At 39.2% G+C, this 72,089-nt stretch overlaps 3 protein-coding genes and 1 pseudogene across 3 annotated transcripts; 1 reads left to right on the top strand and 3 right to left on the bottom strand.

Annotated features, from left to right (window-relative positions):
* Window positions 1-32,464: 32,464 nt before the first annotated feature.
* Mad2l1 (mitotic arrest deficient 2 like 1) lies at window positions 32,465-37,860 on the top strand. Its single transcript, XM_057773083.1, has 6 exons — window positions 32,465-32,843; window positions 33,204-33,350; window positions 35,333-35,453; window positions 36,313-36,416; window positions 37,118-37,297; window positions 37,394-37,860. The coding sequence occupies exons 1-5, from the start codon at window positions 32,771-32,773 to the stop codon at window positions 37,288-37,290; spliced, it is 618 nt and encodes a 205-aa protein (XP_057629066.1). The 5' UTR covers window positions 32,465-32,770; the 3' UTR covers window positions 37,291-37,297; window positions 37,394-37,860.
* Window positions 37,861-38,602: 742 nt separating this feature from the next.
* On the bottom strand, window positions 38,603-40,453 carry LOC130879496 (transmembrane protein 144-like; annotated as a pseudogene).
* Window positions 40,454-57,210: 16,757 nt separating this feature from the next.
* LOC130874382 (putative vomeronasal receptor-like protein 4) lies at window positions 57,211-58,783 on the bottom strand. Its single transcript, XM_057769660.1, has 2 exons — window positions 58,775-58,783; window positions 57,211-58,137 (listed from the first exon to the last, which is right to left on the bottom strand). The coding sequence occupies exons 1-2, from the start codon at window positions 58,781-58,783 to the stop codon at window positions 57,211-57,213; spliced, it is 936 nt and encodes a 311-aa protein (XP_057625643.1).
* Window positions 58,784-65,582: 6,799 nt separating this feature from the next.
* On the bottom strand, window positions 65,583-65,948 carry LOC130882991 (non-histone chromosomal protein HMG-17-like). The gene has a single exon (XM_057783135.1). The coding sequence runs from the start codon at window positions 65,946-65,948 to the stop codon at window positions 65,676-65,678; it is 273 nt and encodes a 90-aa protein (XP_057639118.1). The 3' UTR covers window positions 65,583-65,675.
* Window positions 65,949-72,089: the final 6,141 nt, after the last annotated feature.

Below are 72,089 nucleotides of genomic sequence, written 5' to 3'. Positions count from 1 at the left end.
AATAAAAATGTTTGGTATTGGCACAAAAACAGACATGTGGGTCAATGGAATCAAACTGAAGACCTTGACTTAAATCTACACACTTATAAAAACCTGATTTTTGACAAAGAAGTCACAAATATACAATGGAAAAATGAAAGTATCTTTAATAAATAGTACTGACATAACCTGATGTTGACATGTAGAAGAATGCATATAGATCTGTACATATCTATTGCCCTGCACAAAACTCAAGTCCAAGTGGATCAAACACCTTAACATAAATCCAGTTACATTGATGCTGATAGAAGATAAAGTGGGAAGTGACTTTGAATACATTGGTACAGGAGACCACTTCCTGGACATAAAACCAGGACTGGTTTAAACATAAAAGCAACTGGTGGACCTCAGTAATCAGGTTTTCCTGAGACTGTCTTAACCATGGACAAAATCTATCCACTTCATGTATACCACATACTTCTCCAATTGAGTCACAGAGCAGGGACAGACAAGAAATCCCCTTTCTTTGTGTTCCCTTAGGGCTTACATCTAGGGGAGGGGCATCACGTGCCAAGCATGATGACACACTTCCCTATAGCAGCCACATGATGCTGATTCACATTCAATCATGGGACTCTTATCTAGGAGAGGGGGATCACATGCCAAGCATGATGATACACTTCTCTACAGCAACCACACGCTGCTTCACATGGACAGTTTGAACATGGTTGAGTCTCCAGTGAAATCAGATCAGAATTTTAATCTCACCCATACTGATTTCACTTTGGTGGCCATGGAAACCATTCAGTACAAAGGTGAGAACATATACACACAGACTGATTGCCAGACTTCATATTGAGAGCCTGAGCACCTCTTTTCTCTCTTAACACTGATAAAACTGCCTTCATCTAAAGGCAGAGGTGAGGGGAGACTGCAAAACCACAGCATTTACTGGGTCATTTATGGAGTCATTGTAACCGAGCCCTTCAGCAGGATCCTCACATGCTTCCATTTTCTTAGGCATTTGCAGAATATAGGAAGTGTTTATCTTGGCAGTTTAAATATTTACTTCCATATTCTGAAAAAAGATAGCCCAGACATTTACATAGGCTGACAGCATCCTACAAGATTCTAAATCTGATTCATACTCTGGTTCATGGGTCTCATTCTTTATCTTTTGGAAATTATCCCTAATTGTATCAGTCTATATTCTTTCTTGATTCCTTCACATAATATTTGAACAAAAACTGTCTTTAACTCTATAACAGATTGTTATTTCATGAACTTTCTTAGATGCAGAGACTACTTAAAAATAAATATTTCACATACCGTGAAAGATACACCTATTATTGAAAAGGTTTCTGTTTTACAGCTATGGTTGAACAACTTACAGGTGCCTAGTCAATGTGCCAAATTTTAACTTTAATATTTGAAGTAAAGTTTCAAATGGACTTTTCCATTTTTAAAGCAAGGTAGCAGTGAGCGGACCTTTTTATCAACACAAATATTAAACATTAAGTCTGATGCAGCCTAACTTATGTTACTATGTCATAGCTCTATTGCACAGATATAAACAAAATATATGAAATCCTGATAATTTGTTAGCTTATAATATTCTTTGATTTCATATGTTATATTTCATGACAATGAAAACATACAGTTCTCAAACTTTTTAAATAGGTAAAACTGCTTTGCAATTTCTCCAATACAATGTTTTAATGACTTTTCCTCTATTTTAATCCATACCTCTTATTTAAATGAGGTTTTGTTTTGCAAGTGAATGCACAGTTTAAGAAACTTCCAATTTGCTATTGGTTACCATTTTTTAACCACTTGTGATGAATTTGTTTTTTAAAAACTTCAAATTTCTCAGTTTGAGACCATATTGTGGATGCCATAGAAGAACGTGTCTAATAAGTATTTTTTCCAAACTTTATATATTTGAGATTCCTTAGGAAAGGATGCCATAGTCCAATAAACATGTTTTATCTGCTTGCTTCAGACATGGCTCTGTAGTCACTTGTAGAAGTTTCCTACTTGCAGGACACAGACTAAGCTAAATCTTCTTTTGTATATCAAGGACTCTTCTGACATAGAGGCTAACTTTTCAGTTCACATTTTGAGATCAAAGTCTGGATTCTCATTAACCCATTAGTACACTGGAAAAGAAAAACATTCTACTTCTTACACGCCACACCTCATTCCATGCTGAATGGTTGCTGTCCTAGCTAGAGTTTCTATTGCTGTAGTAAAGCACCATGACCAAAAGCAACTTGGGTATGAGGGTTTACCTCGCTCACACTTCCATTTTACAGTTCATCAGTGAAAACAGGTAAAGAATGAACTCCAAGAGGGCAGGAACCTGAAAGCAGGAGCTGATGCAGAGCCTATGGGGGGCGGGGGGGGAGGTGCTGCTTACTGGCTTTTTCCCTGTAGTTTTCTCAGTCATATTTCATAAAGAATCCAGGACCACAAGCCCAGGGATGACACCACACACAATGGGCTGGACCTCTCCCATCAATTGCTAATTAAGGAAATGTCCTACAGGGTTGCCTAGAGCTTTATCTTATGGGGGTACTTTCTCACTTGAGGTTCTTTCTTCTCAGATAACTCTAGCTTGTGTCAAGTTGACATAAAACTAACTAGACAGCACAGTTGACCAATACCAAATGTGTTCACGTGGGTACAATTTATAGCATTTTCCAAAATCTAGTTTATCTCGACTAGAAGAACCTCAACTATGGGAGAAAAACAATTCATATTTCACAGTGACACATTCAATCCAATTCATTTTCTTTCTACAGTCCTATTTCTAGTATGCCATATGGAAACATACCCTCCTTATACATCTTTGTTTATAGCACTGGACTGGCACACATGTTCCCCAAAAGTGAATTCTTAACAGTGACTTCAATTCTTGGGTTAATTTCAGTGGGGGAGTTTTTATAAATATTAGTGTTCAGTCTTGGAGGATTTTATTATAATTAGATGTTTTAGATGAATGAAACAGAAACTGGCCATCATTCACACTACACCAGGGCCATGTTACCTTGGGTCTACCAAGCTCCTATGCAAACATTTCTGTGAGCCACACAGGGAAGGACTAGGCTCTGAGTGCTGCTAGTGGCTATCGAGTTAGTGCTGCTAGTGCTAGGGACTACTGCTGTGGTCCCTGGGAAAAGTAGAGAAGACAAAGAATGGAAATGCCCTCTTCTAGGTTGCGTGTTCCTTCCTGCCCACTCCCACCTCCTTCAGTTTTCCTCTGCACAGTAGCACTCTCGTTCAGTAAAACTGCTCGAGAATTTGCCAGCATATGATCTGCTGTTGAAGCTTGAGCATTCATGGCATGAAAACAAGACAAATTTTACTTACAAAATTCCACGGGTGAGTAAAATACTTTTCTATTTCTGTATGTTTCACTGCTGTCAGCTCTCAATTTTAAGTCTACGGTGAGATGAGCTTTGGAACAGCAGTGAGGCAGCTCATTCAAGAGTCTAGACCTCTCTACTGCAGCTAAGTTTCTGCTTCCTGTCTTCACAGTGGACTGAGTTTGGAAAAAGAGGTTGGGTTCTTGGGGAAATATAAAAACACACCTGTGTATTTGGTGTGATGTACAGTGTTTCATTTTCCTGTTGCATGGTTCAGGAGGAGATGAAGGTGGACTAGCAGCTCCAGTAGGGACTGCATTCTATTTACTCAATCATTTTCCTTGGTGTCAGCATTGCCTCTGAGGCTTTTTACAGCTTTGTTCTTTATGTTTTCTCCATAGCCTCATGACAGGATAAAATGTAATAAAACCTATGCTTTCCTGCAAATAGACTTGTTCTTCACTTTCATTATCACCTGGAGGTTTTTGACATTTTCCTGTGGAAATTTACAGCACCACAGACTACTAGCTCACATATCTCAACAATATACAATGGCACATGTAAGACTTGTATTTCACTGTGTAAATTACATCAAATACTCAGTTGTAGCCCCACGCCTAGTGGAGCGAAGCACTCAGCACAGACACAAGGGTTAGGAGCACATCACTCCATGATCTGACCCGCTATGAGACCCATAGGATTTTATGAGGATAAGCAACACCTCACTCCTATATCAAAGCAAACAGCTGAAAGAGCAAACTCCAGAAATTTTATACTGACAAAAACAGAGTTACTATGTCAAGACAAGTCAAAGAAAAAAAAAAGCAAAAAAGTCCAATATTCAATTTTAATTTACAAAGCAGAGAATAGCTTGTAAAAATGACTTGGATGCCTTGGAGAAAGGTCCTCTTTAAAATTAGTATCTACAATCAACTCTTCCTTGATTTGGACTATAGACTAAGATCCAAAATGAAAGATTGAAGCTGAAATAGATTGTATACACTATATAGTTTGTTCTTAATTTAAATATGACATTATAAAAATGAGGAAAATAAATAGCAAAACAAAAAAGGTGCTAAGAAATGAAAGGAAATATTTTATTATAGTCAGCTAAAGCTTTTTGGTTTGAGATTTAGGACTTTTAAAACTAATATTTAGGAGGAAATGATAAAGTGTATGTATTAACACCCTCATAACTCATATAGATCTATCAAGTGGCTACCTATAAACACAGGTATGTCCCTTCAGTCATACACACACACAGCTGTGCTCATACACAACCATGCATGCATAAAGCCATGTATCCAGACACAGCCATGCATGCACACAATGGTACCCACACACAGCTAATCCTCTCACCATCATCACTTATAAAGTATACCAGACTTATGCTCATTCTCTTGTCCTAATGGGTGTGCTAGACCACTGAAAGAGTATTGGAAGGGATCATGGAAGACCTTGAGGTATGAATGAACAACATGCCAGTTCCTCAGTCGTCAGAAAACCTCTAGAGACCATTGAGTGAAAAACATATCCACCATATTTCAATTGTTAAAACAGTCAGACTGTTTAATCCCTGGGCAGAAGAAATGGACAGTATTTGGATGTTGAAGTACAGCATAAGGAAGTAATCAGAAATCCAACAAAGAATTATGCACCAACATGCTCACAGGAGCATTATTTAAATTTGCAGAGCATGCAAAAATATCTGGACTCAAACCAGTAACATAAAATAGGACCTGGTTAAGCAAGATGGACTATTAAACAGACATTATGTTTTCAGAATATATTTAATTAAAGGAAAAATACATACAATATACTACAAAGCTAAAAATGTGTAGCTATATATAGAGAAAAGCTAGCCTACAAGTTCCATAAAGACAAAAATCATACTGTTTTTTAAATCACTGTGTATCTAAAATTTAACACGTTTATACATGGTAGTATCTCAGTTTAAATGGTGACAAAAATAAGTATAGACTGAATACACAATAATGACAGATTTTTAAATGTATGTTTAGATAGATTTTGGGGGGTTGTAAAGAATAGACAGAGGTTATCTGATGTAAACTCAATCCTATTTCCATAAAAAGCTTTTAGACAGACATCTTCAGAGATCTGTGGGAAATTAATGTGTTGCTTTATGCAAAAATAATTTCACATTCTTTTTTTGCTGTTTTTTTTTTTTTTTTTCTTTTTCAAGACAGGGTTTCTCTGTGGCTTTGGAGCCTGTCCTGGAACTAGCTCTTGTAGACCAGGCTGGTCTCGAACTCACAGAGATTCACCTGCCTCTGCCTCCCAAGTGCTGGGATTAAAGGCGTGTGCCATCACCGCCCGGCTCATAATTTCACATTCTTTCATTCATGTTACTTACAGGAACTCACTGCAAAGTTATTATAAAACTCACCTTAGGCCCCACTAATGGTTTCCTTTCATCATTTAGTAAAGGATAATGAAAAAGTCAGAAGGAATCTCTAGGATTTCCCGCTGTTTGACTATGAAGTGTGTCCCCAGGTTTATGGGTGACACTGAGCAGTTCAGCTTTCAGAAGACGTGGCCTTACTGAGAAAGTAGGTTAACAGTGTGGGGCTTTGACAGTTACAGTCCCACCCATGGTCCCTGGACTTTCTTTATTTCCTGGTTCATGGTCACAGAGGGGTATCAACTCCATGTTCCTTCCACTACAGATTGAGCTACCTGGAGTGCCTTGCCACCGTAATAAGTGTCAATACTCTGAAACTGTAGACCAAAGTAAACATTTGATTCCTAAGTTGTTTCTGTCAGTTTTTGTTTTTTTGTTTTGTTTTGTTTTGTTTTTTTGCAACAGAATGATTAATATAGAATTCTGAAACAGGAAATCAAAAAAGTGACAGTCACAGCACTGTTGGGGAGAAGCACTCCATGAGCTGTATGCTGAGTGCTCTGAAAACAAAAGAGGCAAAGGTTTAGACAGAATCAGCCTGAACAGGTAAGAAGAATCTTCTAAAGAAAAACCTGACAGAAAAGATATAAACCAGACGCACAGCCCACAAGTCTCCTGGGAAGAAAGAAATGGAGAAAGCCATTTACTATGCCAAAACTTTGAAGCTGAATGGCAGACGTTGGGTACAGGTATATTCTGACTAAAAAACGAAAGATATGAAGCGGAGTGGTGAGTTGAGAACTCTAACATGGTACACTAACATGCAACCACTCCTCTCTGAAGAATTAATCACCTGTTTATCCCTTGTCTCGAATAGGAATCAAAACGGGTCCCTGGAATTGCGGTCAGCTGATGTTCAGAAGACCAAAAGGGAGTGCTTTTCAAGAAAGGAGGGTTATTTAGTTTTGAATGCACTTCTTTCTCAGCTGCTGCCAACCACAAACCAAACACCCATTAACAGGTAAATCAGTTTCTCCCCTGAACTGCTCACAAAAGACTAAAGTTTAACATCTAGTTTTTTGTATCCATCAACAGAAGGCTGTGTAATAATGATATTCCTACGGCTGGAGAGATGGCTCTGCAGCTAAAAGCACTGACTGTTCCTCCAGAGCACCCAGATTTAATTCCCAGCTTCCACATGGTAGCTCACAACTGTCTGTGACTCCAGTTTTAGAGGATCCAATGCCCTCAAATGAACATACATAAATGCAAAACACCAATGCAAATAAAGTAAAAAGAAATACATTATTTAAAAACAGTAATATTTCTATTAGAAATAATGAAAAGAAAGTTGTAGGTTTGGCCTTTAAGTGTCTGTCCTTGAATTATCTGAAATTTGTTGATGTTGGAGAAATAGTGTTACCACACTAATTTAACAAAGTAAGTTATAGGTTTATACAAACAGTGAAATGACTTATAGCTAACTTTGCTTTCCTCTAGAAAGGAGAATCGGAGGGGTTCTCTAAAAACTATCAAGTAGAGAAATGATAAACAATGCAGACATATTGAGTGTTAGAGAGCCATTTATTGTATCCATTATAGACTGGGAATCAAGCAATATCACAATCTTAAACATAAACTTGTGAAGTGCTAAATACTCTTCCAAAATAAACTGTGAAGTTCTCAAAGATGCTTGTATATAATAAAGAAGACAAAGTATTTATGCATTGCCCCAAGTGAGACTTTGAAGTTTGTTTTTATAGAACACATTTGGAAAGCGGTTCTAGAAAGAATGTTATCTATGGTATGAAAAATGTAATTCCTTTTACATTCTATTTTTCAGTCCTTCTAAAAAATGCTTAAATGTCTCCTTTGATAACTTGATGCATATCAACTCTTTTAAATATATAGCAACAACAAAAACATCTTTCTATTTCTCAGTTCAGGAATTTTATAATCATACAATCTGTCTATATCAGACTCACCACAGTGGGTACAAGGATGTCATTATTCTCTGCAACTAAGGGAAAGTGTTGCTAAACAAACCACAGAAAAATGCTTTGGGTAACACAGAACTTTTTCCTAAAATATTTTTATTATTTAAAAAATGAAAAAAGCTATCATTTTTTATTTTATGTATCAATCCCAGTTCCCATTCCCTTCCCTCCACTTCCCCCCAACAGCCCCCCCATTCACTCCTCAGATAAGGTAAGGCACAATGCTTTGAGGCAGGACCAAGGCCCTCCCCACTATATCTAGGCTGAGCAAGGTATCAATACAAATGGAATGGGTTCCAAAAAGCCAGTACAAGCAGTAGGGCTAAATCCTGGTACCACTGCCAGTGGCCTCACAGTCTGTTCCAGCAATACAACTGTCATCCACATTCAAAGGGCCTAGTTTGGTCCTATGCTTGTTCCTTTCCTGTCCAGCCAGAGTTAATGAGCTCCCATTACCTCAGGTAAGCTGTTTCAGTGGTATCACCAGTATGATCTCGACCTATTTGCTCATATTCTTACTCTTCACGCTCTTTGACTGGGCTTTGAGAGCTCAGTTCAGGGCTCCAGTGTAGGTCTCTGCCTCTTTTTCCATAAGTTGCTAGATAAAGGTTTTATGGTGATATTTAAGATATTCATCAATCTGACTATAGGACAAGGCCAGTTCGGGCACCCCTCTCCACTATTGCTTAGGGTTTTAAGTAGGGTCATCCTTGTGGACTCCTGGAAATTTCTCTAGTGCCAGGTTTCTTGCTAGCCCCATAATGGCTCCCTTAATCAAAAATATCTCTTAGTTGTTCTCATCTCTGTCCTTCCTCCATCTCGACTATCCTGTTCCCTTAAGTTCTTCTTTCCCCTCCCCTTCTCCCCACTTCCTCCCTTCTACCCTTTTTTCTCCCCCCACCCCATGTTTCCAATTTTCTTAAGAGGTTTAGTCTTGTTGACAGAGGATTTTGTCCTGCCCAGTCCCATAGCCATTCAGACACATAGAGGCCTACATTAATTATAAACTTGTTGGCCTATTAGCTCAGGCTTTCTTATTAACCCTTATAAATTACATTAACCCATAATTCTTGTCTCTGTTAACCATGTGGCCTTCTCATTTTGCTTCCTCTGTGTCTGGATGACAACTGCAGACTAACCCTTTCCTCTCCCCAGAATTCTATTCTGGTGGCCCCGCCTATACTTCCTGCCTGGCTACTGGTCAATCAGCATTTTATTAAAACAATACAACTGACAAATCTTTACAAAGTACAAGACCATTATCCCACAGCAATGTCTATTTCTCCTTCCCAAAGGGATTTATATATGTTTCTCTTAGGGTTCTCCTTGTTACTTAGCTTCTCTGGGGTCATGGACTATATACTCAATAACTCCTTTGCTTTATACCTGGTACCCACTTATGAGTGAGTACATACCATGCTCATCTCTCTGGGTCTGGGTTACCTCACTCAGGATATTTTTTTTTTCTAGCTCTATTCATTGCATGCAGATTTCAAGATGTTATTGTTTTTTACCATTGAGTATTACTCCATTGTGCAAATGTACCACTTATTTTTTTAATCTATTCTTCAGTTGAGGGGCATATAGGTTGTTTCCAGATTCTATTACAAATAATGCTGCTATTAATGTAGTTGAACAAATGTCTTTGTGGTATGATTAAGCATCCTTTGGGTAAATGCTAGATCCTGAGGAAGGTTGATTCCCTATTTTCTGAGAAAGTGTCATACTAATTTTCAGAGTGGTTATACAGTTTACACTCCCACCAGAAATTGAGGAGTGTTCCCCTTACTCTGCAACCTCTCCAACATAAGATATCATTGGTGTTTTTGATCTTAGCCACTCCGGCAGGTGTAAGATGGTATTTCAGAGTTGCTTTGATATGCATTTACCTGATAACTAAGGATGTTGAACATTTCCTTTGGTGTCTTTTGGCCATTTGAGATTCTTCAGTTGAGAATTCTTTATTTAGATTTGTACCCCGTTTTTTATTGGATTATTTGGAATTTTGATGTCTAATTTATTGAGTTCTTTATATATTTTGGAGATCAATCCTCTGTCTGATGTGGGGTTGGTGAAGATCTTTTCCATTCAGTAGGCTGCCTTTTTGTCTTATTGACTATGTCCTTTGATTTACAGATGCTTCTCTATTTCAAAAGGTCCCATTCATTTATTGTTGTTCTCAGTGTCTGTGTTCCTGGTGTTATATTTAGGAAGAAGTCTCCTGGGCCCATGTATTGAAGGTTACTTCTCACTTCCTCTTCTATCAGGTTTGGTGTGTTTGTATTTATATTGAGGTTCTTAATCTACCTGAACTTGAGTTTTGTGCATAGGGATAAATCTGGATCTATTTTCATTCTTCTACACGTTGTCATCCAGTTATGCCAGCATTTGTTGAAAATACATTCTTTTTTCCATTGCATAATTTTAGTTTTCTTGTCAAAAATCAGGTGTTCATAGGTGTGTGGATTAATATCCAGGTCTTCAATTTGATTCCATTGGGTAATCTGTCTGTTTTTATGTGAATACCAGGTTGTTTTCATTACTGTAGCTCTATAATAGAGCCTGATGTCAGGCATGGTGATGCCTCTGGAAGTTCCTTTATTGAGCAGGATTGTTTTGGCTATCCTGGGTTTTTTGTTTTTCATATGAAGTTAAGTATTGTTCTTTCAAGGTCTGTGAAGAATTGTGTTGGGATTTTAATGGGGATTGCATTGAGATTACAGATTGCTTTTGGTAGGATTGCCATTTTTATTGTGTGGATTCTAACAATCCAAGAGCATGGGACATCTTTCCATTTTCTGTTGTCTTCTTTAAAGACTTGGCATTTTTTGTTGAACAGGTCTTTCACTTCTTTGGCTAGTGTTACCCCCAGATATTTTGCTATTTGAGGCTTGTTGTAGGGAGAGGGCCCATTTGTTCTTCCTAGCCACCCAGCTAGCTTAGCCCCGACATAACCACATAGAAATTGTGTTAATTAAATTACTGCTTGGCCCATTAGTTCTAGCCTATTATTGGCTAACTCACATATCTTGATTTATCCCATTTCTATTAATCTGTATATCTCTATGTGGCAATTGCTTACTGGAAAAGATTCAGCATGTCTGTCTCTGGTGGCTCCATGGTGTTCCTCTTCTACTCTGCCTTTCTTCCTCCCAGCATTCAGTTCTGTCTTCCCTGCCTACCTAAGTTCTGCCCTATCAACTAGGCCAAGGCAGTTTCTTTATTCATTAACCAATGAAATCAACACACAAACAGAATGAACTTTTAGACCATTTCCCCTTTTCTGTTTAAACAAAAAGGAAGGCTTTAACATAGTAAAATTACATATAACAAAACAGTTATCAAGCAAGAATTGCAGTTACAATATTTATATCTATTTTATCTTTTATCATAACTAAGGAAAAGTATAACTATAAATTCTTTAACTACACCAAAGACTTCATAACTGTTTGGTTTGGGATTTACAGATACTTCTCTATTTCAAAAGGTCCCATTCATTTATTGTTGTTCTCAGTGTCTGTGCTCCTGGTGTTATATTTAGGAAGAAGTCTCCTGTGCCCATGCATTGAAGGTTACTTCCCACTTCCTCTTCTATCAAGTTCAGTGTGTTTGTATTTATATTGAGGTTGGTGACTGCTTGTATTTCCTTGTAGGTTTTAGTTCTATTTAGATTGTTCACCTTGTCTTTATTTAATTTTGGTATATTACACCTCTACAGAAAATTGTCCATTTCTTTTACTTTTCCAATATTGTGGAGTACAGGTTTTTGTAGTATGACCTTATGATTCTTTGGATTTCCTCAGTGTCTGTTGTTATGCCCCCCTTTTTATTTCTGATTTTGTTAATCTGAATGCTCTCTCTCTCTCTCTCTCTCTCTCTCTCTCTCTCTCTGCCTTTTAATTAGTTTGGATAACGGTTTGTCTATCTTGTTGAATTTCTCAAATAATCAGCTGTTTGTTTCATTGATTCTTTGTATTGTTTTCTTTGTTTCCCTTTTATTGTTTTCAGCCCTCAAATTCATTATTTCTTGTCATCTACTCCTCCTTGGTGAGTCTGCTTCTTTTTGAACTAGAACTTTCTTTCTGTGGGCATATAGTGCTATAAACTTTCCTGTTATCACTGCTTTCATAGTGTCCCATAGGTCCGGGTACATTGAGACCTCACTGATTTCTAGAAAATCTTTAATTTCTTTCTTTATTCCTTCCTTGACCCAGGAGTGATTCAATTGAACACTGTTCAATTTTCATGAGTTTGTTGATTTTCTGCAATTAATGTTGTTGTTGAATTCTAACTTTAAATCATGGTTATCTGATAAGATACAGGAGGTTATTCCAATTTTATGTATCTTTTTGAGGTTTTCTTTATTACTGAGTATGTGGTCAGTTTTAGAGAAGGTTCCATGAGGTGCTGAGAAGGAAGTATACTCTTTTCTGTTTGGGTGGAATGTTCTATAGATGCCTCTTCAGTTCATTTGATTCATGACATCTGTTCTCTTATTTCTCTGTTAAGTTGCTGCCTGGTTGACCTGTCCATTGGTGAAAGCAGGGTATTGACATCTCCTACTAGTAGTGTATGGGGTTTGATGTGTAATTTAAGTTTTAGTAATGTTTCTCTTACATATGTGGGTGCTGTTGTAGTTGGGGTATAGATGTTCAGGACTGAGACTTCATCTTGATGGATTGTTCCTGTAATGAGTAGAAAGTGTCCTTCTCCATCTCTTCTGATTGATTTTAGTTTGAAATTTATTTTGTCAGATATTAGGGTAGCTACACTCACTTGTTTCTTAGATCCATTTGATTGGAAAACCTTTTCCTAACCCTTTACTCTGAGGTAATGTCTGTCTTGAAAGTTGAAGTGTCTTTCATGTTTATAAAAGAAGGATGGATCTTGCTTTTGTATCCATTCTCTTAGCCTGTGTGTTTTTATAGGTGAATTGCGTTCATTGATATGAAGAGATATTAATGCCCACTGATCCTTAATTCCTGTGATTTTTCAATGGTAGTGTTTGTATGTTTCCCTTCTTTGTGAGTTGCTGTTGGGAGGTTAGCTGTTGACTGTTTTTATGTGGGTGCAGTTAGCTTCTTTGGGTTGGAGTTTTCCTTCTAGTTCTTTCTATAGGGCTAGATTTGTGGATAGGTATTTTTTAATATGTTTTTGTCATGGAATATCTTGTTTTCTCCATCGATGATGGTTGAAAGCTTTGCTGGGTATAGCAGTTTGTACTTGCATCTGTGATCTCTTAGTATCTGAAACACATCTATCCAAGAACTTCTGGCTTTCATGGTTTCCATTGAGAAGTCAGGTATAATTCTGATAGGTCTGCCTCTTTCCTTTGCAATTCTTAATATTCTTTCTTTATGCTGTATGTTTTGCATTTTGAATATTATATGGCAAGGAAACTTTTTATTTTGGTTCAGTCTATTTGGTGTTCTATAAGTTTTTTGTATCTTCATAGGGATATCCTTCTTTAGGTTGGGAAAGATTTTTTTTCTATGATTTTGTTGAATATATTTTCTGTGCCTTTGAGTTCTTCTTCTATCTCTATTATTCTTAAGTTTTATGGTGTCCCAAATTTCCGGGATGTTTTGTGTTAAGAATTTGTTGGATTTAACGTTTTCTTTGACTGACAAATCTATTTCTTCTATAGTATCTCAAATTTCTGATCCTCCTGCCTTCACATCCTAGAAGCAGGGATTACAGGTATACACCATTATACCTGTTCCATACAGTGCTGGAAATCACCATACACACTACCAATTGAACTATATCCCTAGCCCCAAATATTTCTTAACTAGCAATACTAATAGCACAATTTATAGAATAATAAATCAATGTTTGACATTTTTGAAATTTGAAACTTCAGGCCAGCAAAGTGGCCCTTTCCACCAAACCTGGCAATATAACTGCAATCCCTAGGACTCACATCATAGGAGAGAATCAACTGTCACACGTTGTCCTCTGACTTCTATACACATTCCATAACATAGTCATTATATAAGCACATATACAAAAATAAATACATTAAATTACAAAATAAAAACTTACTCTTGAGGAAATGCTGCCAAAACATGTTGTAGATCAGCAGTTTCAGAATGTTTAAGAAGGATTTGTGTCTACAGTGCACTACGAATATTTAAACTCAACAATGAGAAAATAAACTGCAGTAAAAGTACATAAAATTGCCTGGAGATACACAGTGGTAGTGACCTAGTGTGCTTGAAGCCCTGATTCCATTTTCAGCACTGGAAAACTGTCAATTTGACAAGGAGCCAAAAACAATATACAAAGGAAATAAGCACAGTTACCTTTCTTATACAGCTCAGTTCTACCTAACCAGGGATGGCACCACCCACAGTAGATTACATGCTCCTACATCAATTAACAATCAAGCAAACGTCCCATAGCCATGCCTTTGGGTCAGTCTGATGAAAGTTTCATCTTACCAAGTGTGCCAAGTTAACAATGAAGATTATGCATTACAAGTCCATCCACCCTTTATCAACTTGACACATAAACATATTTCTGACCCCCTTACACCAATGCACATAAAAAAAGCATGCCACTGTTAAACTATAACTTTTCTTTCCTTTTTGCCCCAAGACTTTTTATTAATATCATAATATAATAAAATACACTACAATCTTAAAATCTTATAGTCTTTAAAAATTTCAATACCTGAAAGTTTATATCTCTTTAAAATTCAAAGTCACCTATAAAATAAAAAAAAACAAGTTATATATTTTATTATCCTAAAAGGGGGAAGAACCAGAGTTACAATCAGATTAAAGAAAAATGTAAATCTAACAGTGTAAATGGCTTTGGGACAAACTCATGATCTTCTGTGTTCCAAAGGGCTTTCCCAGTCCACTTCTCTGGCTGTTCTAGTCACAACACACACAGCTTGTATTATAGGCTCAAACCAGCTCCATACCACACTTAGTGTTGTCTTTTACGGTCACTTCACCATTCTGGCATCTCCTATATGCTGGGAGCTCCACTTCTGCTGAAGGTGTACCAATACCAAGGGCCTCTTGACCTCTGTAGGGACTCCAATCTTGCCACATGGTGTCAAGCCTCACTTCTCTCCATGACCCTTTCAATTCTAGTGTCTCCAATGCAAATAAGGCTCCACCTTCACCAATGGCTTCTCCTGGTCTTTGATAATAGCAAGCCTTAACTTCTCTCCAAGAAGCTTCTCTCTACTTCAGCTTCCGTGTCACTAAATACCACATTACCACATGGGATATTCTTACACATTACCAAGTTAGGCTGCCAGATTGAGGTGCACCCATCACTCCCTCTGGACCATAGCTTCTGTGTGTTGATCATGGGGAAATATTTCCCAGATCTCACCTCAATGATGCTGGTATCTTATTAATCACGGGTGATTCTTCAGAACTAACTGATTGGCATCTATTGTTCAAGTAAGGCAAAAGTTTCACTTCCCCTGATATTTTAAGTCAGTACATCACACGAGTGGGCCTGATAGGAACTCCAAAACTTCCCTCCAAACCAGAAAGGATCATATTGAATGAGGTAACCCAGACCCAGAAAAAAAAGTCACATGTTCTCTCCCATCTGAGGCTCTCAGCTCCAAATATTCAGATATGGGTATACAACCTTGAGTATCTGCAGAAACCAGGAAAGTTAAGAGGAAAAAAGAAGAACCATTGCTGCAGGCAGAGTGAATAAAAAGGAGAATGGCAAAGCACAAGTGATCTGAAGCAGGAAATGAGGAAAATGAAGAGATCTAATTAGGGAGGTGGGAGGGAAATAAATACAGAAGAAGGAGGAAGGGTAAAATAATAATAAGGATGTCTGAAAAAGTCATAAGAAATCAATTATTAACTATATACCTAAAATACCTATAATACATGTAAGGCAGTACATAAATCCACATAAATAGTTTCAGTTAAATTTTCCCATCTGGGCTAACAATGCTTCCTCAAATAGGCATCAACCATCTAACAAAATTCCCAATGCTATGCATAAGAAGCTCCTTTTTAGCTGTTGGTCAGGATTGATCAAGACGCTTCATAAATATTAAAGGCTGTTGCTCTTGCCCTTAGTTGTACCCCAGAGGTGGAATGTAAGATGCTATACTGAAGACTCCATGAACTTCAGACACAGAGCCCAGAGTCCCTGAGCTAGAACTAACTTGTGAGCCTCCTCTCAAAGGACTACTTTTCATGTTACCAGAAGGTGCCATACAAGCTTCCAAAAGTGGGAAGCAGGCTGGAGAGATGGCTCAGAGGGTAAGAGCACTGCCTGCTCTTCCAAAGGTCCTAAGTTCAATTCCCAGCAACCACATGGTGGCTCACAACCATCTATAATGTGGTCTGGTGCCCTCTTCTGGCCTTCAGGCATACACACAGACAGAATATTGTATACATAACAGATAAATAAATATTTGGGGCTGGAGAGATGGCTCAGAGGTTAAGAACATTGCCTGCTCTTCCAGAGGTCCTGAGTTCAATTCCCAGCAACCACATGGTGGCTCACAACCATCTGTAATGGGGGTCTGGTGCCCTCTTCTGGCCTGCAGGCATACACACAGACAGAATATTGTATACATAATAAATAAATTTAAAAAAAAAAGTGGGAAGCAACTAATAGTCCTACCCAGCTATGATGCCTATGAACCACAACTTCAACTGTCATAGCACAATAATGTCAGGGGTCCGTAGTGGCATTCAGACCTCTACAGTAGCCAACATCCCTTTGAACTAAAGACCCTCTCAACAAGAGGGAAATCCTGCCTGCTACACAAAACCTTGCCAACTACCTAAGGCTAATGAATCATGAATCTTGGAGGTTTGAAAACCTACTGTGGCCACTTTACTAAAGCAGAATAATCCCTAACTGCATTCCAAATACACCCATACAAGTGTAGTTCTCGTCCCTTATCAAAGAAACTTTTCTTTGAAACAGATGGAGACCATTACAGAAAACCATAACCAATCAAAATGCAGAGTTGTGGAGACCTGGTTCCAGTGCATACATGTGTTAGTCTGAATGTCACCCAGGTGGTACTGGTTTGAAGGCATGAAGGTGTCATGGAGACTTGGCACTATGAGAAGCCACGAAAAGCCATGGGTGAAGGTGCAGCCTCAGTGGCAATTGAAGGTCCAAGACTAAAGGGGTCACACAAAGAAGTTGAAGCTTGGCACCACAAGGAGAGCCTATGAGAGGCTATTGGTAAAAGTGCAGCCTGGTTTCAGTAGAAGACCCCAGTGTTTTGGAGATTCCTGTGCCATGGAATGACCACAAAGAACAGCAGCAGCAGTGGGGTGGAGTCAGCTGGAGCCTAGATCAGCTGTGTGCACTGCAGTGGGCAGAGCCGGAGAAGTGACACAAGCCCTGTGGAAGAGTCCAGAATATCATGAGTGCATCCCAGATATTGGATGGCTGGAATTTTTTAATTACCCAAGATGTTAGAGATGCCAGAGTCATGGTATTCCTGCTAAGGAGAGATGCTAACAGAGAGAGGAATAAGTTCAAGAGAAAGAAGTGTGTTGTAGTCACACTTCTGTAATGGTCTTCATCTGTTTCAAAGAGAAGATTCCTTGATAAGGGACGAGAACTACACTTATATGGGTATATTTGGAGATGTAGAGAATGCTTTGACATCAGACATGGAAATGCCGAGTTTGGAGTTTGCCCAGCAGGTTTTTGGTCTTGCTTTGCACCAGATTTTCTCATTTTGCTCTCATCCCTGTTTTTTGGAATTGGAATGTAAATCCTGTGTCATTATATGTTGAAAATATGTGATATGGTTTTTGATTATAATTTTAAAGGGGATTGCAGTTAAGAGATTATGATTACATGTGTTTCAGAAGAGACTTTGGACTTTGAAACAAGTTTGTGACTGTTATTAATTATGGGTACATCTGAAGTAAGACTAAATGCAATTTGCATTATGATATTCTTACAAACTTATGGTTGCCAGGCAGTGGAATGTGGTAGTTTGAATGTAGTTGGCCCTAAAACCTCATAGGGAGTGGCACTATTAACAGATGTGTGATGGAGGAAGGTCATTGGTTAAATAATAAAGAAACTGCTTGGCCCTCATAGGTTAAAACATAGGTGGGTGAAATAAACAGAACAGAATGCTGGGAGGAAGAGGAAGTGAACTTAGATGCCATGCAGCTGCTCCCCAGGGCAGGCGCAATGAAGCTCCGACCCAGGATGGACATAGGCTAGAATCTTCCCGGTAGGCACACCTTGGGGTGCTACACACATGAATAGAAATGGGCCAAGCAGTGTTTAAAAGAATATAGTTTGTGTGTTGTTATTTCGGGGCATAAGCTAGCTGGCATCTGGGAGCCGCGTGGCAGGAACACAGCCCGCAGCTCCCAGGCTGGCCCACAGCTCCTTCTTCAGATGTGGTTTTGTCAGAATGGGTATGGCCTTGTTGGAGGAAGTCTGTCACTGGGGGTGGTATTTGAGGTTTCATATACTCAGGATACTGCCCATTGTGTCAGTCACATTCCTGTTGCCTGTAAGAAGTAGGAAATTCAGCTAATCTCTAACAACATGCCTTCCTGCATGCCACCATGCTCTTCACCATGATTGACTGAACCTCTGAACAGTAAGCAAGCACTACAACTAAATGTTTCCTTTGTAAGAGTTGTTGTGGTCATGGTGTCTCTTCACAGCAATAGTAACCCTAAGACAATACCTATACAATACAACTTCCGAACCTAAGACCCAGGAAACATTGTGAATCAGAGAATGAGAAGATTTTAAGAGTCAGAGAAACAGGGAATGGGAGTTTCTGTAAGATTATATCTCCTAGAAACTCAGAAGCTACATACATATAGTCTCAGCAGTAAGATTATCTAAACAAGTACAACATCAACAGATATTCTAACACAGAAGAGGGAACGCTCACAAGGCCCCAGTCCTATACGAATAACTACAGGCAACTAAGAAAAGCTGAGAATGAAAGAAATAGTCTTCCCCAGAGAAGAGCACACCAATTGGTCATCCAGTACCAAGAAGTAAGTTAGTCCTGAAAACACACACACAAATAACATTACATAGACTGAGCAGTGTAGGTATATATGTGTGTGACTGTGCATGTATGTGTGTATATATCCCTAAATATATGTATTTATCATCTCTAAAATGAAAAGTTTATTTTAAATTTTTCCCTTTGAAACTTCCCAAGCTGGGCCTGCACTGTTTGCATATCGTTCAGCTTCTTTAGTTTCCAAGGTCCCACAGAAAAGCCCATCATGCTCTGAGAACTAAAGCACCTTTCCAGCCCAAAGCTCCAAATTCCTTCTACAGTATGTGGCCAAACCAACCTGGTCTTGGCCATCACACCCGTGACCATCACCCACATCCTGGTACCAATTTCTGTCCCAGTTTACCTCTCTGTTGCTGGGATAAACCCCATAATCCAGAGCAACTTGGGATGGATAAGGCTACTGTAGCTTACACATTAGAGTACAACTAAGGCAGGGAAGCCAAGGCAGGAACTCAAGGCAGAAGGGTGAAACAGAAACCACAGACTTGCGGTTTGTTTACTTATACAATCCAGGACCATCTGCCCACCAGTGTCACCACTTCCCACATAAATTGCAATCAAAGAAAATGACTTTTAGACATGCCTACAAGCCCATCTAAAGGAGGCAATTCCTCAGTAGAACTCCCCTCTTACAGGTATGTCAAGTTCTCAACCCATATTATCTACCTATCATTGCTATTCAATAAAGCTAGACACTGTACTACCCATAAAATATTCCAGACATTCTCCCCCTGAGTTCCACTGACATTTTTTCCTTAACTAGGTATAACCAATTACATCTTTCTCCTTATACTAAAACCATGTCCCTAGTCTAAGACCTAATTTAAATCCTGGCTTCCTCACAAAGGGACTGATGACATAAGGGCACCCTTATTGGCTCAAGTAGAGCAGAATAACAAATGACAGAAGATAAAACTGAAAGTTCCACAAAAGAGTACAAACAGTAGAAGTCTTCAGTCTCTTTAGAGCCAGGACATGAGGAACACCCACCCTTCTTTTACTTCAAAACAATCAGAAAAAAAAACAAACCAAGAACTTTCAGCCAAGGCGCACTGTTTCTATTACCCTAAGTTCCCTTTTTAATTAGTGGGGGGGAAGATCAGAAGCCTTGCAAATGAAAGGGCACAAAGCACAGCCTATCACTTTTACAAGTGTGAATGAATGCCCTGTGGGTTGTTTTAATTGCATGAGGACAGTGAAGGAAACATATCCATAAACTGTGGCTTCTCAGGGAAAAGTGTTAATGTTATGTAAATTAAAATTGGAAAGTCTATTTAACTGAAATCAGCAACACCAAGCACTATGTGTGTACAACTGCACTTTTCATCAGCCCTGAGGGCAGCCTTCAGCCTGTGCTGGCCAGACGCCTCTCAGGCTAAGTCCTTCCTTAGAACACCCTCGTTTTTTGGTTGTTAAGGTTTGAATATGAAATTCCCTCCACGGGCCTATGTGTTGAATGTTTGTCCCCATACAGCGACACCGTTTTGTAAGGTTCAAGAAACAAGTAAGTGTGCTCCTTGGAGCATGTTCTTAGGGCCTTATCTGGCCTTGGCTCCTTCTTGTATTCCTTACTATGTTTCTTGTCACCCACGGTGTTTCTTGCTCTATCATGCTTTTCCTACCAGGATGCAATGAGCCTTTGAAGGGGGAGAGCCCAAATAAACCTTGCTTCTTTTAAGTTATCCTCTTAGTTATTTTGGTCACAGCTTTGAAAAAGTCTCAAATACAAAAGTATCAAATGCAATTAAGCAAGGTTTGCTGCTTGGCTTCAAGAAATATTTTCCCTGGCTAGAAAACGGAAGGGATTGTGAGAAAGAAGTAAATCTGATTCCTTTCATACAATGTCCAAAGTCATATGGTAAGTGATTTGTAGAAGATATTCTAACCCCAAAAGTTTAAACTTTACACCCAAACCCATCCACAATCCCAACTCCATCTACTTCACCCAATCTCCTATCTCATTTATAATGCCACCATCTTCAGAAAACCACAACAGTTTGCTAGTAGCTTCCACTCTTGCAAGATATTAATCCATTAAATCAATTTGTTAAATAAAGCAAAGTGTGTGTGTGTGTTTGTGTGTGTGTGGTGTGTGTGTGTGTGTGTGCGTGTGTGTGTAAAACACAGCACTAACCTCAAAAGGGATAAGAGTTTGTAACCATGGCCCAAGAACATAGTTTAGTTATTCCTAATTCCATGTTCCAATGTGGAAACAGTTTGATAGTTTTATAGTAAGTACCAGAACAAAGAAAGTCATAAACCAAGTCCCTTTTCAAATTCATTGGTGGAAACCTTCAGTAGATGGTTAAAGCAAGGCAAGGAAAGCTCTGCCATGCGTCTCAGAGGCTAGCTGGCAACTTTCTTAGCCTTTCAGTTGGTAGAAGCAGTAGTGTGTTAATGTAACACATTCCAAAACATTTTACCTGTTAGTCACAAGGGTGTCAGGTTAGATACAAAGATAGTCAAGGAGTGGCCATTAAGAAGGCTAAAGAAGAACAAGATCAATTAAAATTAGACCCTAGACCTCATCACAAGCACTGAAGTTCCTAACACTCATTCTTACTCAAGAGTCCATAAAAGGTAGAATCTTTCCAGGAACATTCATTCACAGTATGCATCCTCTCTCCAGAGGGGAAAAACTCAAGTAGTTCTATGTCTGTAAGCACATTGAATTCTCAGTTTAAGAAAAGGAAAAAAAGAAATTGTCACAAAGATAATGCCTGGTTCAGATACTTTCACTAGTGAAGTATATCTATCCTTTAATAAGAAATAATGTGAATTCTAGATAGTTACTACCAGAAACTAGAAGTCACCGTAGCTCATGAACACCTATGCAAGTTTTTCAAGAGCACATAATGAATCCAAGCCAGCATTACAGGAAAAGGTAACGCGTAAAATCAAGCAGATTTACACAGGGATCTAAGGCAGATGGCAACTACTAGAAGTCAGTGTGATCGCCACTTCCAGTGAAGATGAAGTAGTGGGAACTAGACTGACTCTCTTGAAACAATTAAAGAAAATTCAAAATCTTTGAATCCACAACAGTCAAAATCAGTATCTATAATCAAGGTCTTCTCGGGGACTAGAGTAGATGAGTTCCTAATAGGTCACAGATTTAAGGTTTTGTGGGATTGGGGGCCTGGGGCTGAAGTTACTTTTCTCTCAGTGACAGTGTCAGGACAAGCAGAGGCATTCTGTTTACCTTGAATCAGGCTTCTGTGTGGAAAAGCATCCAGGGAAATAACCATGCTCAACACTGTCCCAACAACTTGGGATTGATTTACTTGACTCTTTAATATGGACTACCCAGTTAGTGGCACTATGACTCCAGGCTGCTGGGGGAGAATGTTCTAAAGTCAGTTCTCTGTGATGGAGTAAGGGAGTTGCCCAGAGGGAGGTTTTTCTTGGTAGGTAAGTGAGGCTTGCTCAGTGGCTGGTACACACCTATTAGGCCATAAGTCTTTTTAAGGTTATTATTACCTTTTAGATTTATTTTTTTTTAATTTCTGCCCTTCCCCTCTTATATCTAGTCCACTACCACCATCCCTGCTTCCTCCTCAAATTCAATGCCTCTTAATCTTAAGAAATACAAATTACTTCTTCTAGGTAAAGGTAGTATATTTATTAATGGGCAATCAACTATTAATAGAGCCTATAATATAAAAAGAATGACACATTTCAGGGTTAAATATTTCTTAAATTTCCAAAAATTTTTGGCCTAGAATTGACTACAGAGGATGAAAACAGTCAAGGTTAAATGAGACCTTATGAGAGAGAGAGAGAGAGAGAGAGAGAGAGAGAGAGAGAGAGAGAGAGAGAGAGAATCATAGAAATTAGTTAGGCATGGTGACTCATATCTATAATCCCAGTATTTGAGAATTTTTGGCCTAGAATTGACTACAGAGGATGAAAACAGTCAAGGTTAAATGAGACCTTATGAGAGAGAGAGAGAGAGAGAGAGAGAGAGAGAGAGAGAGAGAATCATAGAAATTAGTTAGGCATGGTGACTCATATCTATAATCCCAGTATTTGAGAGACTGAGGCAAGTGTCAGAAATTCAAGGACAGCCTGGGATAAAAAATGAGTTCCAGGCCAACCTGAACCACAGAGTGAGACCCTGTCTCAAAATATAAGAAAAAAAGAGATTTTTATGGCTAATGATAAAATTCAGAAGAAAAAATGAGTGGCTCAGAGCAGGGGAAAGAAGGTATGGAGGAGAGAGGAAGGAAAAGAGGGCCAGAGAGGTAGGGAGGCAAATAAGTCAGAATTTCTCTCAATCACTTGTAAATCCTTGAAATAAAAAAAAAAAAAAAATGACCGAAGAACGGAATAATCCATGAGATGGAAAACAAACAAAAAAGCAAGAGTTGGTTCTTCACAGAAAGCAATTTTAAGACAGATAATCTTAAAACACAAAAGGTATGGGGAAATATTCTGGGGAATCTCATGTACATCAATGGTCACTAGTACACACACATTCATCTCTTCAGCACGATCCAGAATTCCTATTGTTTGTGTGCCACAGTCAGGCTCTGGACATGTGAGTGGGGCAGCAGGCTCAAACTGTTACTTCTAGGAACAGAGACATGAAGTAGGCAGACACTAATCAGCAGCTTGTGGAAACATGCCATTAAAGCCATGGTAAATGCAACGAGGGCAGACACAAACTGTGGGGATTGATGACAGAGTGCAAGAAGGAAATGACTTTCTCTGGGACAGGAACAAAAGGCAGAAGATGATTTCTCTGCAATCATGAATATATAAGATAATCACAACCTCTAGCAGGGCTGTTTGATCTGTCAATAAAGAATGACATCATTATTTTTAATCATCCAAAGAAGAGAAAACTTACCTTGAAAGAAAAAATTTAAGTTTTGATAAACAGTAGTTGAGACATTTTGTATAAATGTTTACAAAGAAAATGGAGACACCATCAAATGCAATGTGTGGGCACAGTTTAAATAATTCTTAATAACGTCTAACATATGTGTCATGACAGGAAATGTGTATTCTGACGTCAGTTTTGGGTACAAACATTTACGACTGAAACAAACATTGTCTTTTACAATCACTCTAGTCCCCAAACTCAAGCAAAGGTTATGTTTAGATGGACTCTTCCCTGCCCACAGAGAGCACAGCTGTCCAGAGGAGTAGAAGGCCACGCCAAATACCACTGTTGTAACCTTTGTTTCCCCTGCTCCTGGTGTATCTACTTAATCCATACATATAAAGTTATCTCCAAAACAATGGAGACCAAAGACTTGAAGAAAAAAAGACTTGGATCAGAAAAACGACTGAGAGAAAAAAGGTGCATAAATAATAAACATGAACGCAAATTTACCTAAGAACTATAAAATCAAGACCAGAGATGTGGGTACATTTTGTCTATTTCCAAAGGTAACTGATGAAATCAAACTGTAGAATATCTTTGGGCTTGTTTCATTATGATTGAAACTTTACATTTCTTAATTAAAAGTTGGATTGCTTTGGAAACAATTTTGAGAAGCAGTCTAGATTCTAAAGTTTTCAAACCTTATTTGTATAGTTTCAGATTTCCCACAAAACTAATCTTTAAAGGGTTCACTTGCTGAGATGCAGAGTACTAGTAATGAAGAATGGCCACAATAATTTGGAAACATTAGTAAAGTACACATATTTAAGCTGCATATTTATGTGGAGCCAAATTTTTCTTCATTGAACCAAGATACCATACTAGAATGAGTTGAATGCAAAGGGAGATAGGAGAATCCAGCTGTGTTTTATTAAATTGCACATAAAAAGTATTTAGCAAAAAAAAAATGCAAAACAGTACTGCTCTTATCACTATGTGGTAAAGAGGCTCTTTCTTTTGTTTCAAAACAACAACATGCATTTTCATTCAGGTCTGGGATTTAGTTCAGCATATGAAAAGTTCTCTCTATTCAATCCCCAGCACTAAAAAGCATCGACAAACATTTTCATTGTTATTTTTGAAATGAAATAGAAAAGATTTTTAAAATTTCTGTCTTAATTTCTTATAAGCATCTACAGGAGTAAGTTGTATATACGAAAATTTTGATGGCCTCCAGTAATGTCTAAGAGGGCAAAGGTGTCCCCAGGGCCTCTGTAGCATCCGCTCAATGGTTCACTGCTTAACACTCTGGTTCACTCTAAGATCCTGTAAGTGAGACATAACTCCTTCCAGTTTACAGTTGGCACACTGTGATTCCCATCAAATGGCTCTTATCAGCATCATGTTGAAATTAGTAATGCCAGGAAAAGGCCAGCTGTCTTCTGCTCTTGCAAATGTATACAGGGATTCGTGAAGAAAATTAGAAAATTAATGCCAAACTTTCTAACAAAATTCTTATTAAACAACACCACTAATGGAATTATGATTATGTTTGAGGAACAATTAACCAATGAGTAAGCTCTGCTGTAAGAGCTCTATAGCTAGGAATGATTTTCATTGGCAAAACTCTGTATTCTGAAAATCACTCAGCTCTAGGTCCAAAAGTTATTGTAGAAACCTAAGTGTCAGTTCCACCAAGTCAGCTCTGAACTCTTATTTAGTAAAGTAATTAAATTATGAATCTAAACGTAGCAGAGCAACAGATCTGGAACTAAGTTGTTTTTCCAGTTAAAAAAACAGTTAAAATTTGTAATTTTGTAGTTTGTTATGTTTGTTTTTGTTTGTTTGTTTGTTTTTGTAACTTTTTGGGGTCCACCACCCAGTTACCATATAAATACACAGAGACTTATTTTTACTTAAAAATGCCCATCCTTAATTTGGCTTGTTTCTAGCCAGCTTTTCTAACTTAAATTACCCCATTTCTCTTCAACTACATTTTGCTTCTGGGCTTTTTCCCTTTCTTTATTCTATATATCTTTGTCTCCTTCTTACTCTATAACTGACTATGTAGCTGGGTGGCTGGCCCCTGGCATCCTCCTCTCCTTTACTAGTTCCTCCCTCCTCATTATTTATTCTCTCTGCACCCCAGTCCCGCTTGTCTTTTCTTCACCCTGGCTTGTGTAGACATCTCTTTTGATCTCTTATCTACCAAAAATCTCTGAAAACACAATGTCATCCTCTATTTTTCCTGATATTTGAGTTGTATAGGGAAGATGCAATTAACATAAAATCCTGATGGAGGAAGGTCATTGGCTAATAAAGAAACTGCCTTGGCCCATCTGATAGGGCAGAATTTAGATAGGCTGAGTAAACAGAACAGAATTCTGGGAGGAAGAGGAAGTAAGCTCAGAAATCATGGAGCTCCTCTCAGAGTCAGACGTGATGAAGCTCCAACCCAGGATGGACGTAGGCTAGAATCTTCCTGGTAAGCACACCTCGTGGTGCTACACACATTAATAGAAATGGGCCAAGCAGTGTTTAAATGAATACAGTTTGTGTGTTGTTATTTCGGGGCATAAGCTAGCCAGGCAGCTAGGAGCTGGGTGGCAGGAATGCAGCCCGCAGCTCCTACAACAAAATCCTTCTTAAAGATCATCTGCTTTTCATTTTTCTTCAGCCTTCTTATCAACCTTCACTGTGGGACATATCATTTTCCACTGTCTGGGCTATCACTGTCCACAGACTAGGCTATCACTGGTCACAGACTAGGCTATCACTGTCCACAGACCTAGGCTATCACTGGCTACAGATGAGGCTATCACTGGTCACAGACTAGGCTATCACTGGCTACAGAGTAGGCTATCACTGGCTACAGACCTAGGCTCTCACTGGTCACAGACTGGTCTGACTGAGACAGTTTAAGAAGGGACAGAAAGAAGTAGAGCTGCCAGCTACACAGTAAAGGGAATTCAATATCAGACAGGGTAATATTCCTCATCTACCTTACACATTTCTGCTTGATGCTTCTGATGTATATCCCTGCTCTCCTACAATATAAGAAAATGTCTATGATACCACTTAAATTATTTCATCTTCCTTCAGGTGTCACTGACAAACTCCACTGACTAGATTTTGAAAAATGATTTTCTAAAATAATTTAGTTGGACCTTCCTTACAGTTGTTTTCATTTGTTGGTTTATTGGTTGGATTTTTGGTGGTAGTATTTGTTGTTGTTGTTGTTATACTCATTGAAACTTACTTCATTTATTTCCAACATATTGTTAGTAAAGACAACTAATAGTATGGGGCTAATACACATTACATACAATATTTTATTTAAAATTACTTCTTGATTGCAAAATTGTCTCAGATACTATTCATTCACCTGTGATGTGATATGAACTTAAATGCATCAGACAGGGAGAAGAGCATTCAGAAACCAAAGCAAAGGAAATCCATGTAAGAAAAGGCTGTACGGTGCCTAAAGACCGTGAGTATCGGAATCATATCAACAGGTCACAGTTCAGTTTAAAGAATGCTCACCTAATAATTAAGCTATTAATAAGCACAGTTTTTCTTTATTCTAGTTTTCTTTAAATAAATTATACATTATTGCAAATGTCAGGTTGATAAACGTGCATCTCTATATATCCCTCCTGTATTCCTTTCTGCTGGAACTATCAGGATTGGCAAATCACATAGATTGGATTTCAACTATTTATCCTTCAGTCAGAATATCTGTGTAAAATTATGCACAACACTTTAAATTCTATTGTTATGGTATTTATTCATATTAACAATTAACGATGGTACAAACTAATGAACTTTAGTGTGACATTTTCATATATGCATTTATAGTACACACTGAATAAATCCAATCATCTTTTCTTCTGTTTCTATTCTTCAATAACTGGTAATCACTATTCTTTCCAATTGTCTGTATTTCCTTTCCACATATGATAAAGTACATGCAATAATCCTCTCTGTCTGTCTGTCTTATTTTACTTTGTATAATGTCTTTCAGTTCTACCCTTTTAAAGTAAATAACAGGATTTCATTTTCTTTGCTGCTAAATAATATTTCATGGTAAATATGCATATACCACATAGAGTCATAGTTGGTAGGAGGTGAGGCCTAGTTGGAGAAAGTAGGTTGCCGTGGGGTGCCTTTGAAGGGTGGACTTGTTTCATGCTCTTTCCATTCTATTGTTGTTTCATATCCACCATGGGATAAGCTGTTCACGTTGTTCTATACAACATATGCTCCTGTCCTTGGTGTTCAATCTTGCCTTAGGCTCAAAGCAATATACTGAAACCTCTGACCCCATGAACCAAGGTAAATGCTTCCTGCTTTAAGTGGGTATTTTCACAGCTATTTGCCAGAACAGTGACAGTATGACTAGCATAGTTAAATTTAATTTTATATTTTGTCATTAAAGATTTTTAAAAAGACAGAAATATACAAAGACCCATTGGGGAAAAAGTTCATGGTTGATTTTATTATTATTATGTTAGCAATTATCTGGAGAAAAAGTCATTTCCAAAAATATCCTTATCGACTCTAATATAGAAATAGCACATGGTATATAGCATTTGTATATTCATGACTTGTGTGGTGAATATGCTTCATTCTTAAATCTTGGTTTAATTAATTTTTGGAGAATGATATAAAGTCTGATAGCTATTTTCCTAGTTGGCATTGTGATTTGGATATTAAGTGTCTTGAAGGCTCATGTTTTGCAGGCTAGCTCTCCAGCTGACGGCTCTACAAAATTGTGTCATGAGGACTCTGACTTTATCAACACATCCACCATATTTTTGGAAATAACTTTTTCAGTTTTTCTTCATGTTGATAATAGTGTGGCATAAATTAGGAAAAGTATATTTTGCCTCAATTTAAAGAACACCTTAAAACAGAGAATCAGCATCTATTTGGAAGCAAAAGGACAGCATCTAAACTAACAATTATATTAGCATCAGATAATTACCATCATGTTTTTAACCTACTTGATCTCCAATTTTTAACAAAACCCTAGATTTAGTGAGCATTTATTTTTGTTGGAAGCTGGGGTTAAAGAAAACACTATCATACTCAATTTATATGTGAGACATTCCAGCATAAACAACGGAATTGATGTACATGATTGAGAACTAACCTGAAGCGTTAAAAGAAGGGGGAGGGGTACTTTTCTCAGTTGTGACCAAACATGCAGCAAACACCTTCGGTAAGGAAAGACTCCCTGCTGACCACAGATGAGGGTACAGCCATGATGGTGGGGAATGCTCACAACTGGAACAGCTCAGCTGGCAGCAGGTAGACCAAGAAGCAGAGAAAGGGAGTGGCTGAACTCGGCCAGCTTCCTCCTTTCTCCCTTCTTCAGTCCAGGACCCAGCACATTCAGGGACGATCTCTGTTTATTATCTCCAGCAATGACTTCAAGACATGCCCAGAAGTATGTCTCCTAGGCATCTATATCCAGCTAAGTTGAAAATGAAGGCCAACCAGCATAACCACTGTGGTATTTTAATGAACTATAAACAGAAGGAAAATTAAGAAAACTCTTCTAGAAAAAATATATTTTTTTAAACTTGAAGTAACCTGATTTTAGTGTTTAAGCATTTTCTTTCCATAATATTTAGCATTGACAAATATTTGAGAGAGACCTAAATTTATGGTCTACTAATTTTATATGTGGTACTCTTTCAAAAATATTTTTCTGTTTTACTTAACAATAGAATTCTATTAGGTAGTATATGTAACAGAACTTAATCTATATTTACATACTAGGTAACAAAACAATTCCATACTTGATACATTTATAAACAAATAGATAAGATTTTAAGCATAAAATATCTAAGTTAAATAACTCAGTGTTCCTTTGCTGAGAAGAGACACCATGACCATGGTAACGAAAAGCATTTAATTAGAGCCTGCTTACAGTTCAGAGGTTTAGTTCACTGTCATCATGATGGGGGGGAGTGCCTACAGGCAGACATAAAAAGTATCTGAGAGTTCTGCATCCAGGTCTACAGGCAGCAGAAAGAGAGACACAGGATCTGCCTGGTTTGGCCTTTTGAAAACCCAAAGGCCACCCCAAGTGGCACATTTCCTCCAACAAGAACACACCTACTTCAACAAGGCCACAACAAGGCCCCATACCCAGAATCCATATGGTAGAAAGACAGAACTGACTCCTGCCAATTGTCTTCTGATATCCACACTTGCACACAACCCCTCCTCCCACAAAACAAATAAATGTAAAAAATAAAATGGAACTATCACCAACATGATAACATTGCAATAAATTCCATCTAAATAATAAAGTAAATAACAAAACATGGCAATGCTTTTTGATAAGCCATCTATTTTTATTGTAAGAATTCATATTAGTTTCCAATAATATTTCATACTTAATTTTTACTAAAAATTTACTATGTGTACAATCATATCATTAAAATAATAAACTCAACCATTATGAAAATATATCTTTTGATTCTTTTAAAAGCAATGTTAGATCTGGAGGACTGGATCAGCAGTGACCAGTGCTTGCTGCTCTTCCAGAAGACCCGATTCTGGACTCCAGAAACCAAGTTCCATGACTCACAATGGCCCATAACTCCAGCTCCAAAGGATATACCAACCTCTTCTGACCTACACTAGACACTGCACTCACATGCATAAACCCACAATCAGACATATACATAAATAATAACACAAATAATAGAGATGCAGCTCAGTCAATAGAAGACTTTTACAAAGTCCTGGTTTCGATTCCCACCACTGAATAAACTGGGCGCGAAGTTGCACACCTTGGATTCTAGCTGCCAGGTGGTGGAGGCAGGAAGGTAAGAAGTTCTGGTCATCCTTGGCTACATAGAGAGTTTTAGGCCAGCTTGGGATACCTGAGAGTTTGTCTCAAGAACAATACAAAAAGGAAACCAAGTAACTCTAAGTTTTGTGACTGAAAGAAAAAAGAATTTAAAAAAATAACTAAATACTTCCAACCCATACAATAAAATCATTACTGCATAAAAATACTATTCGGCAGATGAAAATTGCACCAAAAATATGATAAATATATGCAGTTTTATGAGATTTAAAATAAACTGCTGAGTTTCAAGAACCCATTTACAAATGTTTGCAGTATGTATGATGCACATATATTAAACTCAAAAAAGAATATAAGTTCTGTGTTGTATTTCAATTCAACATTTCATTCTGAAGTTTGTCATCCTCAGACACATGCCTAAGAACCATTAACAAGTATTCCACTGTGGTGTCAAAGGTTTTATTGTTCGGGTAAACACTGCCCTCTTCTGGCAATTGGAAATAGTTGTGGAGCTACACAAAATTCTTTATGGGTTATTACTGCAAACCACTCAACAAATTATGTACAATAGCTAATCAGTAAATGTTCTTGGCTCAAATCGTTCCACCTTCCCCCCGCAAAAAAAAAAAAAAAACCTCCTCACAGCAATGAAGAAGTTTATCAGAATGTTCAAACAGGGATGCTTTAAAAAGAAAATAAATTAGGCAGTCTAAATTCTCCAGTAAATCAACCACTAACAAGAAACTGGATCTTGACCTAACTCTATAACCACTCTAGACCTTAATTCCTATTTATAAGATTACTTAACTAAGTCATTAATGGAGTTCTTCAGCCTTCATGTGCTTCTAGATTTAGAAGAAAAAAACAAATACTTTTCAATACCCTAGTAAAAAAAATAGGCCTATTTAAGACAATCTCCATATTTATTTGTTTTAATAAAAATTGTTTATTGTTTGAATTCTCTTTTTAAAAAGGGCTCAAGTTTTATTCCTCCCTGTTCACACATTTTTTTTCCTTAAACAATATACAGCAAGAGTCCACTGAATTGTGAGGAAAAGTGAACTCAAGAAACTGAGAAGTTTCTAAGAAGCGTTTTATAGTATTTCTTTTGATAAGCTGGGGGGGGGCGGGGTAAACCAAGTGCCCAAAGTTAATAGGAAAGAAAGAAACCTTCAATGATTCCATAATCTTAAATGTTGCCATGATAAATAGTTAGAAATCCACCGTTTGTGGGGAAAGAGCAGGGCACCTCGGCTTTATCTATGCCACCATTTCATTCTTCTTCCTCATCTGTCATAAATTCTTGCTCCACAATTTCTTTCTCTAATATATCCCTTCTTATTCAACTTTTCCGGCAACTATTTAGTATAGCTCTAAGTTCCTAAGACATTCATTATACTATCTAGTCGATTGGTTTCAAAGTGTGGTCTGAGTACCAGCACTGCCAACACTTGGGACACTTAGAAGACGTGACCATCTCCCATCTCCTGGACTCCGTACACTGTACAATATAAAAAAATGTAACAAGAATACCATGTGTGATCCTATATGGTGCGATGCAGGCTTTAAATACTCAAAAAGTAAGAATATATGACCAAAGAATTTAAAAGCAGGCTAATTGCAAAGAAAAGGTTTCTGAAATTCTGTGTGTGTGTGTGTGTGTGTGTGTGTGTGTAAAACCTGCACAGGCGTCAACTCTCTTCGCACAGGGTGCAGCAGACGTTTTCTAGGACCCAGTTGCCTTCATCTTATTTCTCCAGAAAAGTAGCGTTTGCACACAAAACACGGGTTCTCCCCAACTTGAAACTACCCAGGAAGCTTCCCAACCTCAGGAGTACGCCGACCACTGGCTCGGCAGGGAGCTTCCGCCTCACTACGCCTCCGCCTCCTCCACACCACCTGACCAGAGGCCCCACCCACCAGCGACCCACCCTGCCGTGACGCCCGCGAACGCGGCGCGAAGCCCATTCTGCGCCTGCGCGAGCAGTCTTCCAGCGAGGGCGGAGCCAGCGCCGGATGCCAGTCGTTCTGGGCGGAGCTTAGGGGCAGTTCGCTGGTCTTGGGACTGGGCTCACAGCAGACTCTTGAGGCGCAGAGACTGACCAAAGCGGGTTCTGTAATGTAGGAGGAGCTTAGGGCGGAAGCCGGAAACAAGGGGCGGATTTAGGGAGAGATTAGTGTTTATAGGACGGGGCTGGGCCGGAAAGCGACGGTGTAGGTGGGGCTTAGGGCACGTTGCGCAAGCGCACGGCGCACCCCGCGGGCTGCGTAGTTACTTTTGAACCGGGTGGCGGGGAAAAGCTGAAGGAGCTGAGCCATAAGGCGGCCGTGTTCGTGTAGCTGACAACGTTCTCCGTTAGGGCCTAGCAATGGCACAGCAGCTCGCCCGGGAGCAAGGCATCACCCTGCGCGGGAGCGCGGAGATCGTGGCCGAATTTTTCTGTGAGTTTTGAATGCGGCCTGGCCCGGGTCCTAGGACGCGCACTGGGGCAGAACCACTGCTTGGTCTCCCGCTCATTTCACCTGCAGAGGGGGGGACGCTGCGCCGCCCTTCACAGACTTCGGCCTCCTGGAACGGAAAGGGCTTACCCGGAGCGTCACCCCACTCGCTCTTGAAAGCTGGAGTCTATGTTGCCAGCCTCTGACCACATACTCTGTATTTACACTTAGATTGCGATACGGTGCAGGTTGGCGTTGTTGTGTTAAAGGTTTTCCATGTCGTTTTGTGTCTACTCTGCTTTCTGGAAGACTTTACAAACGTGAGTAGATGTCTATAGCTTTATTTTTTCTTTTCGTTTTCAGCATTTGGCATCAACAGCATTTTGTATCAGCGTGGCATATATCCGTCGGAAACCTTTACTCGAGTGCAGAAGTATGGACTCACCCTGCTTGTAACTACTGACCCCGAGCTCATAAAGTATCTCAATAATGTGGTGGAGCAGCTGAAAGGTAATCACGTTTGGAGTTTTACATCTTCTAGGGTTATTTGTATGGGTTACATAAGGCAATATAATATGCCTTCTCAAATATTGTGCTTCTGAAATGGGAGGAAGCAGATAATGGAGAGAAATCCCACCCTTTCTCCCACTGCTTTGAAGTAGGCTGAATGTCTGAACATTGTTTATGTGATGTGCTGCCTGTTTGTCCAATACTTATTCCCATCTATTTTTATTCCCTCTTATTGAGTTGTGCATCATTTAGGATTTCTGTGTTTAGCCTTGTATCCCCAAACATAATCTTCCGAAATACCAATTCTAAAAGCATTTCAAGCGTCTTTTATCTCTTTGAGTTTTTATTTTATGTGTTTGGATGTTTTGCCTGGGTTACATCTGTATGTACCAGGTGCATGCATGGTTCCTGAAGAGGCCAGAAGAGGATGTCAGTTCTCAAGAAGAGCAGCCAGTGTTCCTAACCACTGAGACATTGTTCTGGCTTCCAGAACCTTTTTTGTTAGAGTGTTTCAGTTTGTTTCAGCTATAGTTTTATTACATTGTTCATTGCATTTTTGTTAGCTTCACCAATAAAATGGCCTTCTTTTGGTGACCATCTGAATATAGTTAGCTTGACATCTCTTTAAGGCCATATTCTTTTTTTTTGTTTTGTTTTGAGACAGGGTCTCTCATAGCTCTGGCTTTTCTGAAACTTGCTATGTAAACAGGCTAACCTTGAACTCATAGAGATCAGCCTCCCAAGTGGTGGTACTAAAGGCATTCACCACTATGCCCAGCTTAAGGCCATGCTCCAAAACATTCTTTGCTATTCCTATCCACAGTAGAGTATTCATCAACACTTGGGCAGGTTGAGTATAAATTCACAAGCAAAAATGGTAGGGTATACTCTCTACAAATTTTCTCGGTCTCACATTACTGACATTTTAATCTAGATATTTAGTGGGAAGCTTTCCTATGTATCTAAGATAATGTGGCAACATCCTGTCTCCTGCTCACCAGATGTCAACCTTCCTGGCTATGACCATCAGATACCTGTGTATATTGCCATGGGAGCCTGGTATACAAAGTTGCCTTTGGTTGAGAATTTCTTTGGTAGATTAGACAGCTAGGCTAGAAAAGATAAAGCACTTGGTAAATATGTGGAGATAGGCTTCTATTCTCAAGTGCAAAGATACACATACCTGGAGGAGCGGTTCATCTCCCATCATTCTTGCAAATATGCTTCATATTCTGCAGAATAAAACCTAAATGTAGGATGCTCTTCCAAATTGTGTATCAGGGACTAGGTCAACAGTCCAAAGAAAGTCAGAAATCTGAAAACTACTTCAGTGATTCTTACTCAAAGATAATTGAGTAAGTCTGAACAGTCATAAGCATGACATCTGCTTTGTTGCATCTCTACCAGTGTATCCCTATAGCTCTGCATCCTAGTGTCTGTAGACCCCTCTCCCTTTTTACCCCCAAGACTGATAGGTTGGAAACACAAGGTTAATTGATCCCTCTGCTTAAAACATAGTTCTGGTGTTCCAGATTCTTAGAAGCAGTTTCTTTATTCAACGCATAAGATTTTATATGATATAGCATCTTGATTTTTCGTAATATATATTGTCCCTTTCTTTGCAATTATAGTATCCTGTAAAATTATATATGCTCTTCTGGACTTCCCTCTCCTTTGTACATATAGTGCAAAAACTAATCCTTCCTTCACCTACTAGAATGGATCAGAATTTTTTTTTATGCTCTAATGCTGTGGCGTGGCAGTTGTTTTCACAGTGGTTAGATGAAAGCCTATGCCTTATTCTTACTGTGGATTACAGGGAAAGTACAGGTTTCACCTATTAATAATATGGAGAATTTAAAAATTGACTAAATTGTTAATGGGGAACTCTTTCCTTATGTGTGAAAGGATGCCTGAAATAGTGGTCTTTAGAAGAGAGTTGTGTTATGGTTAGAACATAAGAGATGCCATGTGTGTTGCAGATTGGCTCTACAAGTGCTCAGTCCAGAAACTGGTGGTGGTCATCTCCAATATTGAAAGTGGAGAGGTCCTTGAAAGATGGCAGTTTGATATTGAGTGTGACAAAACTGCAAAAGAAGATGGGTAAGTATGGATTAAATTATTTCTACTTTAATTGTTTTTTTACAACTTCTATTGTTATGAGTTCAAATTGTTCTGAACTGATTTCTTAACTGAGCTATGGTATGTTTTTAAAGATATTGACTTGTGAGGGACTTCTGAGTTCCTCTTAGTCTCTTAGTAGTTGTGTAGATAAGATGCTTTTTTAACATGCTGCCTTTGGCTAACTCAGTGAAATTTGACCTTCATGTTTCTGGTTATACCAGAACTATGATATGATATGTGGGCCATTTAATCAGGTGCTGACAGGGACTGTTAACTTCAGGAGATGAACCTAGACCCATCCCTAACTTAGGTGTAGCTCTGCTTCATCTAATGCCATGAACTTTTTTTGAAGATTGCTCTACATCGGAAATGCCTGTTATGCTAAGCATTGTTTTCTGTAATTCCTGTAATGAAGAGCATTTTGTTCTTTAATCTGTAGAAAATTTCTAGCTTATAAAAATGTTTATGTGTAATTTATTTTACTTACTAAGGAACTAGGTATTTGGATTTTAAAAATGCCCAAATTCTACCACGTTTATGTGTTAGAATCGATTTCCCTTTATCTTAGAGTTTCTGGATATATCCTTATTGGGAATGGTTGAGAAACTTACTGACCATCTTGCACTGAATGACCTGATACTAAGATCAGCCCTGAAGGATTATGGGATGGACAAATGCAGATGCAGTAGCCCAAGAATACCATTAGCCATTAAGCTTTAGTCTCCTAATGTATTGGTTCTGTGTTGTTGGAAGCATTTTGCTCAGACGAATGGTCACCAGTGTATGATAATTAACTTAATGAAACCTAGCATGAATCATTTGCTTGGTTCCTTCATAGTGTTTGTAGAGAAAAGTCACAGAAAGCCATCCAGGATGAAATCCGTTCAGTCATCAGGCAGATCACAGCTACTGTGACTTTTTTGCCACTGCTGGAAGTTTCTTGTAAGTATTGTACAACCATAAATTTTCTGTGGGAAATGTATGCTACTGTTGGGAGGATTCCCGTTTATTAAATCTCTTGATTTATCACTGCCTTGTAATATAAGTGGGATATGGGAAGCAGAATGCAGCACGAACCACACATGTGTGTTCCAGAAAAAGTGAGGGCAAGGACTGAGGCGATGGCTCAGTGGATAAAGTACTTGCTTAGCAAGCGTGAGGTCCTGACTTAGGGTCCCCAGCAACAGGACCCTCCAGGTGGTTATGCTGGCCCACCTATATATAACTCCAGCCCAGAACGCCACGGTGGGATCACCAGAGCAACCGGCTAGCAAAACTAGCCATCTTGGCAAGCTCAACCTTGGCTTGAGAAATCCTTCCTCAGTGAATAAAGTGGAGGGGCAATCATTAGCTTGGGAACTCCACACGTGTGCTCCCCACACACGTTCAGAAAATGAGAAAAAAATGAAAACACTGAAAAAAAGTGAAGATATCAACAGTACCTTCTCAGAGTTTCTTACAACTCCTTTTCCTATCACTTTCTACTACAAAGTATATTTGTTTCTAAACTCGGTTTTCTTGAGGAAAATAATGAGAACAAGCTAAGCTAGCTTTTTAGCGAGGGGGTTTCAAATAAGTTCCAGTGAGAACGGTGAGGACAGCTTCAAATCTTAAGAAATACTGTAATCTCATTTCCAACTTAGGTTCATTTGATCTACTGATTTACACGGACAAAGATTTAGTTGTACCTGAAAAATGGGAGGAATCAGGACCCCAGTTCATTACCAATTCTGAAGAAGTCCGTCTACGCTCATTCACTACCACAATCCACAAAGTGAACAGTATGGTGGCCTACAAAATCCCTGTCACTGACTGAAGAGAAGGTGAGGAAACAATGAAATTAGCATTCTCAAGTGTTGTTTTTTCAGAAATTAAATCAAATATACTTGATACATTCTCTTCCCTTGGTTCATTTTCAGGTAAAGAAAGCCAGGATCCTTGTTTGATAAACGTTCCTCGTTGTTCCATTTCTTGGCTTCCTCCTGGAATTGCCATAAAGTCAGCATAACAAGACTGCTGCACATTAAGGCAAACCGACCGATCTTTGTCAACATTGTGGAGTGGAGTCCTTTAAAAGTGGTCATTGTAGATAGGAATTCTTTTGTTAGAAAGCTAAATGAATCCCTAACCATTTAGCTCAGGAATCTTGACCAGGAAATAGAGAAGCATATAATGTAAATACAGCAGAAGGAACTGAGGCTTTGTTTAGTTCTGAGAGTCATGAATACTGCCTTACTGGGTCCTTTTGTCATTTCTCTTTGTATATAGACCCCATATTGAAATACATGCTAATTCATTGATTTTAGTGTATATACCATGAACTCACAAAGCAATTGATGCTGATTAGTTTCTGTAATAAAGAACTCTTGTCTTTAATGTTTTATAAAATCAAGTTTTAAATGACAGTGATACAAAAAATTAAGTTAACTTGTGTTTTACATTTGTGTTATAGTGTCTATATAAGTAGTGTGGTGTTATGGTCAGATACTGCAGTAAATTGAGTGAGTGGGTTGTTCACTTTGGTCATGTGCTGCCTTTTTATCACAACAGTGCAGGTAATGTAAAGAGGCAATGTCCTTTGAAATTAGTTCAAATACTAGGCTACAGTATCCTGGTTTTGGGGTTTTTCCTGTCATATACATTTATTCTTAAGTTGTCATATCAACATTTTAATGACATTTCAAGTAAAAACTGAAATGGGTAAAAGTCATTACCAAACATTGTCTGCGCTATCAATTCAGTTATTAGACAGGGACTCCAGTGGCATCGCTATTTGGAGATGTAAATTGGGGTGTGAATGTAAGAATAGTAGTTTTTGATAAATTCTAAGTTTTTTTCTGTCTATTGGTTTCCCTTTGATTAACATATAATAACAATAGCAAACAAGTTTAAAGTTATTTGTCAGGCAACAAGACTTTTGTGAATATACTTACAGATTTAACTACCTTGGACAACAGACTTCAAGACACATGCTATCGTTAAACTCCCCATCACAGGAAGCATGCCAGGCCAAGGGCTCAGGTCCAGAACCACATAACTCAGATTGAGCATCAAGGAAGCTTAAGCCTAGACAGGTACAGGATGCTATTCTGTTTCTCTAGCACAGCCAAGTACTGCAGTATCAGGAGGGAATGGGTAAGAGGAACAGCCAAACACAGTTACTATGTTAAGGGTGCAGACACCATGGTAATGAGCCGTGTGCTCATTTGTTACGTTCTTTCCTCAAAATCACTTAAAGTAGGATCAAAACAAAACACTCCCGATTAAAATGATTCTAAGTATTGTATTTTAGAACAGAAATAAAGTTGTGCCGTCCAACAAGTATTCCACCTTTAAGTTGAACCTGATAAACTAAAACCTTTATTATAGCAACTCTAGAATGTTCTCCAAATCTGGAACCATGTATACACACATTGCTTGTGGTTGTATACATTATATCACGTATTGTGAGTGGTGGAGGCTCACTCTGCGGATGGATTTTATCTAGAAAAGTTATCAGAATACTTTAAGCTAAAAAGGGCAGACAGTGTTAAGAGCTCAACAGTATTAAAGTGAAAGTAAATTTGGGCAAAAATAATAATAATAATAATGAGTTGGCTTTCTAAATATTCAGCAACCATGATTCTTACTTTATCAAAGGGGCCCTATATCTTTGACCTTGAAGTCCATAGATGAGTCTGAGTTCCTTCCCTCAACCACCAAACTTTATTTCTGCTCCTCTTCCTTATACATTTATAAATATGGGTGGTAATTTTCTTTATACAAACTCCATCCTATTTTCTGGATTATGGCTCCCTCAGACAGGATGGTCCAAGAATGCAGCATGTCTTTGAGCTACCCAGACAAGTCCTGCCTTCGTTAACAGCTCAGTGTAAGGGCTTTCCACAGTCTCTTCATTTTCATGTTTGTGGAATGAACAGTCATTTATCCATTCCCAGAATGGCTGAGATCCATTGCTATAACTATACAGACTGTTTAGCCTAAGCAGTCCTCAGTATTAACTTGTGTCAGAGAGTCATTCTAGCAGCCACTGCTGCCATCTGCTGGTCTTCCTGTGAAAAATTAGATTTTAGAAAAAGCAGTGCACAAAGGCCCAAGTATGTCGAGTTGATGTAGAATGCAAGCATCATCAGTAAGTAGTATCAGAAACCCTGTGTCTCCTTGAAAATGAAGATACAGCACAGCGTTAAGTCTATGACCAGCAGTGATGACTGGAAAGCTGATTATGACGCTCAGAGTGGTTGACTGAACCAGCAGCGATGGCCCATAGTACCCCTGACAGGAAACCTAGTCAGACTGCCTCTGGATACAGCTTTGGCCTACTTCATGGCTACACAATTGGCCACAAAGTAGACTACTACTGGAGTGTGCAAAAAAAGTCAAATGATACCAACTAGCACCTACATATGTGCTGTCATATCTTCCTGTGGTCCTTGATGTAAACAATTGGTACAAATGTAGATACATAGAGTATTTGAGATATCACTGCAAGGCTGCATCCACAATTCAGTAGTACATGACAGGAAGACTACTCACCCAGGAGGAAATGGCACGGGTCTTCGGTTGTGTTGATTACAGACATTGTCATCAGTGTGCGTTGTCCACAATGCATGGGTTATTCAGAATTTCACTTTTGATAAGGTGAGAGCACTTACAGCTGTCAGTCCAGCTCCAAAGTGATTCAGCGTGGCGCTTGACACTTCTGCATCCTTCCAAACAAGCCAAAACTTGAGCTTGCCCAGCCCTTAAGGTTTTAAATGATCCTCAAATAGGGTTCCCAAGAGGTAAACCAATGGTTTTGATCATTGTTCCCTGTTGCTGAAATGCAGCCAGCAAGCATCACAAAAGGCCAGAATTGATGACAGTGTAGTATCAAGTTGACTACCACGGTGACCAACCAAATGCCAGCACGAAGCACTCACTGAGGGAACGTCTCCTCACCAGTGTCATTTTATAAGTGGTACAAAGGTGGAGCCAAATGAGAATTACTACAGCAGAGGAGAGGTAGCCATGGTGAAGTCTGTTCTGTTATTGCTCGTGGTTGTATGGGTGGCAGAGAACTCTCTTACTTTCAGTTTGCTCTGAGAGTTTCTCTAGGAAGTGGCAATCTTCAGACCCACATGACCTTGGTGGGTGCTCACTGCACTAACTGCAGAACCCAGCCCAACTATTCCTAGAATCCTCTGTACTCTTAATAGTGTCAACCTCATGTTTCTTACAACTTTGAGCACCACGCTTTCAGCCAATGGCTTAACAGAGTAAATCTAGGTGGGAAAACTAAACTGCATACTCGAGAGAAGGCAGAGTCAGGAGAAGCCATGTAGCTGCCTGCAGGAGACAGATGCACCTGAACCTTACCAGGCAGCTGGGAACAAATGAAAAGCCTCAACCAACACACTTCCAGAGGATCCAGTATCTTCTGACCTCTGGATTGCCCACACCCAGTGCACATACAGGGAAAATCTCCGTACATACATAATTTTAATTTTAAAGAAAACAAGAATTTTTACTGATGTCTTTTTTCTTTTACCCAATTCTTTTATTGAAAAAAACAATACACCTAACATACATTTATCTTTTTTTCCTTTATATTTTGGGCTTTTCGAAACAAGCTCTCTCACTGTAGCCCAGGTTGGTCCTGGAATTCATGTAGCACAGGCTGCTCAAGAATTTGCGACCTCTTCTAACTCAGCCTTCCTAGGATTGGAATTGCAGGCGTGAACTACCATGCGTTTCCTGCTTTCTGATATAACCAGTCATATTAAATACACTGAGAACACTGTGCCGGTGTCCCCACTGACCATCCCCATATACTTTGTGTGAAACCATTCCTTGACCAGTAAGTTCCTGTTACTCCTCCCTGAGTCTGATAGCTGACTCTCTGTCTCTCATTTTTACTGTTTATAAATATCTCACACAAATTAAATCCCACTGTTTATAGTGATAGTTCATTTGTGTTTTAATAAATAAAGCTTGCCTGAAGAACAGAGTGCAAAGTTAGCCACACTAGTCAGCCATACAGTCCAGGTGGTGGTGGTGCACACCTTTAATCCCAGCACTAGAGAGGAATATAAGGCAATTTGAGACAGGAGCTCGCAGTCTGAAGATTTCGTAGAGGTAAGAAGAGCTCTCCAGTGGTTGGTTGGTTTGCTTTTCTAATCTTCAGCTTGAACTCCAATATCTGTCTCTGGGTTTTTATTATTTGTGCTACAACTGTTTGTCAGTTTGTGTATGTTTTATTATCCTGATGTCCTCAGGGTTACCCATACAGTATATCTCAGAATTCCCTTTTTACCGAGTAATATACTGTGTGTGTATGAACCACACTTTATCTGCTTTTCCATCTGTGGATGTTTTGATGCTTCCTTCTTTCAGCAGTGTGAATAATGCAGTTGCAAATGTGGATCTACGTATATTTTGAGCCAGGCTTTCAATCATTTTGGGGATATACCAAATACACTGCAGGATTGTATGAAAATTCTGTTTTTCACTTTTTGAGGCACCAACACTTTTTTCTGCAATGGATGTTATTGTTGAGGACACTCAACAATATTGTATGTTACAACATAGCCAATTTATAAGTAAATTCCACTTTCTTTCCATCTGTTCAATACGTTAGTGCTGGTAAGGTTCTAAAGCCCCTTGCTGGTGGTGTAATGTTTTCAAAGCCCTTCCATTTTCAAATCGTTACAGCACATGTCCTTATGGTGTTTTAGGTCTATAAATGTTTATGCTTGCTATGTCTCCTTCGTGTACTGACCCTTTAAAATATATAATACCTATTGTATTTTGTCTTTTTGATTGATAGTCTTTACCTTGTGTTGGTACAGCCATTTTTGCTCTCTTCTGCTTGTATTCTGCCTGGAATGAATATTTTCACCCCAGAGTTCTGCTGGTGTGCTGCTGCTCCTTTTCCCAGAGCCCCTTTCAACAATGACATTGGAGAGAGATTCAGTGTTAGCTAATACACATACTAACTATATCATGAATAAGGTGTCATTGGCATACCCTTTCTGTCTAATGGCAAATACTTTAAAGGTCCATTCACCTGCCTTGTGAAAGAAGTTCACAGCCGGATGGGACTTTCAGGTGTATACTCTGCACTTTCTTGTTTGATTTTTTTTTTTTTTTTTTTTTTTTTTTTTTTTTTTTTTTTTGATTGAGGATTTCTCTGTATAGCTCTGTCTGTCCTGGAACTTGCTCTGTAAACCAGGCTGAACTTGAACTCAGAGATCCGCCTGCCTCTAACTCCTGATGATTGGGATTAAAGACATGCACCACCCACCACTACCAAACTATTTTAATCCTAACATTTCAAAGGCAAAGGCAGGAAGATCTCTGAATCTGAGACCTTCTGGCGGTGGCGGCGGCGGCGGCGGAGGAGGCGGAGGAGGAGGAGGAGGAGGAGGAGGAGGAGGAGGAGGAGGAGGAGGAGGAGGAGGAGAGAAGAAGAAGAAGAAGAAGAAGAAGAAGAAGAAGAAGAAGAAGAAGAAGAAGAAGAAGAAGAAGAAGAAGAAGAAGAAGAAGAAGAAGAAGAAGCTAAACCTTAATCATAGCTGAGTGTAAGAACAACCTAATGGCAGCACCTCTTTAAGAGTGCAGGCTTCTTCTTGAAATTTGCATGCAAATGGATGGAATTAGAAAACACTATCCTGAGTGAGGTAACCCAGACCCAGAAAGATGAACATGTATGTACTCACTCATGAGTGGATACTAGCTGTAAAGCAAAGGATATTGAGCCTATAGTTCATGGTCCTAGAGAAGATAAGTAACAAGGTGGACCCTAAGAAAAACATATATAGATCCACCTGGAAAAGAGAAATAGACAAGATCGCCTGACAAAATTGGGAGCATGGGAGTGGGGGAAGTAGGGAGGGTAGAAGGGAAAGACAAGGGGAGGGGGGAGGAAAACTTAGGGGAATGGGATGGTCAAGATGGAGGAAGGATAGAGATGAGAGCAAGGAAAGAAATATTTTGATTAAGGGAGCCATTATGGGACTAACAAGAAACCTGCCTCTAGAGAAATTCCCAGGAATCCAAAAAAATGACACCAGTTAAAACCCTGAACAATAGAGAAGAGGGTGCCGGAACTGGCCTTGCCCTGTAGTCAGACTGGTGAATATCTTAAATATCACCATAGAACCTTCATCCAGCAACTGGTGGAAACAGAGTCAGAGAACCAAATTGGAGCACTGGACTGAGCTCTCAAAATCAAGTTGAAGAGTGGGAGGAGTGAGAATATGAGCAAAGAGGTCAAGACCATGATGTGTACACCCACTAAAAGTGTTTACTTGAGCTAATGGGAGCTCACCAACTCCAGCCGAACAGGGAAGAAAACAGCATAGATCCAAACTAGTTCCTCTAAATGTGGGGGACAGTTGTATGGCAGAAGCAGACTGCAGAGTCACTGGCAGTTGCACCACAGTTTATCCCCACTGCTTGTACTGGCGTTTTTGGAACCCATTCTCTTTGGATGGACACGTTGCTCAGCCTAGATACAGCAGGGAGGGCCTTGGACCTTCCCCAAACCAATGTGCCTTACCCTCTCTGAGGAGTGGATGAGGGAGTGGTGAGGGAGGGAAGTGAAAGGAATGGGAGGAAAGGAGGGAATGGAAACTGGGATTGGTATGTAAAATGAAAAAAGATAGTTTTCTTTAATTATGAGAGCCATTTTAGGGTTGGCAAGAGACTTGACTCTAGAGGGGTTCCCAGATGTCCATGGAGATATCCCCAGCTAGTTCCTTGCGCAGCTGACGAGAGGGAGCCTGAAATGGCCCAATCCTATAGCCATACTGATGAATATCTTGCATATCACCATAGAACCTTCATCTGGTGATGGATGGAGATAGAGACAGAGACCCACATTGGAGCACCGGACTGAGCTCCCAAGGTCCAAATGAGGAGCAGAAGGAGGGGAGAACATGAGCAAGGAAGTCAGGACTGCAAGGAGTGTACCCACCCACTGAGACAGTGGGGCTGATCTAATGGGAGCTCACCAAGGCCAGCTGGACTGGGACTGAAAAACATGGGATCAAACCGGACTATCTGAACGTGGCAGTCAATGAGGGCTGACTGAGAAGCCAAGGACAGTGGCACTGGGTTTTGATCCTACTGCATGTACTGGCTTTGTGGGAGCCTAGTCTGTTTGGATCCTCACCTTCCTAGACCTGGATGGAGGGGGGAGGGCCTTGGACTTCCCACAGGGCAGGGAACCCTGAATGCTCTTTGGACTGGAGAGGGAGGGGGAGGGGAGAGGGGGAGGGAAATGGGAGCCAGGGAGGAGGCGGAAATTTTTAATAAAAAAAATAAATAAATAAAAAGAAAGGACTTAAGACCTCTGAGCATACTGAGATACACTGGCTTTTCAGTTAGAGGGAGCATCTGATTTTCTCTGTATCTCACTCTATCTTTCTAAATAGTACAGAACTTTAAAGGAACTAATAAAGTATCCGGTTGGTTCATGCTTCCAGAGAGAGAGAGAGAGAGAGAGAGAGAGAGAGAGAGAGAGAGAGAGAGAGAGAGAGAGAGAGAGAGAGAGAGAGAGAGAGAAAAGAAAAATAATATAGAAAAAGAAAAGAACGCAGGCTTCCTGGATCTGATAAATTACTAGACCAGTGGGGTGTAAGATAGGGGTCTGTGAAAATTCCTCCAAGGGACTTTTACTGCGTAGCAGGATTTATTAGTAGTGAAGAGATTCTAGAAGTGCAGAGATCCCTAGGTTCTCTGGGGTCAGGGAATGTGAGAGTGGGCTTGCCACAATCTGGAAATGGGAAAGGTTCAGAGATGAGCCTGCTAGCATTTCTGACCTTAAATGGGTCCTAGGAGGCTTCAGGTATGTATGGGCAGTGTTACCCCATGAACTTGTCCCTTTAAAGGTTGTTATCCCTGTACAAAATCTGCCCGAGATAATTGGAGACACAACGTTAAAACATAAAACTCCACAACAGCTACCAGAAAACAAAGTGGAAGCACTTTCGGTATTGCTACAGACATCTGTTTTTGGACAGGACTCCAGGGCACAGGAAATAACAGCAAAGGCTGGCAAAGAGCATTACATCAACTTAAAAGCACAGCAGAGGGAATAACCACCACTATGAAAAAAAATACTACAGTACAGAAGAAAATATTTATTAGTGTTTATTTGGGTAGAAGTCATGATGATTGTGTTAAAGACTTTAATTGATATAGAACGACCAGTCCCAAATGTGGCTAGCACCTTTTGGTAATCACCTAGATAAAAAAAGGTTTGACAAAAGATTATGTTTATTGTTGCTATGGAAGATTCCTTTGCCGATACCAAAACCAGTGTTTCCAGTTGTTTGACACTGGATGGGGACTCCTGAAGCATACAGCCCCCATGCCCTGAGTTCTTGTCCTTTCTAGTGAGACAGCCACTATGGGACTATTCTGACTGCTGAGCATTCAGCCTCCAGGACCAAACAACCCTCAGGTACTTGGTCTATCAGTGTTATCTGAGGTTTTCTGTTCTGCCTGTATGATTGAGCTGCACTCTGGTGTCATCTATTTTCTTGAAAGAGCACCTGAACACTTGGACTAAGTTGGTTCAGGGTAGCAGTAGGGCCATCTTAAGGTCAGGAAGCAGTAGTTGACCACCATTGGGTCATTCTAGGCCTCTTCTTGCCCTCTTCCAGGTAGGACAGGAAGTTCTGGAAGCTGTCACATGTCGATGACATTGGTGGATGGCTCTGTGTTTCTTCCACCAGATCCAGCCCTTTCTGGATGTGGCAATAAAGTATTCCTGTATTTAAAAATAAATTGTGGGGTTTTTTTCTACATGTATGTCTGTGTACCATGTGCATCTCTTGTGCTAGCAGAGGCTAGAAGAGCCCTGGGAATGAGTTAGGCAGTTGTGGGATGCCATGTGTGTGTTGGGACTAACCACAGATCCTCTGTAAGAGCAGCAAGTGCTCTTGACCACTTTTAAACTACAGTATGCATGCCTACATTTCCACTGTAATCATTAAAATGATTATACTGTTTGTATTTTTGCTTTTTGGTGTGACTGTAAAGGGAGCATGAAAAAATCTTTATAGTAATGCACTGTCCTATGCTTTAATAGGATCAACATTGACATCCTGGTTCTATGATTGGATATGACATGGCACCCAGGGCTTAGTGCTTATGTCACAATGAGAGATGATGGACTTTAAAATACTGGGCCTCTAACACACTGGAAATGCTGCCCCTGTTTTAGTGAGACTGCCATGAGCCCTTGCAGGAGCCTTATTATCAGACAGCAAAAACAGCCCTTCTTCATGCTGGCTGGCCTCCTGCTTTACCATGTTTCTCTCTCCTGCTGCAATGCCTGCCATTCTCTGTACTGTAACATATCCACCATGGCCCCAACCAGAAGCAACCCCCATGAGACTACCTGAGCTGTCTGAATAGCCGCAAAAAATAGCAACAGAAAACAGTCCACCACATCTGCGTGTAGTGTTGTGCCTCAGTTAGGGGATGCATACCCCCTTCTGTGGCAAAAGACTGGGGGACTTCCTGTATTTGATTTTGAAATTGTACTTGAGTCTAAAATTGCCTAGATAGAAATTAAATTTGGAAGCTTTAAAATGGAAGCAAATCGGGCAAATGGGTGTGTGAGTTTTTCAGTTATGGCATGAACCCCAGAACTTTGGCATCAGTAGTCAGTGACCCCTGCCTACAGCAGAATCCTAGACTTAAGCTTCTGCTAGTATTAGTCTTAGGTGCCAAGAAAAGAAGAAAGTAGAAAGTTCACGTTTTTATTGTAAAAGGTATCTTTTCCATGTTATTTTTTAAATCTTCTTGTCGGACCTGTTTTTCTTTCAGTCACATGCACTAATTCTCAGCTTCAGCATTGGTTTCATGAGATGAGAGGTGACTCTTGTTTGTAACTTAAGATGATATCAAGTTTGAGCGAGCAGGCTTGATTATCATGGGGCCTGTTCTCTGTGAAAGATACATGTCTGTAAGTCTAATTCTACCCAGGCTATAAAGATGTTATGTTCTACTCAATTTAGTTGTTTTACCCATGGCGGCCACAGAGACTTGCTGCAACGTCATCAGACCTCAACCAAACCTCAAATAACTTCCTTGTATTAAAAAAAAAAAAGCTTTTTGATGCAATGTTCTCTAAATAGGTATATCTCCTCCTTGGAATCATTAGCCAGAAATCCCCTCACTTTGAAGGGTTTTTGAGCAGACTTAGATTAATAATCCAGAGATATCTCTGGACCAGATGTTCCCATGGCCTTAAGGAAGAGGTCTGCAGATGAAGAGGTAAGTGTGGAGTGTGTATTTAAAGGGTGATCCTGGCATAGTAGGGGAGACTACAGGATTTGTATAATCAACATGGCATCCAAAGTAAGAACACAGTGCCTGGCACAGGTAGGCATGCTGTGGGATTTAAATAAAGGAATGAACATAGGGAGGCCGGGCATAGGAGAAGAAAGAGGGCTGAGAAGTTGTAGATCTGAGGCTCCTGTATGTACTAGCTGAGCAGTACGTATGACAAGACCTCAGTGTCCTGGTAAAAGGAGCCTAGTGGACTCTGAAGGCAGGTGATCCCAGGAAGGGCTTTTAGAGACCAAGTTGGCGCAAGGAAGGACATGCAACCTCTGCTTAGCTTGTACCTCTCCTCAATGAACATAAAAGGTAGCTCTTCCATTCAGGACATGTGTGTTTGGGGGATTTTTGAGACTCTGAAGATCACTGTGGCATCCATAGGCCACACTGACTGAAGTATCATAGAGTAGAAGGTAGAGGAAGTTGAAGAAAGAACTAGGAGCTTGGGAGATGAATATGGGGGGGTTTCCTTTAAGATACCCTGAAGCCATTTTGATTCCCCCTCTCTAAGGGACAAGACTTAATTTCAAACCAGGGCTGCACCCTTTGCATCCTGGGCATAGGAAATAAACATCTGCCCAACAAGTCTTGGAGGAAACAACAGGGGACAGGGTGATCCCTGGAGCCAAAGGCCCTGAGACCTGGAGAACAGACAGAGATGATTATTCAAGACCTGTTACCTGAGATGAATCCCCAACAGGGGTAAAAAAAAGTCAGCAGGGCAGGGCTGCAGCTTCTATCTAAGTACCAACTATGCCAAGATGGCTACAGTGCCAGGCCCTGCTCTGAATTATACTCTAAAGGGTGGACTTTTAAATATGGGGCTCAGCATTCCCTGGAGCTACGGTGGAGCCTAGCACAGTTTGTTTAATGTAGCAGCCACTGGCTACTACTCACCTACAGGGCAACTAGAACTCAGTGGGCCCATAGTACCAACTTCTGTGCCAGACTAGTATTCAAGGATTGCCTGACCTTCTGGGAGGCCAGCCCAACATAGTCATTGTAGGGCACTTATAGATTTGGCCAATAGATGTTCCTTATCTTCAACTAGGTGTCCAAAGTGTAGCCTGTGCTCACCTTCAAATACCACAAGAAATGGATCAATTTGAACTCCCTGGGTATATGAGAGGATACAAAATAAATGGACATGGGTATACAGTGTTCCTAGGAGGCCATAGGTATACTTTGTTCCTAGAAGGCAGGGAAATTGGAAGAGAGTGCCATGTAGAGTGATTACCTCTACCTCAGCCCCAAATTTGGGGAAACACAATGAGGAAGTGTGGAATTGTAGCACAGATACAGAAACCTCATGGTTTGTGATTGACCCCTGCCTGAACTAAGGGAGACCCCTATTGTAACCAAGCCTAATCCCACAATCTGTTTCTGCCCCTAACCCCCGAGCAGGCAGAAGTCAATGTGTGAAGAAGGAAAAGGCAAGGAACACTGAGATGTAGTGCTGTCCCCTGGTGCTTCCACAAGCGGTCTCTTATAAGTGTGGAAAAACAAACCTAAGCCCTCTTATTTGGTCCACTGACTGACACTGCAGACTTAATTCCCAGCTTTGAAGGGTTCCTGAGCTAAAGGGAGGTCACTGCTTGAAAATTGGGATCTGTGTCTTGGAATGGCAAAGTGGGGGATGATCCTAAGAGGTTGCAGGTGCTGAATTTTCAGAATATGAAGGTCTCTCAACTTCAGCAGCCCATGCATTCCAACTGCAACCTGTGATGGTGCTCTATCTGCCTTTTACTGAAGGAGCAAATCCTGTCACATCAGCAGAGCAAGCAGTGGCCTTTCCTACAGAAGATGACAGGACTGAAAATTCTAATGTCCTTCAGGGCCTATCTATCATTTTGTGGACCTGTAACTAGACTCAAGGCTAAATAAGCCCCTAGAGGTGAGATACACAGTGTGGTCCATGAGGAGGTTTGCTGTATTTCCAAAGAACTTAACAAGTTTGCCATTTCATTCAAGTACACATCTGGGGAATATGTGTGGGAGTGGATTTTAAAGTTGTGGGTTAATGGCAGAGGAATATAAAACAGAATCACTTTGAGTTTAGTGATATGAGTTCATTGAGCAGAGCTTTCAGGGTTAACATTGAGACTCACGCATTTTTAAAAACATCAAGAGGTTGCTGAAGTATATGTCCAAAGATGACCTACTGAGAAAGGGGCTGAAGTTACCTCATATACCTTGGTTTAGTGTTAATGGAAGGGTTTTAAGACCCAGGGTAATTACAATGTTTGGATGGATTCACTGCTTAAAACCTGTCTTGGTGCTGGGGAAATGGCTCAATGGTAAAAAATACTTGCTCTCTTCCAGAGGACTCAAGTTCAGTTCCCAGAAACCACATTGGGAAGCTCGAAACTAGAGTTTTACTGATAGTTACCATTCTTAAGAATTACCTCCAAACTTTTACCAAGGTGGCTATACACTAGAGAAAAAGAAACTATCAGACTTTCCTGGCCTATGGGATTCAAGGGACATACATCATCATAATAAAGGCAGTTAGAGCAAGTTCATAGTCAATATCAGCTTACATGGAGAGAAACTTCCCCTAAAATCAGGAAGCAAAGGATGTCCACTCTCTCCCTACCTATTCAATATAGTATTTGAAGTCTAAGCTAGAACAATAAGACAATAAAGAGATATAAATAGGAATGAGGTCAAAGTGTCTTTATTTGCAGATGCTATGATAGTGTGATAGCTATTCTCAGTTGTTGAGTTGGCACTGAACATACCTATGAAAGTTTTTTTCTTAATTAAATCATTTGAAATGGAGAGACACACTTCTAATATGGATCTTTGAGTTAGGAAGTTAGACCTTTGATCCAGAACTTTTGAGGTAGGGAGATAACACCTTTAATCTGAACCACATCTTCTGTTGGTAGACTATTAAAAGGACAAGAAAGAAGGGTGCTCTTCTCTCTTTGACTGCTTGCTATTGCAAGAAATTTTATTCCTTTACTGTAGTATTAGGAGTGGTGGTCTACGTTCCTGGCACCTGGCCGCCCACATGACTAGCTTTATACGAAATAATTACACGGAAACTGTATTCTTTTAAACACTGCTTGGCCCATTAGTTCTAGCCTCTTATTGGCTAATTCTCACATCTTTGATTAACCCATTTCTAATAATCTGTGTAGCACCACGAGTTGGTGGCTTACCAGGGAGGATCTTAACCTATGTCTGTGTCCGGCGGGAGAATCATGGCGACTGCCTGACTTGGCTTCTTTTTCCCAGCGTTCTGTTCTGTTTACTCCACCCACCTAAGGGTTGGCCTATCAAATGGGCCTAGGCAGTTTCTTTATTAATTAACCAGGGAAAGCAACAGATTAGAAAGAAATCACTCCCACATAACTTTACTGACATTGGAGCCTACTTTTTCAGGAATCCATCATATACTGAAGATGTCGAGACATCTATCCTGGTAGAATGAAAAACTACTGGATTCCTGGACATTAGTAGACAGCCATTGTTGGACTGGATGAACCACAGCCTGTAAGACATTCTAATAAATTTCCTTGGAAGATAGATAATAGAGAGATAGATAGATAGATAGATAGATAGATAGATAGATAGATAGATATAGGTAGATAGACAGACAAACAGACTCTACAGATTCTGTTCCTCTAGAGAAAGAACCCTGACAAATACAGATGATAAATGACTAAAATTTTCACCAGAAAAGTCCTACATCTGATAAACACTTTCCTCAAAGTAGCTGGATTCAAAATTAACACATAAAAATCAGTAGCCATCCTATATACAAATAACAAATGAACTGAGAAAAAAATCAGGGAAATAACACCCTACACAGTAACCTCAAATAATATAAAATATGCTAGGGTAATTCTAACCAAATAAGCAAAAGACTCATATGATTAAAAACTTTAACACATTGAAGAAAGAAATGGAAGAAGATATCAGAAGATGGAAAGATCTCCCATGCTCATGGATCTGTAGGATTAACATAGTAGAAATGACCATTCTATCTAAAGCAATCTACAAATTCATTGCAATCCCCTTCAAAATTCCCTCACAATCTTCATAGAAACTGAAAAGATAATTTTTAGTTCCATATGGAAACACAAAATGCCCAGCAGAATACAACACTCATGAATGATAAAAGAACTGCTGAAAGTATCACCATTCACAAACTCAATTTGTACTTTAGAGCTATGTTAATAAAAACAGCACTGGATTGGCACAAAATCAGATATGTTGATCACTGAAATGAAACTGAAGTCTCAGATGTAAGTCCACATACTAACCAAATTTTTGATGAAGAAGCCAGAGATATACACTGGGGAAAAAAAAAGACAGCATCTTCAACAAATGGTGCTAGTCAAATTGGATGGCTGCATCTAGAATACAAAATGCATCCATAGTTATCACTGCACAAAATTGAACTCCAAAAGGATCAAAGACCTCAACATATGGCTAGATACACTGAATTTCATAGAAGAGAAAGTAGGGAATAGCCTTGAACTCAATGGTACAAGGAAAGACTTTCTGAACAGAATACTGGTAGTATAGGAACTAAAATCAAAAATTAATAAATGTTCAACTTATACCCTTTAACATCTTATTTAGCAATTTCAAATTTTTTTAATATTTATTTATTTATTTATTAAAGATTTCTGCCTTCTCCCTGCCACCACCTCCCATTTCCCTCCCCCTCCCCCAAGTCCCCCTCCCTCATCATCCCTAAGAGTAATCCGGGTTCCCTGCCCTGTGGGAAGTCCAAGGACCACCCAGCTCCATCCAGGTCTAGTAAGGTGAGCATCCTTAAACATCCTTAGAAGAAATATTAATACAGAAGCAAACAGAAAACATATTTTTAAGTGGCATCAACTATGGAGGCTTGAGAAAGGGAAAGCTCCTGCTATTCACTCATGAATAAGTATAGTATCCTGTCCTTTGCAGCAAAATGAATGAGAATATAAGACATTATGTTAGGTTAAATGCTCTTGAGAGAAATACAATGTTGTATATTTTCACTCATAAAAAAATTAATAAATGTAACATCATGAAACTGAAAACCTCCTGCATGGCAAAAGATACCATCATTCACACAAATCAGAAGGCTAAAGAATGGGAAAAGATATTTACCAACTACACATCTGATAGAGGACTAATATGAAAAGAACTTAAAAATAGATATCAAGAAACCAACATAATTTAAAAGTGGTGTACTGAGAATTCTCAAAGAGGGAACTCAAATGTCTGATAATCACTTAAAAACTTCTCAATATCTTTAGTTATCAGAGAAATGGAAATCAAATATACAGCAGAATGGCCAAGATCAATAAAACAAAAGACAGCTCAATATTTTGGAAAACTGTGGAGTAAGGAAATCACTCTTCCATTGCCATTGGGAGTGTAAACTTGTATATCTGATGTGGGATTCCCCTCTGTATGCTGTGAAAATATTTTATTACCACTGGTTAATGAATAAAGCTGTTTCAGTTAATGGCTTAGTAGAGCAAAGCCAGGCAGGGAATGTGAACAGAGATAAATATAGAGATTATTAGGACTCAAGGAGACACCATTTAACTACACAAGGAGAAAGATGTGGCTGTCAGAACCATTCCCGTAAGCCACGGTTTCATGGTAATACACAGATTAATAGAAATATGTTGATTTAAGATCTAAGAGTTAGTTAATAAGAAGTCTAAGTTAATAGGCTAAACAATGCTGTAATTGACATAGTTTCTATGTGATTATTCAGGTCAGGGCAGGTGGGAAATGAACAAGCCATCTCTTTCTACATATATCCATATGAAAATCAATGTGGCAGTTATTCATGAAGCTGGGAAGAGATTCAGCTATACCACTATTGGCCTTATACCCAAAGGGTACTTCATCTTACTACAGAAACATGTGTTTAACTATGTTCACTGCTGCTCTATTCATAATACCCAGAAATTGGAAACAACTTAATGTACAACTCTGAATGAATGAATATAAAATGTGGTATATTCCCACACTGGAATATTATTCAGCCATTAAAAATAATAAAACCATGAAATTTGCAGGTAAATGGATAAAACTAGAAAAGAGATTCTGAGTGAGCTAACCCAGACCCAGAAATACAAAAAAAAAGATATGCATTTGTTTAGATGTGGATTTTAGCTGTTATGTCATTGATAAGCAAGGTACAATCTATATAAACCACAGAGGTTAGGAATAGAATAAGGGAATAGAGAAAATGGATAGATTTCCTTAGGAAGGGCATATAGAATAGATGATTCTGGATGGATGGATGGGGGAGTTGGAATGGGAAAATTAAATGGGAATAGGGAAGGAAGAGTGGGGAAAGAAAGGGAATGTGGAGAGAGACAACTAAAACTAAGGAACCCTTGAGGGGTTGTATGGAAATATAATACAGTAAAAACTTACATATATATCTGAAGGTGAAATAAATTAAATCACCCCCCCCCAACAACCCAGGCTATCACCAAGTCCATTTATTGATTGATATCCACAAATGGGTGGTAAGGCCTTTTTGCTGAAGACAATCCCTACACAATTCATTGAATATAGAAAATTTGAGCTGGTGCCTATCTAGAACCTTCACCCTATGGTTTAGTGTTCATCATTCTGGAGGGTGCTCTGCATACCAACCCAGCTACAAACCCTTCAAGCTACAGTGCCCTGCCTGCCTCCAAGATATGCTGCTGCAATAGTGGCACAAAGCTTGTGTGAACAACCAACCAATATCTGATTTGATTTAAAGGATGTACTCCATGAGATGAAATCAATACCTGACACTGCTTGAGTGATTAAGAACCTGACATGAGATAGGCCAGAAGCCTAGGGGAAAACCAAATTCAGTAGAATTTTTACATTCTGCTATAAAAACATAGCAATAAAATGACTCATGATGGCATTCTGCTATACTCATAGATTAGTGCTTTTCTCAGCCATCATCAGAGAAGCTTCCTCTGGGAGCACATGGGAACAAATACGGAGACTCACATCCAGACAATATGCAGAGTGAGAACTAAAACACTCAGTCCTACATGGGATATCTCACTCAATATTTCCCCTCAGGACTCAGGGAACTCTGTGGAAAAGGAGATAGAAAGAATGTAAGAGCAAGAGGGATTGAGAATACCAAGATAACAAGGTCTATTTGTTGGAGACTGATGGTAACTAGGTAGGAGTGCGAGGATTAAGGAAATGTCTGTTTGAAATAAATTGAGACAGAAAACACAGGATAGATTCGGGGGACTGCCATCTTACTCTGCACAGCCCCGAGTTTATTTCAGAGCCTGCTTATATACAAAAGCAGAACAAAGCACAGCATAGACAGTCAATACCTAACCACAAGATTATTCCTGTCCTGGTGTAAGCAACTTCTTCTGTCTGGATTTTTCTGTTAGCTTAATCAGACCTTTCTCACAACCCTCAAGGGTACTAGAGCAAGCAGAGCAGGCAAGCTTGAACTCAAATGCCGTTTTAAATCAGAATTGACTCCAGATGGAAACTGAGTCACACATGGCCTCCCACACTTTCTAAACACAGCACACCAACACACATATAAATTCAGAGACTGTGGAAGCATGCAGAGGCTCTGCACAGGTCTGCACTACGTAAGGTCCTAGAGCTGAGAGAAGTGGACACAGGATCACAATTCTAACCTGGGAGCTATCTTCTTTTCATAGCCTCTTGCAAATGAGAGATTAGTTTTTTCAAGGGAGCCTCACTAGGGAAATAAACCACTCTTAAGGCTAGTTCTCATGACCTGTAGTAGATAATCGGCACAAAATAATCTAAATGGAATATTCGCAGATACTTTACATCTATAATATGACTTTTGTTTTTTGTGTTTTTATAAGATTTCTGTGTGTGCAAACATGTGCGTTTCTATGTCTGTATGTGTCTCTTATGCTTTCTCTTTGGCTCTTTTTCTTCTTTTTTCTATTCTTATCTACTTGTTTTTGTCTTATCTTAGTGTTGTTTATTGGAGGGGATGTGGTGAAGAACTGAGACGAGTAGGAGGAGGGGAACCCTAATGAGAATACATTGTGTGAAACAAACCTCTTTTCAACAACAGAGAATAATGTTTTAGAAGGCTGGAGCATGGTGGTAAATACTTTTATCCCAGAGTTGTAGCGGCAGAGACCAAAGAATATCTGGGGCTACCATCTTGGCATATCTGGTAAGCCCCTTATCACAGGGAGAGATGCTTTCTCAAAGTTCAAGGAGAATGACATATGAAGAACCACAGTCAAGGTTGTCTCCTGGCCTTAATGGGCACATTCACACACATCCTTAAGATGTGCACACACACACACACACACACTACATTGTAGAGCATGTATGTAGATATAAACTACTTTTATCTGACAATAATTTTTCAGGAAGCATAGATGGAATGAAGTGCAAATACATGCAAACTTCATGTTAGAGTAACTGAAGGGAAAAAATGGAAAATAGAAAATTGAAGCTTGCCGGGCGGTGGTGGCGCACGCCTTTAATCCCAGCAGGCAGAGACAGGCGGATCTCTGTGAGTTCGAGGCCAGACTGGTCTACAAGAGCTAGTTACAGGACAGGAACCAAAAGCTACGGAGAAACCCTGTCTCGAAAAATCAAAAAAAAAAAAAATTGAAGCTCACATTATTTTTATGAATTCAGAGAAACTATAACTAGGAAACAGAATTAAAACTACAATCAGATATTTAAACTATTCCTGATATCTGAGAGTAGATTAAAATATTTTCAAAAGAATAACTTAAAAAGTCAGTATCAGTGCCAAGTGGTGGTGGCACACGCCTTTAATCTCAGCATTTGCGAGGCAGAGGCAGGTCGATCTCTGTGAGTTTGTGGCCTGCCTGATCTAGAGAAGCTAGTTCTAGCACAAGATCCAAAGCTCCAGAATCCTTGTCTTAAAAAAACCAATGAACAAACAAAACCAAACAAAAAACCAACCAAACAAAAAAGTATCAATAAAGGGCTTCCTTTGAGTGACCTCAGCATCAAGGGAACATTTATGATATAAAGTAAAAAGGAGAGAGTAAGAAAACTCCTGTCGAAATTTCAACTTATGGTGTACAATGAATTTAAAGGACTCTATAGTACTTAGCAGCAGAAATATCACAAGAATGTGTATGTGTTATACCATAAATTATATTTAAATATGTGAAGAATCTTGATTTGCTACAAGGACTATCAAACAGTTAATGAAAAGTCTGTTTTTTAGAAAAAGAAATTGTTGAGGCTGCCCTAGCCTCACTCCTTACAACCATCTGTCTGTCCAGTTCCCCAAGATACAGTGACCTCTTCTGACTTCCCTGGGCACCAGAAATTCACACATACACACAAGCTGGCACAACACTCTCCATATAAATTAAAATAAATGCATTTTTAAAAAATACATTTTTTTTTTTTACCAAATCTGGTGGTATTTTGACCGAATGTTTTTCAGCATACTGATTATTCTGTTATCAGAACTGATTTGTACCAAAGGAGTAATTGTGGGATAAACATTCATCACAATCTTCTGAACACTCAGGATGACTGGGTCGTACATCCATAACAGGACTGCAGTGGATGAGATGAAGAAGTCCACCCAGTACATGACCACAAAGAAAGTCACGAGCAGCAAGATGGTCTGGGTAGCCTTTTTCTCAGGGGATGCTCTCGGACGGCTGAGGCTGTGAAGATATTGGCATTGTCTCTGATGTCTGAACAAGATTATCACCATGTATGCACTTGTGATCAGCATAACTCCTACAAGAAATACATCTCTGGAGGTTGTCACTGTTAACACCAGTACTCTGATGATGTAGTTTGTGGGGAAGAGTGAGCAGGATTTAGTGACCTTCATCTGATTGGTCTCACTCACATTGGTAAAACCACCGACATAGATGATCAGGTTGCTATTGAATGACAAATTGAGAGACCAAATATAGAAGAAAGCATAGATTACGTACTTCTTTAGCTTAAGTTTAAAGTTCGCCAAAAAAGAGGTACTGGGACTGATAGTGACAGCCTGGAACACGCTCAAGAGGCAGGTGATGCAGATGGAGAGGCCTCTCATCACCCTGCTTATGTAAAATGTTGCCTTGCATTTGATGTCATTCTGAATGTTCAGCGACTCAAATATGTCTGTAATCCAAACAACCCCTCCAGTGAGGAGCAACATTGTGTGGGTGAAGGTCAGCTGACAAGAGATCAGGTCCATGGGCTTAGGTCTGTGAAATAGGATTATGAAAGTGTAGAAAACAAGGAGAAATATATTGGCGAGGACTCCAAGTACAGCTTGGAAATAAAGGATATTGTTTAATGAGGACAAAGTGGGAAATGTAGTCATCTTAAAAGCATAGTGGAAGCGTATTTCATATACCTAGAAAAATAATAGAGTATACATCAAACTTGTGACTCACTGGTCAATATGTCTATATCATCATTGTCTTTTACCTACCTATTCTTGATTTATCTGTCACTTTATTTTTATTGTTCCAGACTAGATATGGCCTATATTTCTATATGACCTCCATGTAATTTCTGTATATATAGCATATTGTGTATAATAAATGCATTGTCACCTACATCCTATACAGAATTCACATTTTGTGTGCCTGCATTGCATTGTGGACCTCATGTCTTAGAAAAATCAATCCTACTGATTTATATTGCCTTATTTTATACTTAACACCTAAAATGGTAGTGATGAACATAGTATTAATCATACTTGTAGAACTGAACAAAAATTATTCTGATTTGGGAAAAATCAGAAATCCAAAAAATCAAGTGAGTTAGCCTCATAGTCCATAGTTTTAACAAGCTCTATTTTTGCAACTATGCAGGTTTAGATTCATAATTCTAATGGAATCATAGTAATAAACGCATGATAACCCTACTATTTTAGGCAGTAAAAAGTCTATCTCAATTCATCCGGTTTTATATTAATTTTTTTTATGAAATCTTACATCCCTTAGGTCTGGAACTGAAGACATAGCTACAACTGGAGACTATTAGTGCACTTTCCATGCCTTGTGAATTGTATAACCATTATGCTCATAAATGGTCCTACATGTCTCTCTGTTTTCTTCCAATCTCATTTAAACCTTTTGTGAACTTGACTTCAAGTTCTAACTCCCAGCTAACTAACTCCCAGCTTCCGAGACAAACACTTTTTTCTTTTCTTTTTTGAGGGCAGGGAGGAGATAAAATGTTAACAATGTGAATCCTTGTGTCTTCTTCAGTTATTTTACCTACCTACATCCTCCTTCTGTAATCCCCTTCCCCTTCCCTTAGGAGCCTCCCCACCTGCTTTTCCATTTGCCTTATTGGATCAATTGTATTCTGCTATTCCCCTTTACCTACTCCCACCTTCTCTGGATTTGCATCCCTCCTCCTCTCTAAGGAGCCCCCTTTCCCTCTCTCCCTGATCAGCTCTTACCCTTCTATTACTTGTCCCCTATCCATTCTTCCCTACTACCACCCCCATCCTGGCCATGGTCCCATTTTGCTTTCCTGGCATCTGTAGTTACTACAGGCTACATACTCAAATCTGCAGAAGTGGAGCCAGGAGCCTCTAACAGGAGAGAACATGCCACACTAAAGAAACACTATTTTCAGCACATTGTGACAAACATGAACTTGCCGCAGATGACCATATAGTGATGCTGTTTTGAAATTTCTGTTTTAAAAGAGATTCTTTTCCACACAGTGGAAATCAAGGTCCTCAGTGTTATCACACATCATCAACACACAGACTGTTTTTAAAATTTTAATCAACATTCTTAACCTTTGGTAACGATGTTAGTTATTTGGCCCTGGGACAAGTGTCATTATTTTATCAAATTAATTTAATTAGGTACTTTAAAATTGGCTTTGTGATAGAAATAGAAAACAATTACCTTGATTAAGATTTTTGTGAGAAAAGAGTGACCAATTGTATTTTCAAGTTGACTACCATATTCCACATACACTAATTAATGCATGCATGTATAAAGATAATGCAGAAGTTAGTGGGTCCTACATGTCTCTAACTGTAAAATCTCCCCATGGATATGAGATCATAAATCATACACTTTATACTTACATGATTTTTACTCCTAAAAAGCATAATCTAGTAAATGAATAGATTCATCCCAATTGCAAGAGCCAAGCATCTGTTTCTCCTACCAACATATATCTACAGAAGCTTCACTGTGGTGAACTGTGTTTTAAAATCTCCAGGACAGAAAGTGGAGAGATGCTCAGTGTTAAGAGCATATTTGTTCTTGTGGAAGACCTGGGTTTGATTCTCCAGTTGTGACATGGTGGCTCATGACCATCTATAACTAGTTCCAGGGGTTTCATTGCCTTCTTCTGACTCAGGCAAGCAAGTGGTGCACAACATGCATGCAGACAAAACATATATGTATGTAAAATGAAATAAATAAATCTTAATAAATAAAAGTTCCAGAATAAAATCTCATTCAAGTGTTGATCTCCAAACTGTAAGAACTGTAGCCCAATTCCAACTTTAAAATTGCAAGTGATCAAATCATATACTCATAAACATTTATTATTAACTATAGATCTAAAACTTATTAATATAGCACAGGTATTATAAGCCACAAAAAGAAGATAATATAATAATATAAAGATAGCAATCTAAAAATGTTTTATTATCCCAAAGTCATACACTTCAACTTCTCTACTTCATATCCATTGCTTTGTAAATGTTTATCTCATACAGAAAAATGATATACCTTCTAGTTGATCAAGTGGCATCTTTCTTTTGGGTCCACTGGAGCTGAAACTGGACCAGAAAATTCCAAAGCTACCATGGCTACAAACTGAGGTGTTAATGTATATATTCACTGAGAAAAGTAATTTGTTATATATAAATTTTTCCTGCAGTGCTGAGGTCAATCTAAGTATTCTTCACAATTTAGAAAAGCACTCTAAAACTAAGGCACACATATTCTTGACCTCTGAAGTTTTGTTTGTTTGTGCTTGTTTTTAAGACAAGATGTCAATCTATAGTAGATGCTGGCAGTGACCTTGCTACAAACCCAAGGATGTTCTCAATTTTATGCTCCTTCTGCTTCTACCTTCTGAATGCTGGAGTTTTGGTGTGCACACCACTCGGAGATGTTTATTTTAACTTAATTTAAAAATGTTTATCAGGAATTTTTATTTGTTGCCTCTGGCAGTTTCATAACAGAACAAAAAGAATTATCATAAGCTAATGTAACCAGGAAGCCATAGAATAGAAGAAAACACCAGAGGTAGAATCCACAAAGTACTGCAGTGTCAAGGAGATCTGGACCCTCTAGGCCACACTGTATACACACCTCAAAGTCTGCAGGAGTGTGAAGACTGGGGCTGCTCAGGCTGATATGAAAGCACTGAGCACATTCAGAGCAGACACTGAAGGTGGCTGTTATTGCTGTTTCTGGAGTTCTCTATAGTTTAAATTGTAATATTTAGTTGCAAGTACTGAAACACATGGTGTGCCCATAAATATTCACAAGAGTGGAGAAGCCATCAAATTGACCCCGACCAAAAGACTAAGCAGTCTGCAAGCAGCTGTTGGAAGAATCGTGAAAGAAGTCAAGCGTTGCTTTCTGCATAGCTCCACATTCTTCCAAGAAAAATCACCTTACCCCTTCACTATTACAGTATTTAATTTTAGAACAGTCTTGTATTATGAATTTATTATATTCTTTTTTATTTTGCTTTAAGAAGATAATAATATAATGAACATATAAACATATTAGATCAAGAATCACTTTCATTTTATTTTACCATAATTAGTGAGTAATGAACAAAAGCAGTGTGTCTGCTCAGAGAGAACACAGAGTGATTGTGTGACTTCAGATGACAAGATACATGCGGTTGACTGATGTGCTGTCCACTGTCAACAATATTAATATGTCTTCAGGAATTTCAGGAAGATGAAGACCTTAGCCACCCAAACTAGTTCTATGAGGAGATCTTTATGGAATACATAAGGCCAGCAAGAACAAATAGTGACTACTTATTAATAACACACTAATTCTTAGCTATTGCCCGATACACTTAAATAATTTAAATGCATAAGTTATTCTTTGGAAATTGAATTTAGCACAGATAAAACTGGAAGCACAAAGACATAGATTATAACGATCACACACTTACCTGCCAGGTCCCCTGCAATGAAGCAGCAGTATCACTGCAGAGCCTGTGGGGAAGCAGTCAGACCCAGAGATTGATCACAACTCCCATGACTTAAATCTGGGAACGATACGAAAATGTTCACAGAAAATGTGTGTGTGTGTGTGTGTGTGTGTGTGTGTGTGTGTGTGTGTGTGTGACATTATTGGACGACTGAGACTAAGAACAGAGCAATGCATAGTGCGCACTAGGAGTACTAACATGAACACCTGTACAGCCCTTGAGTGAAAACCTGTGAGTTATATCAAATATATTCGTGTAATAAAATGAACTTTAAGGAAAATGGAGAGTGCATCCACCCTCTGTTTTCCGGTTGACTTGATTAGAGTTTGGGCCCTGTCTAGTCTGCCCATGCAGACTTTTAAGTAAATTTGTCAAAACAAATGAAAGTTCCATAATATTTGCAATTGTTAACTCATATTTCTAACAATTTTTGTTAGAATTTTGTATTGTTGTATTGCTACTCTGTGCCCATAAACTTAATGATAGTTGTTGGCATCATTTTGTTCCATTTTATTGACAATGATTCCATAATTCTACATTATCTATTTTCTACTTTGATTTTGTTGTATTTTCTTTGTGTGAGAGTGATGGTCTCACTCTGTAGATCAAACTGACTTCAAACTCACAATGCTCCTGCCTTAGCCTTCAAAGGTAGCACTGCACCTGACTTCACTTCCACTTAATCTCCTCTATACGTTAGTGATAGTCAAGCAAGATAAAATGGACTTTGATACAGCAGCTAAACTTAATTTACATGACATTTTGTGAATGTGTATTTTGTAACTGTTAGATGAGATACCGGTGATTTTGGCTTCAATTAATTTTATACTATTTGAGAATTGCAAAGACTTTTCTCACTGCTAATTACATCAGTATCAATGCACAAAGTTCAATTTGGAAAACTTGAATATTAAAATGAATTTATTTTAATTAAAATGCTCAAGACTCTTACTGAAATTTCTTGTTTTACATTTTTGCAAAACTAACTTTAAAAAGATTTAATAAATGAGTAAGGTGAAATTTTCCAATACTTTTAAAATACCTAGAAAAGATCTACTTTATTAGAAACCATTGCAATACAATCAACAAATCTACATTAAAATTTTGAAGTTTATTATACAATGTTAAGAACATCTTATGTTTTACTAGGCCATGAGTTGAAACTTTCCTAAACATTCTTAAGTATATGCAAACTTAACATAATACAAAATTACTGATAAACACTAAATTAGTTAATGTTTCTTCTAAATTCCTGGCTTAAGTTTCATATAAATGCATATAGTTAGTTAATTTGAGAAAATGTTTGAAATGAAAAAATACCAACCATAATTCAAACAAATCAATATTGTAAATGTACCCAAGCAAAGCAATAAATGAGTGTTCTTTGGTTTTTATACTCTAAGTTATTTCAGGTATTTTCCTACAGAGATAGAGAACCTAAAACAACAGAATTATTAGAGTATACACTCAGGAGAATCTATACTAAGATATGCTGCTTAATACATTCCATTTGGGGTCATGTGTTACATATTTATTAGTATACATTCACTGTAAAAAAATGATTGGTTCATGACATTTTCATTCAGTATATACTATCCTTCAGTCATCTTTCACCCTGTTAGCCTTTCCTGTCTCTATCCACACTTCTGCTTGGCCCTATGCTCTTCCCAATATTCCCCTTCTACCATCACATACATTATATTCAGAGATCATAATAAGTGACCACATTTATATTCTTTTATAAATCATTACACTCATGTTTTTATGTCAACAAGCATCAGTTGTGCTTTCTTATGATACAGTGTGGCTCAAAAGTAAAAATGCAGAGAATTCTCTAATCATTTTATTGCAGAAAACCCTAACTCATTTCACCACCTACTTAGAGCTTACTATTAATGAGTAGAAAAAACACTCACCTGACCGGGCCTTTGATTAAACATCCACATAAAATGAAGCTCTAAGAAGCCGTTATAAAGAAGAAATGTCATCTTCTCATCTCCCTCTAGATTCATAATTTTCATGTCATCTGGAAAAGGACAGTTCTGACCTTGAAGTTGTTAGAAAGTGCAACCATCAAATGGGAAAGTAAACTTTCCTAATTCCAGGAAAATAGTGGAGCAGATACAGCTGAGCTCTGGGTTTCCCGTGTGTGAGTTACTCTCTGCAGGCCCTACATGTCTGTGCAGATTACTTGCTGTCAGGCCTTGTGAACAAAACAAAAGTAATAACATTGCTTTTAACAAAAGTAGACAAACATTTCAGATTCCCCAAGGTATCCTTCCTGTTTCCAAAACTTTCCTGGTACTTTCCAGGGACTCATCTAGAAAGTATGAACACTTTTGCTAAAATTAAGAGACTGTCACCTCCTCCAAACACACTTAGGAAAAGTAATCTTTCTTACAGAGAGCACAGGCAGGAGGTGATGTAACAGTACTATCAGCAAAAGCAGGCTGTGGGGCTATGGATGTAGCTCAGCTGATAGACTGCATACCTAGAAAGTATTACACTTTGGAAACAGATCATCAATTCAAAATTGTCTGCCCCATGGCCAGTTCAAAGCTAGTGGGAGATCATGCTGCATTTCCCTGCCAGAACACTTCCTTCCTCTACAGTTTAGGCATGAAGTTCCAGGCTCTACTTGTGGACTGTTCTTCTCTTCCTACTCCTTAACCTCCTCTGGTGAGTGTACTCACAGGATTGTTTATACCTTACACTCAGAGTTAGAAACCTATAGAGTCTTGTTTTTAGCACATAACTGTCAATTGACCCCTTCTTATAATTTATCATAAAGTTTATTTCAGCACTAATTATAACTGTCACCTTGGTTATTCTCTTAATTCAAATCCATCTGATTTTTATTTTATTTTTTTATTTTTCCAAGCCAAACTGTATCCAGCTTTATTAAAGACACTTTCCATAAACAATCATGGTTTTCCAGGCAGAACATGGGCAGACAATCAGTAACAGTAGACAAGAACTTCCAAACTCCCTTCTTGTATCGACTACCAAAATCAGAAAGTCACTATAAAACCCGGTGAGTCTTCATTGGATGCTCTGAAAAGGGGGAGGAGTTTAGAGTGAGGGCTGACATTTCACATTGAGGATGTTGTTTCACAACTTTTCACAAGCCGACCCTGACTTTCAGGAAATGAAATGAAAATGGCAGAATTGTCAATCTGCAGATCCACAATCTTCTATAAAAGGAACCGCTGCACTTTTGAGGACACTCAATATCACTGCAAAGTCCAGATTGCCCAACAGACTGGCAAAACCAATTTTGGGGATCAGGTTCCAACAGGTCTCTGGTCGTAAGGGAGTTAAGTCTATGTTGATGGTACAGGGGGAGGAGGATAGAAAAATGAACTGAGTTTTCCCACACAAGGCATGTTGTGCCATGGTGGCCACATATGTCAACATGTCCCCAGGACGTCTCTCCTGGGAGCCAAGAGGAGTCTTTCAAAATTATCAGGGAAAGATGTTTTCCATCATGAATCATCATCCATCCAGCTTGGGAGACACTGCTAGGGACACATGTTCCTCCCCACCCAAAACAATGAAGTGTTCTGTGTGCTAACAACATAGCTTAAAAAAAAAAGCAAAACAAAATTCTGCATTTTTATAAAACTTGATAAAAAATAGTATTTCAAACTGTACAGTCACCAGAAGTACACAGTTATCAAAAACGCACACATTTCACTTGGCGTCTCCAGCACCTTCAGCTTTTTGTGCCTGGTCTGTTTTGGCGTCTCCATTCTCTGCAGGATTATTGGCATCCTTACCATCATCGGCCTTCCCCTTCTTCACCTTGGGTACCTTCTCTCCCTTCTTTGCAGGGGCCTTTTTAGGTTTGGGCTCTGGCTTTGGAGGAGCAGGTTTAGCGGACAACCTTGCCGATCTTCTCTGTTGCTCGTCCTTCACCTTGGCTTTATCTCCTTTAGTATCCCCTTCAGCCTTTCTTTTGGGCATGGTGGCGGCGGGGGGGGGGGTGGACGGGGGGGGGGACGGGACACGTCGGCGCTGAACGCGGGGCTGCAGCGGTGTGCAGCTCGGGTCCGTCAGGGGGTCGTTCTCGCTGCTTCTTCTATTTATTTATTTTTTTATTGAAAAAATTTCTGCCTCCTCCCCGCCTCCCATTTCCCTTCCCCTCCTCCCAATCCTCTCCCCCTCCCCCCACGCCATTCCCCCTCCCTCTGGAGTCTGAAGAGCAGTCCTGATTCCCTGCCCTGTGGACAGTCCAAGGTCCTCCCCCCCCTCCATCCAGGTCCAGGAAGGTGAGCATCCAAACACGCTAGGCTTCCACAAAGCCAGTTCATGCAGTAGGATTGAAACCTAGTGCCATTGTCCTTGGCTTCTCATCAGCCCTCATTGTCCGCCATGTTCAGAGAGTCCGGTTTTATCCCATGCTTATTCAGTCCCAGTCCAGCTGGCCTTGGTGAACTCCCAATAGATCAGCCCCACTGTCACAGTGGGTGAGTGCACCCCTCGAGGTCCTGACTTCCTTGCTCATGTTCTCCCTCCTTCTGCTCCTCATTTGGACCTTGGGAGTTCAGTCCGGTGCTTCAATGTGGGTCTCTGTCTCTATCTCCATCCATCGCCAGATGAAGGTTCTATGGTGATATGCAAGATATTCATCAGTATGGCTATAGGATAGGGTCATTTCAGGTTCCCTCTCCTCAGTTGCCCAAGGTACTAGCTGGGGACATCTCCCTGGATACCTGCGAGCCTCTCTAGAGTCAAGTCTCTTGCCAACCCTAAGATGGCTCCCTTAGTTAGGATATATACTTTCCTGCTCCCATATCCACCCTTCCTTTAGCCCAACCATCCCATTCCCCCAAGCTCTCCCCATCCTCCCCTTCTCACTTTTCTCACCCCATTTCCCCTTACCCCCATCCCACCCAACCCTCAAGTTCCTAGTTTTTGCCTGGCAATCTTGATTACTTCCGATAACCAGGCGGATGACTATATGTTTTTCTTTGGTTTCACCTTCTTATTTAGCTTCTCTAGGATCACAAATTATAGGCTCAATGTCCTTTATTTATGGCTAGAAACCAATTATGAGTGAGTACATCCCATGTTCATCTTTTTGGGTCTGGGCCACCTCTCTCAGGGTAGTGTTTTCTATTTCCATCCATTTGCATGCAAAATTCTAGAAGTCATTGTTTTTTTTTACCTCACTCTAATATGTATATATTCCACACTTTCTTCATCCATTCTTCCATTGAAGGACATCTAGGTTGTTTCCAGGTTCTGGCTATTACAAATAATGCTGCTATGAACATGGTTGAACAAATGCTTTTGTCATATGATAGGGCATCTCTTGGGTATATTACCAAGAGTGGTATTACTGGGTCTTGGGGTACGTTGATCCCAAATTTCGGGAGAAAACGCCACACTGATTTTCAAAGTGGTTGCACAAGTTTGCATTCCCACCAGCAATGGATGAGTGTACCCCTTACTCCACAACCTTTCCAGCAAAGGCTATCATTGGTGTTTTTGATTTTAGCCATTCTGACAGGTGTAAGATGGTATCTCAAAGTTGTTTTAAATTGCATTTCCGTGATCGCTAAGGAGGTTGAGCACGACCTTAAGTGTCTTTTGGCCATTTGAATTTCTTCTGTTGAGAATTCGCTGTTCAGTTCAGTGCCCCATTTTTTAATTGGGTTAATTAGCATTTTAAAGTCTAGTGTCTTGAGTTCTTTATATATTTTGGAGATCAGACCTTTGTCTGTTGTGGGGTTGGTGAAGATCTTCTCCCAGTCAGTGGGTTGCCTTTTTGTCTTAGTGACAGTGTCCTTTGCTTTACAGAAGCTTCTCAGTTTCAGGAGGTCCCATTTATTCAATGTTGCCCTTAATGTCTGTGCTGCTAGGGTTTGGTTATACGTAGGAAGTGGTTTCTTGTGCCCATATGTTGTAGAGTACTTCCCACTTTCTCTTCTATCAGGTTCAGTGTGCTCAGATTGATACTGAGGTCTTTGATCCATTTGGACTAAGTTTTGTGCATGGTGATAGACATGGATCAATTTTCATTTTTCTACAGGTTGACATCCAGTTATGCCAGCACCATTTGTTGAAGACGCTTTCTTTCTTCCATTGTAAACTTTTAGCTCCTTTATCGAAAATCAGGTGTTCATAGGATTGAGAGTTAAAATCTGGGTCTTTCAGTCGATTCCATTGGTCGACTTCTCTGTTTTTATGCCAATACCAAGCTGTTTTCAATACTGACGCTCTGTAATAGAGTTTGAAGTCAGGGATAGTAATGCCTCCATAAGTTCCTTTATAGTATAAGATTGTTTTGGCTATCCTGGGTTGTTTTTTTTTTGTTTGTTTGTTTTTCCATATAAAGTTGATTATTGTCCTCTCAAGATCTGTGAGGAATTTTGATGGGACCTTGATGGGGATTGCACTGAATCTATAAATTGCCCTTGGTAGAATTGCCATTTTTACTATGTTGATCCTCCCAATCCAAGAGCAAGGGAGATCCTTCCATTTTCTGGTATCCTCCTCAATTTCTTTCTTCAAAGACTTAAAGTTCTTCTCAAATAAATCCTTCACTTCCTTGGTTAGAGTTACCCCAAGATATTTTATGCTATTTGTGGCTATCATGAAAGGTGATTCTTCTCTGATTTCCCTCTCTGCTTCCTTATCCTTTGTGTATAGGAGGGCAACTGATTTTTTGGAGTTGATCTTGTATCCTGCCACGCTATGAAAGGTGTTTATCAGCTGTAGGGTTTCTTTGGTGGAGTTTTTGGGGTTGCTTATGTACACTATCATATCATCTGCAAATAATGAAAGTTTAACTTTTTCCTTTCCAATTCAAATGCCTTTGATCCCCTTATTGATGGAGTAAGGTTATTGGTTAATTAATAAAGAAACTGCTTGGTCTCATAGGTTAGAACATAGGTGAGTGGAGTAAACAGAACAGAATTCTGGGAGGAAGAGGAAGTGAGCGCAGATGCAGGGCAGCTCCTCTCAGAGCCAGACGCAATGCAGCCAGCCACCAGGTCAGACATGCTGAATCTTTCCCAGTAAGCACATCTAGTGGTGCTACGCAGATTATTAGAAATGAGCTAAATTAATACGTGAGAATTAGCCTAGAAGGGCTAGATATAATGGGCCAGGCAGTGTTTAAAAGAATACAGTTTGTGTGTTGTTATTTCAGGGCATAAGCTAGCCAGGCGACTGGGAGCTGGGTGTCAGGAATGCAGCCCGCAGCTCCTTACAACACCTTATGTTGTCTTATTGCTATTGCTAGAACTTCAAGCACTATATTGAGAGGTATGGAGAGAGTGGACAACCTTGTCGTGTTCCTGATTTTAGTGGGATGGCTTTGAGTTTCTCTTCATTTAATTTGATGTTAACTGTTGGCTTGCTGTAAATAGCTTTTATTATATTTAGGTATGATCCTTGTATCCCTAATCTCTCCAAGACCTTTATCATAAAGGGATGTTGAATTTTGTCAAATGCTTTTTCAGCATCTAATGAAATAATCATATGGTTTTTTTTCTTTCAGTTTATTTATATGATGGATTACATTGATAGATTTTCATATGTTGAACCAGCCCTGCATCCCTGAGTGAAGCCTACTTGATCATAATGGATAATTTTTCTAATGTGTTCTTGGATTCAGTTTGCCAGTATTTTATTGAGGATTTTCACATCGATGTTCATGAGTGAGATTGACCTGTAATTCTCTTTCTTGGTTAAGTCTTTGTGTGGTTTTGGTATCAGGGTAACTGTAGCTTCATAAAAGGAATTTAGCAATGATTCTTCTGTTTCTATATTGTGAAATACATTAAGGAGTATAGGTATTAGGTCTTCTTGGACGTTCTGGTAGAATTCTGCATTGAAACCGTCTGGACCTGGGCTTTTTTTGGTAGGGAGGTTTTTGATAACAACTTCTAATTCTTCGTGACTAACAGGTCTATATAGATTGTTCACCTGATCCTGGTTTAACTTTGGTGTATGGTACTTATCTAAAAAAGTGTCCATTTCTTTTACATTTTCCAATTTAGTGGCATACAGGCTTTTATAGTAAGATCTAATGATTCTCTGAATTTCCTCTGTGTCTGTGGTTATGTCCCCCTTTTCATTTCTGATCTTGTTAACTTGTGTATCCTCTCTCCGCCGTTTGCTTAGTTTGGATAGGGGTTTATCAATCTTGTTGATTTTCTCCAAGAACCAACTTTTTGTTTCATTGATTCTTTGGATTGTTTTCTGTGTTTCTATTTTGTTGATTTCAGCCCTCAGTTTTATTATTTCCAGTCTTCTATTCCTCCCAGGTGAGTCTGCTTCCTTTTTTTCTAGAGCTTTCAGTTGGGCTGTTAAGTCTCTAATGTGTGCTTTCTCTGTTTTCTTTAAGTGGGCACTTAGTGCTATGAACTTTCCTCTCATCACTGCTTTCATAGTGTCCCATAGGTTTGAGTATGTCGAGTCTTTATTTTCACTGAATTCAACAAAGACTTTAATTTCTTTCTTTATTTCTTCCTTGACCCAGGTGTGGTTCAGTAGTTGACGGTCCAGTTTCCATGAATTTGTAGGCTTTCTAGGAGTAGCATTGTTGTTGAATTCTAACTTTAATCCATGGTGATCCAATAAAACACAGGTAGTTACTAATATTTTTTATAACTGTGGAAGTTTGCTTTGTTACTGAGTATGTGGTCAATTTTCGAGAAGGTTCCATGAGCTGCAGAGAAGAACGTACATTCTTTCCTATTAGGGTGGAATGTTCTATAGATGTCTGTAAAGTCCATTTAATTCATTACCTCCATTAATTCTCTTATTTCTCTGTTAGGTTCCTGTCTGATTGACCTGTTCATTGGTGAGAGAGGAGTGTTGAAGTCTCCTACTATTAGTGTGTGTGGTTTTAGTAAACTGTCTTGAGTTTTAGTAATGTTTCTTTTACATAAGTGGGTGCTTTTATATTAGGGGCATAGATATTCAGGATTGAGACTTCATCCTGATGAATTGTTCCTGTTATGAGTATAAAATGTCCCTCTCCATCTCTTCTGATTGATTTTAGTTTGAAGTCAACTTTCTTAGAAATTAGTATGGCCACACCTGCTTGTTTCTTAGGTCCATTTGCTTGATAATCCTTTTCCCAGCCCTTACTCTGAGTAGATGTCTGTCTTTGTGGTTGAGGTGTGTTTCTTGTAAACAGCAGAATGTTGGATTCTGTCTTCGTATCCAGTGTCTTAGCCTGTGCCTTTTTATAGGTGAGTTGAGTCCATTGATATTAAGTGATATTAATGACCAGTGGTTGTTAACTGCGGTCATTTTTTTCTTTTTTTGGTAGTAGAGTTTGTGTGCTTCCCTTCTTCGAGTTGTGCTGGTGATGGGTCATTAGATGTCTGAGTTATTGTGGGCATTTTTGGACTCCTTGGGTTATGATTTTCATTCTATTACTTTCTGTAAGGCTGGATTTGTGGCTATGTATTGTTTAAATTTGTTTTTATCCTGGATAATTTTGTTTTCTCCATTTATAGTGAATGAAAGCTTGGCTGGGTATAGTAGTCTGGGCTTGCATCCATGGTCTCTTAGTTTCTGCAGTACATCTATCCAGGACCTTCTGGCTTTCATGGTTTCCATAGAGAAGTCAGGTGTAAGTCTGATAGGTTTACCTTTATAAGTAACTTGACCTTTTTCCTTCACAACTCTTAATATTCTTTTATTCTGTATGTTTTGTGTTTTGATTATTATATGGCAAGGAGATTTTTTTTGATCCAGTCTATTCGGTGTTCTGTATGCTTCTTGAACCTTCAAAGGAATATCTTTCTTTAGGTTGTGCAAGTTTTCTTCTATAATTTTATTAAATATATTTTCTGGACCATTGAGGTGTACTTCTTCTCCTTCTTCTACCCCTATTATTCTTAGGTTTGGTCTTTTTATTGTATCCCAGATTTCCTGAATGTTTTGTGATGAGAATTTGTTGGATTTGCTGTTTTCTTATCAGTGTTTTTATTTTCTCTATGGTATCTTCAGTTTCTGAGATTCTTTCTTCTATCTCTTGTAATCTGTTGGTAATACTTGTCTCTGTAGTTCCTGTTCATTTACCCAGATTTTCCATCTCCATCCTTCCCTCGCTTTGTGTTTTCTTCATTATCTCCATTT

Source organism: Chionomys nivalis, chromosome 1, assembly GCF_950005125.1.
Source record: "Chionomys nivalis chromosome 1, mChiNiv1.1, whole genome shotgun sequence".
NCBI classification, from domain to species: domain Eukaryota; kingdom Metazoa; phylum Chordata; class Mammalia; order Rodentia; family Cricetidae; genus Chionomys; species Chionomys nivalis.
The sequence above is the reverse complement of the archived record's forward strand: the minus strand, read 5'-3'. Positions and strand labels throughout refer to the sequence as shown.

Bases quoted from the DNA above. Each gene is read 5' to 3' on its own strand.
- Mad2l1 (XM_057773083.1), top strand. From the start codon at position 32,771: ATGGCACAGCAGCTCGCCCGGGAGCAAGGCATCACCCTGCGCGGGAGC. The intron at 32,844-33,203 runs GTGAGTTTTGAA...TTTCGTTTTCAG, and splicing joins GATCGTGGCCGAATTTTTCT to CATTTGGCATCAACAGCATT. The intron at 36,417-37,117 runs GTAAGTATTGTA...TTTCCAACTTAG, and splicing joins GCCACTGCTGGAAGTTTCTT to GTTCATTTGATCTACTGATT.
- LOC130882991 (XM_057783135.1), bottom strand. From the start codon at position 65,948: ATGCCCAAAAGAAAGGCTGAAGGGGATACTAAAGGAGATAAAGCCAAG.